Here is a 72,089-nt window from a genome sequence, read left to right as displayed (position 1 = left end):
CGGGTATCCCACACACGTGCCCACACGGCCCAGGGGTTGCGTCAGAAGCACCTTTCAATGTACCTGCAGAAGCATGTGACACAAAGAAGCAGAATGATGAGGAGGCAGTCAGCACCCATATCGCTGAAGAACCGCTACCAGGCTCTCACGCAGGACAACTACGAAGATGTACATCAAAAAAGTGCTTTACCTACAAAGAACATTCCAGTAAGCAATCAGAAGCCTCTTGAAGAGAGAAAAAGTAACGCTGTGGTGAAGAAGAAAAGGAGAGTGGTGGTCTTGGAGGATTCCTTTCTGAGAGGAACAAAATTCGCTATCTGCCAACCGGACATCATATCACGAGAAGTGTGCTGTCTTCCAGGTGCCCTAATCAAAGATGAGTCTGATAGGGTATGAAGACTCTTCAGTGCTACAGACGACTACCCATGCCTGCTAATACACATAAGAACAAATGACACAGCAAAAATTACCTGGAAACTATATGCAGAGACTTTGAAAACCTAGGCAGGAAAGTGAAGGAATTTGGAGCCCAGTTCGTCTTCTCATCCATCCTCACAGTGAATGGACATGGAACAAGGAGATTGAACAGGATTGTACAGGTGAAACATTGGCTACATTGATGGTGTCATCAGCAATATTTTGGGGTTTTTGTCCATGGAGTGAATGACCTGTATGATGGACTCTTTGCTAGAGATGTGTTGCATCTTACGAAAAAAAGGAAATGCATATTTAATAGACGCTTTGCTACACTCATCAGGAGAGTTTTAAACTAATTCAATGCAGGAATGAGAAATATACGGCCAGGAAAAGGTATTTGATATTAGAAGTGGAAATAAGAAACAAAGACAACACATTCTGAATGAAAATAGAGGAGCAAGAGAAACCGACTACAAACTGAAATGTGTCTATACAAATGAACAGAACATGGGAAACAAACAAGGAGAATTGGAGCTGCTAACACAGGAACAGAGATCTGATTGGAATACAAACCTTGAAGGCTGCAACTTATTTATAATAAACAGGCTTAACAAGAGGGGAGGAAGTGTTGCATTGTATTTTAAAAAAGCGTATATCTTCACAGAGATCCAAGCTTCAGAGAATGGTAGCACTGTAGAAACTGTTTGGGTAAGAATATGAGGAGAGAAGAACATAAAGGACACTATTGTAGGTGTTTATTATAGACCACATGAACAGACTGAAGATATGGATGAACTCCTTTTACATCACATGTCTTTGTTCTCAAAAAAGTACAACATAGTGATCATGGGAGAATTTAACTATCCAGATATTTATTGGGAATCTCTCAGGCAACAGTAATGGGTCCAGAAAATTCTTATCTTCTCTCACTGACAACTTTATCTTTCAAAAGGGAGAATAGAGAAAAAGAGGATCTGCCATCTTGGACCTAATTCTTATCAACAGGGAGGAAATGGTTGAAGAAGTAAAGATGGCTAGGAATTTAGGAGGCAGCGATCATGCTATCCTCAAATTTTTTGGATTACAAGAGCAGGAAGACCTGTGAGGACTCAGACTTTAAGGTTGGACTTCAGAAACGCAGATTTTAATGAACTCAGAAAAAGGGCAGGGAAGGTCCAATGGCTTGATGGTCTAAAGGACAAAAATGTCCAAGAAGGATGGGAGATTTTGCTAAATGGAATTCTCAGTGCACAATCAGTAACAATCCCAAGAAGAAGGAAGAATTGGAAGCATTTAAAGAGAACAGGATGGATGAACACACAACTTATACACTTTCTAAAAAGGAAAAAATATATATAACAAATGGAAAGGGGAGCAAAGATAAAGAAGAATATAATGCTGTCTGCAGGAAATGCAGGGCAAGCATTAGAAGAGCTAAAGCCCGTAATGAAGTAAGGCTTGCAAGGGAGACCAAAAGCAATAAAAAAGTATTTTGGGGGAATGTCAAAAGAAAAAGATAAGTCAAAGATGTCATAGGATTTTTACAGGATGAAAAGGATGACGTGGTCAAAACTTTTAAATTACTATTTTAAATCTGTGTTCTCTAAGAAAGCAAATGTAACATCAACTGATCTTCACTGTACTATAGAAGGAATAAAATAATCCACACTATCTATAAACAGAGAGATGGTGAGGGAACACTTTGCTAATTTAAATGAATTTAAATCTCCTGGTCCAGATGAATTACATCCTAGGGTACTGAAAGAGATAGCAAAGGAAATTGCAGAACCACTAGCCAGAAATTTTGAAAATTCCTGGAGAACAGAAGAAGTCCCAGAAGATTGGAGAAGGACAAATGTTGTCCCTATTTTCAAAAAAGAAAGAAGATGGAGCCAGGAAATTACAGGCCAGTGAGTCTTACTTCAGTACCAGGAAAGATCTTTGAACAAATTATTAAACAACATGTATGTAAGTATTTGGATAAGAATATAGTAATTAACCAGAGCCAGCATGAGATTGTAGCAAACAAGTCATGCCAGACTAAGCAAATTTCCTTCTATGATGGAATCACTGACTGGGTGGATCAGGGAAATGTGGTAGATATAGTATATCTCAACTTCAGCCAAGCATTTGATAAAGAATCTCATACTATCCTTATTGAAAAAATTACCAAGTATGGGATTGAAAAGGCTACTGTTAGGTGGATTCATATCTGTCTCAGTGATTGTACTGAAAGAGTGGTAATAAATGATTGCACATCCAATTGGAAGAGTGTTTCAAGTGGGGTACCACAAGGCTGTGTCCTGGCCCCAGTCTTGTTCAACATTATTATAAATGATCTAGATAAGGGAACTGAAGGTAAACTAATCCAATTTGCAGATGACGCAAAGCTAGGAGGGATAGCTAACACTAGAGAAGACCGAAAAGAATTCAGAAGGATCCACATAAGCTTGAACAATGGGCAGCTAATAGAATGGTATTTAACAAGGAGAAATGCAAGATTCTACATCTGGGCAAGAAAAATAGAATGGGAGGAATAGAAATAAGCAACAGCACATGTGAAAAAGACTTGGGTATACTAATAGATTACATATTGCACATGAGTCAGCAGTGTGATGCAGCAGCAAAAAAAGGCAAACACAGATCTGGGTTGTATTAAGAGAAGCAAATAGTCTAGATCACATAAAGTAATTATCCACCTCTACTCCTCTTTGGGTCAGACCTCATCTGGAATACTGTGTCCAGTTCTGAGCAACACATTTTAAAAAAGACATAAAAAAATTTGAGCAAGTTCACAGAAGAGCTACCAGGATGGTGAGCAAACTGCAAACTATGTGCCACGAGGAACAGTTAAAGGATCTTGGAATGTTTAGCTTACAAAAAAAAAACCTAAGAGGAGACTTAATAGCTGTCTACAAATATCTGAAGGGATGTCACAGTATAGAGTGATCATCCTTATTCTCATTTGCACATGGAAACAAGAGAAGCAATGGAAGAAACTGAAAGGGAGAACATACAGTTTAGATATTAGCAAAAACTTTTTGACAGTAAGAGTGATAAGTGAGTGGAACAGGATGCCATGAGAGGTGGTGAGTTCTCCTTCAATGGAAGTGTTCAAACAGAGGCTGGACCAACATCTTTCTGAGATGATTTAGCGAATCCTGCTTTGAGCAGGAGGTTGGACACGATGACCCTGGAGGTCCCTTCCAACTCTAACATTTTATGATTCTATGATCCTATGTGCGGATTAAATGAGCCTTTGATGCATTTCCACTGCGGGAAGCGCACTAAAAATGCATGTGCATTTTTTACCTGCTGATTTTTCTCATCTAGTGCAAGTCTATGGGTAAAATCTGCACAAAAAAATCAGTGAACTCGCAAGAGAAATTGACATGTGGCGAATTTAAAACATGCACCACAGGGCAGTTTATGCTGAGTAAAAAAGAAGCTTAGTGGGCATGTGATATGTACTCACAAAACCCTGATCTCATCATCAAGTCTGTCTGGGATTACATGACAAGACAGAAGAATTTGTACAAACTTACTTCCACAGATCTGTGGTTAGTTCTCCAAGATGTTTGGAACAATCTACCTGCTGAGTTCCTTCAAAAACGGTGTACAAATATACAGTACAGACCAAAACTTTGGACACACCTTCTCATTTAAAGATTTTTCTGTATTTTCATGACTATGAAAATTCTACATTCACACTGAAGGCATCAAAACTAGGAATTAACACATGTGGAATTATATACTTAACAAAAAAGTGTGAAACAACTGAAAATATGTCTTATATTCTAGGTTCTTCAAAGTATCCACCTTTGGCTTTGATGACTACTTTGCACACTCTTGGCATTCTCTTGATGAGCTTCAAGAGGTAGTCACCGGAAATGGTTTTCACTTCACAGGTGTGCCCTGTCAGGTTTAATAAGTGGGATTTCTTGCCTTATAAATGGGGTTGGGACTAGTGTTGAGCCACCCCCGTAGTGTTCGAGTTCGGTTCGGTTCGTCGAACACCCGTATGTTCGCCGAACTGTTCGTCGAACTGTTCATCGAACACCTTCGAACACCGTTAAAACCAATGGCAGGCAAACAAAAACACATAGAAACACATAGAAAACACCTTCAAAGGTGTCCAAAAGCTGACAAACTGCTCAGAAGACACAACTAACACATGGAAAAGTGAGGTGGAGGAGTAAAAGGAGGGGGAGACACAGATATAGGCATGTCATGCCCTTCTAAAATCAAGAAAGGCTGGAGTAAAAATCTAAAATCAGCCTACCAACACCCAGACGTCGTGACAAGAAAATTAAAAAAAGAAATATCTTTAGGTAGAATGGCGGTTCCATTCAGAACACTTTCCTTACAAGACGTAGTGGTATCCCCGTTGTGAGGTGTGCCAAAAACGGAACCCAATACATTCGGACTAATCCACCATTTGTCATATCCAAGGGGCAGGTCAGTAAACGACAACATCGACGCGGAACCAAGTACAGTAGTATATACTGTACATCCTTTGGCAAGGCAATCAGGCGGATCAAGAAGTTGGGAAGGGTCACCCTAATGGCCAAAACAGACATTGATGCGGCGTTCCGGTTACTTACTACCTGTGCCTCCGAATAGTGTTCACCTATTGGGCTGCTTCTGGGAAGGAGCATACTATATAGATCGCTGTTTGCCCATGGGGTGCTCCAGATCCTGTTCACTATTTGAGGCGTTTAGTTGCTTCCTCAAATGGGTTGTAATGGACGTTTCTAAGGGGCACATATTATCCATTACCTCGACAACTTCTTATTCCTGGGCCCAAAAGATTTGCCACAGTGTGAATACACGCGGTAGTCCACCTGTGAGAAGGAGAGAGCTGGAGGGAGAGCGGACACCACAGAGCCGAGTGGTTAGATGGAGAACGGAAGAAGGAAAGAGGGCGAGGGAGGTAAGGGAGTACAGTGGAAGGCCGACCTCAGCTCGCCCACGTTCCTGCTGGGCGGGGAACAGCCCTGGGAAGAAAAGCAGCTTGCGCATCCCTTCGAGGTTACGGGCGCGAGCGGGCAGAGGGACTACGCTGGAGTGCGAAGCCGACACGGCCAGTCCGTTCCTGCCCATGCGACCTCCGTGTCGCCGGGTTTGTGCCAGAGCCGCGGTGGACCCTGACGGCGAGCCCCCTCTCCCAATACTGGTGCCTGTCCGCTGGTAGGTCGAGCCCCCCCCGTGGTGGGGGGGGAGTAACATCTGCAGAAGAAAGATCATCTTCCAGCCAAACTAAGATGTCTACTTCTTTTCATGGACAATGTTATACGATCCCTTTCTTACGGACACGCCCATCGCTACAAATTCCAGATGAGGCACAAAAACAGCAGGTGCTTGAATGGATATCAAGTGCTCCTTCAAGTTGGCTCTCCTCCACCTCAACTTCAACATCACAAATACTCCAGTCCTCAGAGGCGTTGCCCCAATCGCACTTGCTTCCTCACAGCTCCCAAGTCTCCAGCTGCCCGTCTGAGTATGGGGTAACACAGATGGTTGAATCTGCAGAGCTGTTTACTCATACTATAGCCTGGGAATCAGAGGTCTTCTCCAGAGCATCTGTGAATCCAGACGAGGAAATGATCTGCACTGATGCCCAGAATGTTTATGAGTCGGATCCAGGCCCAGATGAAAAAGGTTCTGAGCATAATGTAGACCCTCGTTCCAAAACTGTAACTCCTGTTGGTGGAGACAATCAAAAAGACGATGATGAGACTCACATACCTGATTGGAGCGACAACTTGACTTTTCGGTCAGGGCAGGAAGAGGTTGGCTCTGAGGACAACGGGTGTGAGAACACACAGGGTGATGATGACGAGGTTGGAGATTCCACTTACTGTGAACCCACAGTCAGCCAGTCGATGAGGTCAGCAGAGGAGGTGGAGGAGGATGCTATTGACGACGAGGTTTGGTTGCGCCTTCCTGGACAGAGACGGAGTACTGGAAGCACGTCAACAACTGCATCCTCAACCACAACTCTGCCTCTGACCACAAGTCGTGGTGGCTCTTTGGGTCGCATGGGCTCTAAGCCTTGCATAGCCTGGGCATTTTTTGAGGTCGATAAGGATGACCCAACTCATGTTATCTGTAACATTTGTCACCAAAAGCTAAGTAGAGGCCAAAAAATCCATAGTTTGAGTACTTCATGCATGAACCGTCACATGGATATGAAGCATAAGTTACAGTGGGAAGCTCACTGTGCTACAATGAGGCCTATCGGGCCGGGCCAACCACCGTCTGCCCCATCTTGTGCATCCGCAGCTTCTTCATCCTCTGTGACTGGGGGGACAGAAGGCACACATGTTTTTGGATGCAGACCTGACACCTCTTTACCCGCAACAGCCAGTGTGATTGGCAGGTCGTCAGTTCATTTGGAAGTGAAAACACCTGCTGGTGTTGAGCGCTCTCCGACATCGAGAGCACCACCTTTGCATCTTCCTCACAGACCCGCAGTTTGCCGGGGACACCCTACTCAACCCCGTCTAAACACAACAGCCAGCCCTCGGTCCCTCAGATGTGGACAAGTAAAAGACCATTTCCTCCTAGCCATGAGAAAGCTAAGAGGTTGAATTTCACCATCTGCAAGCTCTTGGCTACAGAAATGCTGCCTTTCCGCCTGGTGGACACAGAGGATTTTCGAGACCTTATGTCCGTCGCAGTGCCCCAGTACCAGATGCCCAGTCGGCACTACTTCTCAAAGAAAGCTGTGCCTGCGCTACACCAGCATGTCGCACACAACATCACCGCTTCTTTGAGAAATTCTGTGTGTGACAGGGTGCATTTCACCACAGACACTTGGACGAGTAGGCATGGACAGGGGCGTTACATGTCACTGACTGGGCACTGGGTAACTATGGTGACAGCAGGACAAGGGGCTGCTGTCCAAGTCTTGCTGTCCACACGAGTTGTCCGTCAATCCTCTTTATCTCGAAGTTCCTCCACTGCTTCTACCTCCTCAACCTCCTCTCGGTCCTCCACCTGCACCCAAAGCCTGTCTGGTAATGCCACCCGCTTTCTAACTGTGCAGAAGGAATCCTGCACACCTCCTTACTATGCTGGCAGCAGGGCTCAACGGCATCAGGCGGTGTTTACTTTGAAATGTCTGGGAAATGTGAGTCACACAGCTGAGGAGTTGTGGTCAGCTCTGGAGACCCAGTTTCATGAATGGTTGTTTCCACTGGACCTGCAACCAGGGAAGGCCGTGTGCGACAATGCTGCAAACCTGGGTGCGGCCCTTCGCCGGGGCAATGTCACACACGTGCCTTGTATGGCTCACGTGTTGAACCTGGTTGTCCAGCAATTTTAAGTCCACTATCCCGGAATAGATGGCCTTCTGCAGAGGGCACGGTCGCTGTGTGCTCACTTCCGCCGTTCGCATCCCGCAGCTCAATGACTTACATCTCTACAGAAGTCGTTGGGCCTGCCAGTTCACCGGCTGAAATGCGATGTGCCGACACGGTGGAATTCAACTCTGCACATGTTGCAGCGACTGTGGCAGCACCGATAAGCCCTGGTGCAATATGTTCTGGCGTATAGCCTGGGCCAACGAGATCCAGAGGTGGGGCAAATCACGCTGCAGGAGTGGTCTCAGATCAGGGACCTATAAAGTTGACGCGCCCCCTGGGCCGTGGGGCCCCGGAGCCGGGCCGGTAGACGCTGGGGGTTGTAGTCACTGTGGCGGTGACCCGGTCCGTGACCCAGGGCGGTCAATCCAAGGGTAATTTGTATATATGGGTTTTATAATGTCCGACTACGCCACCTGTGGAGTGCGGCCAAAGGGGCCCGCCGCTGCGGAACAGTCCTCTGAAGTTGGTGGTTTTTCAGCAATGGTATTATTACTCCCCACAAGAAGAGTGTAGCTTCAGGGCAGTGTGGGTGGATGATGGTGGTTGTAGTGCAGGGAGTCAGTAATGAACACAGAGTCCGTGTGATGCAGTCCCAAGATCTTTACTCACAGTTGTTGCAGTCCAGATTACAGGTACCAGAGCAATCTCCCCGTCGTGCTGTGTGTACTCAGTGAGGGGCTCAGTCCACCCCCAGATAGCTCCAGAGTACTTAGCAGAACCCCCTTCTGTGTGTCCTTTCTCTGGCCTTCTCCCTGCACCTCACACCCAGTGACACTTCTATCCGGTACCCTCGGGCCTTGGCGGGCGACGTGTGTTCCATCTCCTGAGTCCTATGTGGCTACCTTCTTAGTGAGACTGGTGTGGACTTTGGCCTGCAGTACATGAAATGCTGCAGCCTCCGGTTTCTAGTTGAGCCTTGCTGTTTCTCCGCTAGTTGAGGTACCGGTTCCCCTTATCTGGCCTGACCCCTCTACCTCCTGGTAGCAGCGGGCGTACGGGTGGCCTTCTGCACGGCCCGTACCCCTAGGGTCCCTTCGGTTCCTGGAGCCTTCCTGCTCCCACTCCTCTCTTCTCTCCTTCAGTCCTGGGCCTCCCAGGCTAGGCCCGCCTCTGGAGCAGAGCTCATGCAGAGCCTCTGCTCCTGTCACTTCTCCTCCTCTGACTGGCTTGCTCTTTCTAAGATGGCTTCCTATTTATACTCTCCCTGTCATGTGCTCCCCTAAGCTGCTTTCTCCACCCACACCCACTACATAGGACCCTCCCACCAGCTAGGGACCTGGGACTGTGCTCTCCCTTAGGAGCAATCTCGCCCTACCCCCACTGCGGGTATGTGTTGGATGCAGGTGTTAGGGTCCCGAGACATACTCCTTCCTTACCTGAGAGTGAGATGCAGTACCTCTGTGGCGACTGAACCCTCAGGGGCACCACACACCCTTCTGCACAGTTTTGAAATGGCGAAGAAGATGTTTAGTGCTGACGACTATGCCATTATCAGCATGACTATTTTTGTGATTTACATGCTGGAGCACACGTTAAACAGAATTCAGAGTCAGGTGGTGGGACAAGAGGAGGTGGAGGAAGTAGAGGAGGAGTCATATGCGGAAGGGATAACATCTCCAAAGTCCAGACGGTCGGCAGCACCAAGGCGGCAGGCATGGGAGGGTGGGGGAGAGGGATTACCCAGGGCGCATGGTAGCAGCTAAACTGTTGAGGAAGGTGCAGGAGCCGAGGAAGAAGTGGAGGACGAACTGGCGATGGGCATGTAAGACTCATCAGATGAGGGAGACCTTGATCACATTTCTGTTGTGCGAGGTTGGGGGGAGAGGGCAGAGGAAGGAAGCATGATTCTTACCTCACTACCAACACAACAAGGACTTGATGCACACAACATCCTCCTAGATGCGCAAGACACATGAGTGCCTTCTTGCTGCACTACCTGCAACATGACCCTCGGATTGTCAGAATTCGAAGTAATCCCGACTACTGGGTTGCCACACTCTTAGATCCCCGGTACAAAAGTAAATTTGCCGAAATAATTCCTGCCATAGAAAGGGATTCACGCATGCAGGAGTATCTGCAGAGGCTGTTGCAGAATCTTACATGTGCTTTTCCACAAAACACCAGTGGTGCACGTAGAGAATCTCACAGTTCTAACTTGCAAACCGTGGGACTGTCGAGTCTTCATCACTCAAACCGTAACAGTAACACAGTATCTGCTGGTAACAGCAATTTTGTGGAATCGTTTCACCACTTTTTTTAGACCATCCTTTGCAAGGCCACAGGAGACAAGAAGTCTGACACATAGTCAACGCCTAGAGAGGATGGTACAGGAGTATCTACAAGTGAACATCGAAGCTATGACTGTGTCACTGGACCCTTGCTCATTTTGGGCTTCCAATCAGGAAAAATGGCCGGAGCTCGCCACTCACGCCTTGGAGATCTTGTCATGCCCTGCAGCCAGCGTTCTCTCTGAATGTGTGTTCAGCGCTGCTGGTGGTGTGCTGACAGATAAGCGCACGCGGCTTTCCACTGAGAATGTAGACAGACTCACGTTCATAAACATGAACAAATCATGGATCCGCAAGGACTTTTCTACCCCTGTGTCATCCTGGGGAGACTAAAAGCTTGAGGATTTGGTAAAATCACCTCACCAACCGTTTTAAGCAACTCTTGGGCAATTGATGCCACTTAAGTGGTGTCTGTGCCACAATTTTTGGAAAAACTGGAGACTCTTTTTGGAGTCCCCTTGCTGTGTTTTACGTGACGTTGGCATCGTCAATTCCAGGTGGGTTGGGTCGCTCCCCCCCCTTTTAACTGTAAGAAACTACATACACTATGGCTTGGGGTAACACAGATGGTTGAGTCTGAAGAGCTGTTTACTCAGAGGTCTGCTCCAAAGCTTCAGTGTCTGCTAGTCAGCGTAGAATTTTTAACTGCATCTAGCCTAGGCAATACTTTGGGCGTTGTAGCCCAGCTGCGTAGCAAGCTGCACCGCCTGTGTATCTAATAAGAATTTTTAAATGCATCTAGCCTAGGCAGACTGTGGGGACCCCCAACCAAACCCAGACGCTCAGCCCCCCTACCGCCCCCCTTTCCTTGACAATACAATAATGTAACTCTTACAACTGGATGGGTGAGTATCGGTCACAGCTTTATTAACTCTTTATACTCATTCCATTAGAAAGGCATTTTATTTCTAAAATAATTCAGCTTGTTGCAGCATGCCCTGGGTCTCCACACCGGCAAGTTGGCCAACAAGTGTAACTCTCCAACATGTCCTTTCTATTTCCAGGCCACGGAGGATCATGCGTACTCGTATGCAGGACTCTGACCCCCATCAATCACTCTTAACGCTTGTTCCACTCCGTCCTGCAGTCCTGACAGGAATATGTCCAGTCCAATATCCATTAAGTGAACACCGTCGGGCCGTATGAGGCCTGAGTTATCTCCCTCCAGTTGTCGGTGTTGTATCACTACACCACCTCTGTCTCTTCTAAATTTTGTCATCCGAATATTTATTACCCGCCTTGTCCGTTCGATGGCCGTGATGTCTCGCGCACCTTGCCATACCGCTATCGGCACAATCTCTGACCATACTATAGTTAGTTTTGTGAAAAATTCTCTGAAGCGCTCAGTGTATAGTTTCATTATTGCCATTAGTTATGCACTCTTGTGATGACCTTGGTAATTTCCCCGGGCCTGTATAACTAATATGACCGGACCTCTTGCCTCTCTCCCTACCTTGATTACCTCCATTAGTACCTGTGGCCATAGCAGGCCTCTAATACCTCTCCAGTTGAAATATGTGTTATGAAACTCTAATTTCCTCCCGCCTGGGCGGACATTCGCCCTTTTTTCTGCCCAATATATATGCGAGTGGCCTATCACCCACACTGTTGGCTTAGCGTCACCTGTAAAAGAAACAAACCACGTTAGGATAACAAGTCCGGTCTTATGTATCTTACCAAACATGTGGATCGCCATCTCCCTATCCTCTGAACTTCCGTTTCTGACAGACCTGCTCTTGCTGCTTCCGTGGCCTCGTCTATGTGGAATGAGTGTGTCCCGTAATCTTTGGGGTGGTTCCCTGCCGATGTTATGCATTTATTAAATATAGCTAGGAACTGGTATCTTGATAATGGTGTTCCATCAATGTGTGATAGGAAGAAATTACTTTGTGATCTGATGGTTATATATGTTTTTACTATTGTTACCCGACTCAGTGTACCGTTTGTGGGTTGTAGAAGTACCCAAGTGCCCCTGCCCGCTGGAACCGTTTTCGATAGGCGTATGTGACGCGCCCCTGGGCCTGTGTCGCGCTGCGTTGCGCACGCGGGAGCTTACCCGGAGCCGGATCTCTTGAGGGTTGTAGTCTCGTGGCGGTGACCCGGTCCGTGCCCAGGGAGTCAAACTGAGCGGCGATGTAACAGCGGTAGATGTAGGACGACTACGCCACCCGTTGAATGCAGCTATGGAGCTGCCGCTGCAGGACAGTCCGCTGAGGCCGGTGGATGGATGGTGCAGCGTAGATGGTATAACCCCCAACGGGAGGGGTATGGCCTCAGTGCAGCAGATGTGGATGATGGGGGTAGCAGGAACCACTCAGAGACGGTGCGGTGTAATTCAGGGTCTTTACTGGTAACAACGATAGACCCTCCCGGAGTACTTGCTAGTGAACGGGGCCTGGTCAGTCCTTGAGCAGATGGGATCTCCCCTGGCCAGGCGGAGTTGTAGGCCTCCCAAACTGACTGTACTCTTCTGGCTACCTTGCTAGAAGCGGATATAAGTAGCCCACGTCCCTGAGTGTACCGTGTGGTGCTCACCCGTATGGCCGGTGACTCGGGGCCTTCTAATGGCTTCCGCTCCACGATGGCGGTGCTGGTCCCACGCGTGTGACCGTGCCTTCGGGTTTCTGGGCCTGAGGACCTGAAATCCCCTGCCGGTCGGCTTCTGCTGCTGGGTAAGAGTTAGTCCCCACAGCCTCGGACGCCGGGTCCGGTAAGAAAGCTTCTCAGTCAGGGCGAGCTCTGCAGCTGCCAGCCCCTGACTCGTAGTAGTATTGCTTCTGCTGTTTCTTGTCTCTACTCTCCTTGACTGGCTAACCCTGCCTCAGCCCAGGGTTTATACAGGGGAAGTTCTTCCCCTCCCAAGACTGGGCAGGAGGTGTGGCATGCACAGGATCCCTGACCAAAGGACCTCCCACCTGCTCTCAGACATAACATTACATTACTGTGGAAAACCAGACCCCTGGGGTGCCACATTCCCCCCTAGTGAAATTTAGTACTCCGGGACTAAACATATTTTAGAAAAAACATAACAAGATATAACAACAATAATAGTACAATAAGAAGAAACACATAAAGGTGGTCACGGCATGTCCGTAACCGGGTGTAGTCTTTGAAGAAAGCAAGGTGTCCATTTCACCAAAACAGGGAGACGTAACCAGGTAGGGGTCTGTCCTACCCCGAGTCCTTAACAGTCTCTAGTCCATCCTGGGTTACGCTCCAACTATGTACAAGGATTCCCGGTAAATCCACCAAGGATTCCTAAAAATAACTGGAAATAGAAAATTATACACAAGCAACAATACACAGATAAACATAAATAAAACAATTTATACACTTCAAATCCTCCAGCGTGTGGGTAACTGGCCTCTAGTGGCCCTAGTGGACCTACGGAGCTGACTGTCTGGCCCTGAACTACAGGGTGTAGGAGCTGTCAAGGGTAAACTGGGCAGCTGTCTACCGGCTCTTTGTCTCACTAGGGGTACGGCAGGCTCACTATAAGCAGAGGGTTGATCCTCCTGTTCTGCTTGTGTGGAGTCTTCTGCCTCCTGGACCGGCTGTTCTTCCAGCTCTACCTGTTGCTCCGTAGGTGCTTGGGATGCTGGTTGGAGGAAGGTGAGTACGGGTACCACAACTGCACCATTGACTTGAGTCCAAGACCGAGGGAAGTCCCCGAGCACAGTACTAACCATATCTTCCCTTTCCTCTACGGGTCGATGGTCTTCTTGTTCCTCTTCAGGGTTCCTCAGTTGTTCGGGACACTTCTTCAGGTGGTCCCGGGATACAATGGCTGTGGTTTCCCCTCCGTCTTTACTGATGGTACAAACCTTCGGGTTCTCGTGGCTTGAGGGCAGTACGGTGTACGGGTCCTTCTCCCACTGGTCATCCAACTTGTGGAGCCGTCTCTTCCTCTTCAAGACCTGCTGTCCGGGTACCAGGGGAACAGCGGGAGCATACTGGTTGTAAGTTTTCTCTTGTCTTTCCCTAGCCTGACAGAGACTTCGCTCCACGCTCTCCTGTACTCTCCGGTACTGCTGCTGCCTCTCTGTGTCCCAGTCTGTTTCTGGTGAAGTGTCCTCGGGTGTCAGGACTCCCATTTCCAGGTCAACAGGTAACTTACCAGGTCTTGCCCTCATTAGGTAAGCCGGGGTACAGTTGGTGGAACCTACCGGGATGTGGTTGTATAGGTCCACCAGATCGGGCAACTTCTCAGGCCACAGACTGTTTTCTTCCAGGGGCAACGTTTTTAGAAGATCCATTACCACCTGGTTCATTTTCTCACAAAGTCCATTAGTTTGCGGATGGTAGGGTGTCGTCCTTATCTTCCGGCAGCCATACAGATTGCAGAATTCCTGGAAGACCTCCGCTTCAAAGGCAGGTCCCTGGTCCGTCAGCACTTGGTCCGGGTACCCGTGTGGACGGCAAAAGTGCTGCTGGAAGGCTCTAGCTGCTGTTTGAGCCGTTAAGTCCTTGACAGGGACGACAACCAGAAACCGGGAGTAATGATCCACGATGGTTAACGCGTAGACGTAGCCACTTCTGCTTGGGGTCAGTTTTACATGATCCAAGGCTACCAGTTCCAACGGTTGCCGGGTGACGATGGACTGCAGGGGAGTCTTCTGGCTGGCACGGTCCTTCCTTCTCAGGTTGCACGGGCCACAGTCTCTGCATAACTTCTCGATGGTTCCCCTCATGCCTACCCAGTGGAACCGCTCGCGCAGCAGGAACTCCAGCTTCTTCCACCCAAAGTGTCCAGCTCCGTCGTGGTATGCCTCCATCACCATGGCTGCGTCTCTTCGTGGCACCACTACTTGCCAGAGTAATTCATGCGTCCGGGAGTTAACCATTCTGCGGCACAACTTCCCTTTGTAAAGGAACAGTCGACTCTTCTCTGCCCATAGTTGTTTGGCTTCCTCCGGAGCGTCTGGTTCAAGGCGAGCCTCCGGCCGAGTCAGCATCTCCTTCACCAGTCGGACGGCAGGGTCGCTGTCTTGCGTTTCCGCCCAGTTGTAGTGGGGTAAGGGGTTCAACGTAGCAGCCTGCTTACTCCTTACCCGGTGGGAATACTGGATAGTCCCATGACGGTGGAATGCAGGGAGTTCAACTTCTTCCAGTCCCTCCGGATCTTCTCCTCCGTCCGGCAGGTTGGGCATCCTGGACAGGGCGTCCGCGTTGGTATTGGAGCGTCCTGCCCGGTATTTGATTGTGAACTCGTAGTTGGACAGACGGGCCATCCACCTCTGCTCCAGGGCACCGAGTCTTGCCGTGTCCAGGTGTGTCAACGGGTTGTTATCCGTGTACACGGTGAACCGGGAAGAAGCGAGGTAATGCTTAAAGCGCTCGGTGACTGCCCATACTACGGCCAGGAACTCTAACTTAAATGAGCTGTAATTCTCGGGGTTCCTTTCGGTGGGTCGCAGTTTTCGGCTGGCGTAGGCAATTACTCGTTCCTTCCCCTGCTGGATCTGGGACAGTACGGCTCCTAGCCCGATGTTACTGGCGTCGGTGTAGAGGATAAAGGGCTGGCTATAATCCGGGAACGCCAGGATTTCGTCCCCCGTGAGGGCCATCTTCAGCTGGCGGAAGGACTCTTCTTCCAGCTCCTCCCATTTGAAGGGCGGCTTCTGGTTCTTGGCCTTCCGGGACTGGCCTATCAGGAGGTCCTGCATAGGTGCTGCCTTTTTGGTGAAACCGGGAATAAACCTTCGGTAGTAGCCTACCAACCCGAGGAACTGCCGCACTTCTTTTACGCTGGAGGGGCTTGGCCATTCCTTAATTGCGGTGATCTTATCAGGGTCGGGAGCCACTCCGTCAGCGCTCACCACGTGTCCCAGGTACTGCACCTTTGGTTTCAGGAGGTGACACTTGGAGGGTTTCACCTTTAGGCCGTAACTTGCCAGAGCTTCGAACACTTCCGCCAGGTGTTTCAGGTGGTCCTCATACGTCTTGGAATATACGATGACATCGTCCAGGTACAACAGGACCGTCTCGAAGTTTCTGTGGCCCAGACAACACTCCATTAGTCGTTGGAAGGTTCCCGGTGCGTTGCAGAGTCCGAACGGCATGCAGGTGAACTCGCTAAGTCCCATCGGGGTGGTGAATGCGGTCTTCTCCCGGTCCGCCTCTGCTACAGGAACCTGCCAGTACCCGCTAGTGAGATCCAAGGTAGAGAAGAAGTTAGCAGATCTTAAAGCAGCCAATGACTCCTCTATCCTTGGTAAGGGGTACGCATCCTTGTGTGTGATACGATTGATTTTCCGGTAATCTACACACATCCTCATGGTGTTGTCTTTCTTTCGGACTAAGACTAGTGGAGCTGCCCAGGGGCTACAGCTATCCCTGATCACCCCAGCCTCCTTCATGTCTCTAAGCATCCCCTTGGCGTGTTGGTAGTGGGCAGGGGGTACGGGTCGATACCTCTCTTTTATAGGAGGATGGTCTCCCGTGGGGATGTGGTGTTCTACCTCCTTGACTCGCCCGAAGTCTAACGGGTGTTTACTGAACACTCTCTCGTACTCCTGAACCACCCGATAGACTCCTTGTTTCTGGTGTGCGGGAGTGGAGTCAGTACCCAGATGTAGTTGCTGATACCAGTCCTCCATGTTTTTCTTAGAGCCGTTACCTTCCTCCGGGTGAGATGGAGGCAAGGGTTCCACAGATTGTATAGAATTTTGGTTAATGGTATATAATTTGGCTAGCGTGGCATACCGGGGCAGGTACACTTCCCTCTCCCCGATATTTATTATGCGAACGGGCACCCTCCCATGGCGTACATCAACCACCCCCCGTGCTGTCAAAATGGTGGGCCTACTGTCCGAGTAAACTGGTTCTACCATTGCCTGGTAATCTCTACCTCTCAGACCAATAGCTGCCCGGCACCAAATCATCATTTCACTTTTTGGGGGCATGGCAATAGGAAAAGGGTCACACATTCTTACGCTACCAATCTCACCGCCGGAGAGTTCCACCTGTTGCCGTCGCATCAGTGCCCGGATCTCTTTCTGGAGCACCCGCTGCTCGCCGGAGCTGGCGTTCTTGGCAACCTGCTGTAAAAGGAAAATCACCTCTGCAAGACAATTTTCAATTACATTAGTTCCTAGAGTTATTTTTGGGTGACTCTCATGTTTGTCAATATCTACAATGATCAGTCCCTGTGCTGCCAGTTCGACTCTACCGATTTTGATGGTCACCTCTTTAAATCCGATCTGTGGCACGGGCTGGCCATTGCTGGCGATGATACTCAAGTCGTCGTCAGGGTAGCGGGTAATATCCGAGTCATTCCAGTACTGCTTAAAGAGCACGTACGGGATGGTGGTGACCTGTGACCCGGTGTCCAGTAGGGCACTCATGGGAATGCCATCCAGTACCACAGGCAAGACTGGACGTCCTCCCACATATCTGTCGCGCCAGTTCGATGGGCCTGGTGATCTTTTTCCTGGGGGTTGGCCCTCTACCCCAGGTTGTGCCCGTTTAAAGAACAGTACCTTGCCATATGTCCAGGTTGATTGCAGCGGCGGCAGATGGGTCGTCCGTCCTCGCTGTATCGGTCACTGGGTCTTCCTCTGGCCGGTGGGGTCCTCCTTGGTCGACGCCACGGGATGTCCTCCGGTCCGGATGCCAGCTGGATCTTCCCTGGGGTGGAAGCCTGTAAAGACTGCACAGTTCGGGTTAGCGCAGCAACGCTCTTAGCTAGCTCTTGGACCTGATGGTGTAGGACTGGAGCCGGGTCATTGTCCAAAGCCTGCGCATCAGCTCCCACAGGCCCTGCCGACAAGGGCGCCGCCTCCTGGTGGTAAGTGATAGCAGGGCGCTTGTGGGTCACAACGCCACCCGGTGCCGGTTCTCGGAGCACCCGGATGGCTCTGTCCTTGAACTGTGCAAAGCCCAGATGGGGATCCTGTAAGGCCATTGCCCGCAACTGGGTTCGGTGGGTATTACAATACAGTCCCTCTATAAACTGTTCGGTCAACAGCCTGTCCTCGTTTCCCACTCCATCAGGGTCGGTCTGCTTAATGGCCCTCAGGGCCTCTTGTAGGTTTAGTGCATAGTCCCTTATACTCTCATGCGCTCGCTGCTTGCACCCATAGAATCTAAGCTTAATCTCGGCTGAGGTGCGGGTATCAAAGGTGTCCTTCAGCCGGGTTAGTATCCCTGCGACAGTCTTCCTCCCAGGTGGCCAGGATTTTACTTCCCTTTTGGCTGCCCCGGTTAGTTGGGCCACCAGGATGCTCACTTTTTGCTCTTCTGTGAGGGGGTACACCTGGAAGAGGCTATCCAGCTTTTCTCTAAAGTCATGCAGGGTATGTGACTCCCCTGAGTACTGGGGTAGCTAAGCTGCTCCCGGGATATAGGGCATGGTGAAGGGCATAACTGCAGCAGCGGTAGCGCTGGCGGGGGTTGAGGCAGTGAAGCTCTCCTCCGTATCCGACATCTTCCTCCCCCCTAGTGGACCGTGGCCTACCTTGCGATGATCCTGATCCGTAGGCCGCGGTGGATCGTCAGGGTTGAGGACCTTCCGTCGCGCTCCTGTGACGTCGGCGTCTGCTGGGCTCCTTCCAGGACCTTACGCAACGTCCGGACGTGAGGCTGGGCTTCAGTTCTCGCGCGCTTTCGGAGTCCACGCCCCTCTTCTTCCCGCGCGGCGTCCTCAAGATGGCGTCCAATGGCGGGAAAACTCCACGGATGGCGGGAAGAAGGCAGAAGATGGCGCCGGATGGCGGGAAACTTCACCGATGGCGGGAAGAAGGCTGAAGATGGCGCCTGATGGCGGGAATCTTCACCACAGGTAAGTTTGAAAAGTCTCTTTTTCAGGCACGCAGTACCCGGTGGTTGCGGGCACGAAATCCTGCCGACTACGCCAAAGTTGACGCGCCCCTGGGCCTGTGTCGCGCTGCGTTGCGCACGCGGGAGCTTACCCGGAGCCGGATCTCTTGAGGGTTGTAGTCTCGTGGCGGTGACCCGGTCCGTGCCCAGGGAGTCAAACTGAGCGGCGATGTAACAGCGGTAGATGTAGGACGACTACGCCACCCGTTGAATGCAGCTATGGAGCTGCCGCTGCAGGACAGTCCGCTGAGGCCGGTGGATGGATGGTGCAGCGTAGATGGTATAACCCCCAACGGGAGGGGTATGGCCTCAGGGCAGCAGATGTGGATGATGGGGGTAGCAGGAACCACTCAGAGACGGTGCGGTGTAATTCAGGGTCTTTACTGGTAACAACGATAGACCCTCCCGGAGTACTTGCTAGTGAACGGGGCCTGGTCAGTCCTTGAGCAGATGGGATCTCCCCTGGCCAGGCGGAGTTGTAGGCCTCCCTAACTGACTGTACTCTTCTGGCTACCTTGCTAGAAGCGGATATAAGTAGCCCACGTCCCTGAGTGTACAGTGTGGTGCTCACCCGTATGGCCGGTGACTCGGGGCCTTCTAATGGCTTCCGCTCCACGATGGCGGTGCTGGTCCCACGCGTGTGACCGTGCCTTCGGGTTTCTGGGCCTGAGGACCTGAAATCCCCTGCCGGTCGGCTTCTGCTGCTGGGTAAGAGTTAGTCCCCACAGCCTCGGACGCCGGGTCCGGTAAGAAAGCTTCTCAGTCAGGGCGAGCTCTGAAGCTGCCAGCCCCTGACTCATAGTAGTATTGCTTCTGCTGTTTCTTGTCTCTACTCTCCTTGACTGGCTAACCCTGCCTCAGCCCAGGGTTTATACAGGGGAAGTTCTTCCCCTCCCAAGACTGGGCAGGAGGTGTGGCATGCACAGGATCCCTGACCAAAGGACCTCCCACCTGCTCTCAGACATAACATTACATTACTGTGGAAAACCAGACCCCTGGGGTGCCACATATGCGTAGACGTATTGCATTATTGGCTATGACTACGTCCTGGTGTAATAAGCCTCCACTGTTGGTAATTTTGGATTGAGGGACTAATTCGCTTATGCACAGCGCCCCGAAGAAGGCGATCGCAAATGCAGTAGACAGTAGTGTTGCTTCAAATTGTGAGTGTCATGTTAATGGTGTTAGGGATATGATGTGAGAAATCAGTTTTAGTGACACGGGACGGGACGTCTACACTCCTGACTTGGCTGACCCCTTTTCCACCCTTTTATGGATTGTCTGATGATGAAACTCTTTGTCACATGTCCCCAATTCAGTAGTTGGAAGTGAAATGCTACTCCGGTCAGACACCGCTGCGCTGACGCCCCTGATATACCCCTCATCATTAGCTGGTGGAGAAATTCTATGGTGACTTGTAATCTGGCTTGTTCACATTGGTCAACCCGTCTGCCTGCTACTAGTCGTGTCCACTCTTCCCATGCCTTACCGTATGCTTGCCACGTCAACGGGGCAACTGACGCTCTGATTAATGGCATTAACTATGCGCCACTAGATCCCATAGGGAGGGTGGGCAACTGTTGCCCGATGGGTGGGCGTTGGGCAGGAGCTCTGTGAAAATCTGCCAATTGAATTGTGATAAAGCGTTAGCAGCAGCTTTAGACCCCTCAGCATCGTGGCTAGCGCGGACCCATGCATTGTGTTTTAGGCACAGGAATGGTAGCCGGCGTAGACGGGAGAGACGATGATGCCATCTTATTAATGCAGTGCGCTAGGCTGGTGTTTTTTGTTAGGAAGCGTATATTTTTGTTAGCCAGGAGAGCGCCCCATATTTCTATTGCTACCACTATTGGGAAGAAAAAAAATTTTCCGGGCTAGATGCAGCTAAAAATTATTATTAATTTCAAAGCTGGTGGAGCTTGGTATAGATGGCCTAATACAATGAGTACCACACACTGCTACTATGCCCAAAATTATTTTCCAGGCAAGATGCAGCTAAAAATTATTAGTAATTTGAAAGCTGGTGGAGCTTAGTATAGATGGCCTAATAGAATGAGTACCACACACAGCTAATATGCCCAAAATTAGTTAACAGGCATGATGCAGCTAAAAATTATTTTGAATTTGCAACCTGGTGGAGATTAGTATAGATGGACTAATAGAACAAGTCCCACACACTGCTACAAGCCGAAGCCCAAATATTTTTTCAGAGCTAGATGCTGATAAAAATTATTTTGAATTTGCAACCTGGTGGAGGTTAGTATAGATTGACTAATAGCACAAGTCCCACACACTGCTACAAGCCGAAGCCCAAATATTTTTTCAGAGCTAGATGCAGATAAAAATTATTTTGAATTTGCAACCTGGTGGAGGTTAGTATAGATGGACTAATAGAACAAGTCCCACACACTGCTACAAGCCCAAGCCGAAATATATTTTCAGAGCCAGACGCAGAAAAAAATTATATTGAATTTGCAATCTGCTGGAGGTTAGCATAGATGGACTAATAGAACAAGTCCCACACACTGCTAGAAGCCAAAATATTTTTTCAGCGCTAGATGCAGAAAAAAATTATATTGAATTTGCAACCTGCTGGAGGTTAGTATAGATGGACTAATAGAACAAGTCCCACACACTGCTACAAGCCGAAATATTTTTTCAGACCTAGATGCAGAAAAAAATTATATTGAATTTGCAACCTGCTGGAGGTTAGTATAGATGGACTAATAGAACAAGTCCCACACACTGCTACAAGCCGAAATATTTTTTTAGAGCTAGATGCAGAAAAAAATTAGATTGAATTTGCAACCTGGTGGAGGTTAGTACAGATGGACTAATAGAACAAGTTCTACACACTGCTACAAGCCGAAGCCCAAAAATTTTTTCAGAGCCAGATGCAGATAATAATTATTTTGAATTTGCAACCTGCTGGAGGTTAGTATAGATGGACTAATAGAACAAGTCCCACACACTGCTAGAAGCCAAAATAGTTTTTCAGAGCTAGATGCAGAAGAAAATTATATTGAATTTGCAACCTGATGAAGGTTAGTATAGATGGACTGATAGAACAAGTCCCACACACTGCTACAAGCCGAAATATTTTTTCAGAGCTAGATGCAGAAAAAAATTATATTTAATTTGCAGCCTGCTGGAGGTTAGTATAGATGGACTAATAGAACAAGTCCCACACACTGCTAGAAGCCGAAATATTTTTTCAGAGCTAGATGCAGAAAAAAATTATTTTGAATTTGCAACCTGCTGAAGGTTAGTATAGATGGACTAATAGAACAAGTCCCACACACTGCTAGAAGCCGAAATATTTTTTCAGAGCTAGATGCAGGAAAAAATTATATTGAATTTGCAACCTGCTGGAGGTTAGTATAGATGGACTAATAGAACAAGTCCCACACACTGCTAGAAGCCAAAATATTTTTTCAGAGCTAGAGGCAGAAAAAAATTATATTGAATTTGCAACCTGCTGGAGGTTAGTATAGATGGACTAATAGAACTAGTCCCACACACTGCTAGAAGCCGAAATATTATTTCAGAGCTAGATGCAGAAAAAAATTATATTGAATTTGCAACCTGCTGGAGGTTAGTATAGATGGACTAATAGAACAAGTCCGACACACTGCTACAAGCCGAAATATTTTTTCAGAGCTAGATGCAGAAAAAAATTAGATTGAATTTGCAACCTGGTGGAGGTTAGTATAGATGGACTAATAGAACAAGTCCCACACACTGCTAGAAGCCAAAATAGTTTTTCAGAGCTAGATGCAGAAAAAAATTATATTGAATTTGCAACCTGATGGAGGTTAGTATAGATGGACTAATCGAACAAGTCCCACACACTGCTACAAGCCGAAATATTTTTTCAGAGCTAGATGCAGAAAAAAATTATATTTAATTTGCAACCTGCTGGAGGTTAGTATAGATGGACTAATAGAACAAGTCCCACACACTGCTAAAAGCCGAAATATTTTTTCAGAGCTAGATGCAGAAAAAAAATTTTTTTAATTTGCAACCTTCTGGAGGTTAGTATAGATTGGCTAATAGAACAAGTCCCACACACTGCTAGAAGCCAAAATATTTTTTCAGAGCTAGATGCAGAAAAAAATTATATTGAATTTGCAACCTGCTGGAGGTTAGTATAGATGGACTAATAGAACAAGGCCCACACACTGCTAGAAGCCGAAATATTTTTTCAGAGCTAGAGGCAGAAAAAAATTATATTGAATTTGCAACCTGCTGCAGGTTAGTATAGATGGACTAATAGAACTAGTCCCACACACTGCTAGAAGACGAAATATTATTTCAGAGCTAGATGCAGAAAAAAATTATATTGAATTTGCAACCTGATGGAGGTTAGTATAGATGGACTAATAGAACAAGTCCCACACACTGCTACAAGCCAAAATATTTTTTCAGAGCTAGATGCAGAAAAAAATTAGATTGAATTTGCAACCTGGTGGAGGTTAGTATAGAGGGACTAATAGAACAAGTCCCACACACTGCTACAAGCCGAAGCCCAAATATTTTTTCAGAGCTAGATGCAGATAAAAATTATTTTGAATTTGCAACCTGCTGGAGGTTAGTATAGATGGACTAATAGAACAAGTCCCACACACTGCTAGAAGCCGAAATATTTTTTCAGAGCTAGATGCAGAAAAAAATTATATTGAATTTGCAACCTGATGGAGGTTAGTATAGATGGAATAATAGAACAAGTCCCACACACTGCTAGATGCCGAAATATTTTTTCAGAGCTAGATGCAGAAAATAATTATATTGAATTTGCAACCTGATGGAGGTTAATATAGATGGAATAATAGAACAAGTCCCACACACTGCTAGAAGCCGAAATATTTTTTCAGAGCTAGATGCAGAAAAAATTATATTGAATTTGCAACCTGATGGAGGTTAGTATAGATGGACTAATAGAACAAGTCCCACACACTGCTAGAAGCCGAAATAGTTTTTCAGAGCTAGATGCAGAAAAAAATTATATTGAATTTGCAACCTAATGGAGGTTAGTATAGATGGACTAATAGAATGATGCTATGCCCAAAAGGTTTTACTTCACTAAGTGCAGTAAAAAAATTTGTATTCTATACACAGGTGGTGTAGCTTGCAACACAGATAGGCTTCTCCACTGACTAACACACACTGCAAGAGGACAACAAGGATTAGCTTTGCTAGATTTAGCCAAATGCTGTGAAAAAAACTTGCACAGCACTGGCACAGACCTGCCTTGCAAAAAGTGATAGGAACTGATGTAACCTAGCCCTCTAAAGGACTGCAATTACAATTAGTCTTTACTCCCAACCTATCTATTTAATAGCACAGACCTGCCTGATAAAAGTGATAGGAACTGATGTAACCTAGCCCTGAAAAGGACTGCAATTACAATTAGTCTTTACTCCCAACCTATCTATTTAAGAGCACAGACTTGCCTGATAAAAGTCGTAGGAAATGATGTAACCTAGTCCTTAAAAGGACTGCAATCACAACTATTCCCTACTCCCAAGCTCTCTGTAGATTTGTGCGAAAATTGGCTTGAAATTAACAAAGTATAGCGCACACAGCAACAGCGGTGCCGTTTAACACGCAGCTGCAGCAGTGAGAAAATGGTGGCGACGGGGAAAATGGCTGGGTCTTATAGGGCAAGGACATGTGACATACACTGCCAATGACACATGCCCTTGCTTGTGTGAAAAAAAGCAGTTCGCTCCGTGTGTGCGCTGCTGATAGGCTGACAGATTGCACCTCCAACTGTAAATGTGGGAAAGAGAAAAAAAAATGGAGATCTTCATTATTTCTGCAGAGATCCATCCCCTGCCCCTACCCCCACCCCGCGGTACACTCAAACTGTGTATTAACATTAATTTTCAGCATTACTGAGAAAAAATCCAGTTATGATTTTGGTGCATGAACTGTTATCGAACACAACCTCGAACAGCCGAATTTTTTTCAAATCGTTCGTGTTCACCGAACGGCTCGAACACCGCCCAAAACAGCTCGAATTTGAGATTGGCGAACAGTTCGAGTCGAACACCGCTCATCTCTAGTTGGGACCATCAGTTGTGTTGTGCAGAAGTCAGGTGGAAACACAGATGATAGTCCTACTGAATAGACTGTTAGAATTTGTATTATGGCAAGAAAAAAGCAGCTAAGTAAAGAAAAACGAGTGGCTATCATTACTTTAAGAAATGAAGGTCAGTCAGTGCGAAAAATTGGGAAAACTTTGAAAGTGTCCCCAAGTGCAGTTGCAAAAACCATCAAGCGCTACAAAGAAACTGGCTCACATGAGGACCGCCCCAGGAAAGGAAGACCAAGAGTCACCTCTGCTTCTGAGGATAAGTTTATCCGAGTCACCAGCCTCAGAAATCGCAGGTTAACAGCAGCTCAGATTACAGACCAGGTCAATGCCACACAGAGTTCTAGCAGCAGACACATCTCTTCAACAACTGTTAAGAGGAGACTTTGTGCAACAGGCCTTCATGGTAAAATAGCTGCTAGGAAACCACTGCTAAGGACAGGCAACAAGCAGAAGAGACTTGTTTGGGCTAAAGAACACAAGGAATGGACATTAGACCAGTGGAAATCTGAGCTTTGGTCTGATGAGTCCAAATTTGAGATCTTTGGTTCCAACCACCGTGTCTTTGTGCGACGCAGAAAAGGTGAATGGATGGACTCTACATGCCTGTTTCCCACCGTGAAGCATGGAGGAGGAGGTGTGATGGTGTGGGGGTGCTTTGTTGGTGACACTGTTAGGGATTTATTCAAAATTGAAGGCATACTGAACCAGCATGGCTACCACAGCATCTTGCAGCGGCATGCTATTCCATCCGGTTTGCGTTTAGTTGCACCATCATTTATTTTTCAACAGGACAATGACCCCAAACACACCTCCAGGCTGTGTAAGGGCTATTTGACCAAGCAGGAGAGTGATGGGGTGCTACGCCAGATGACCTGGCCTCCACAGTCACCAGACCTGAACCCAATCGAGATGGTTTGGGGTGAGCTGGAACGCAGAGTGAAGGCAAAAGGGCCAACAAGTGCTAAGCATCTCTGGGAACTCCTTCAAGATTGTTGGAAGACCATTTCTGGTGACTACCTCTTGAAGCTCATCAAGAGAATGTCAAGAATGTGCAAAGCAGTCATCAAAGCAAAAGGTGGCTACTTTGAAGAACCTAGAATATAAGACATATTTTCAGTTGTTTCACACTTTTTTGTTAAGTATATAATTCCACGTGTTAATTCATAGTTTTGATGCCTTCAGTGTGAATGTACAATTTTCATAGTCATGAAAATACAGAAAAATCTTTAAATGAGAAGGTGTGTCCAAACTTTTGGTCTGTACTGTACCTAGAAGAAATTATGTTTTTCTTAAAGGGACTCTGTCATCACAGAATGACATAGAATCATAGAATGTTAGAGTTGGAGGGGACCTCCAGGGTCATCTAGTCCAACCCCCTGCTCAATGCAAGATTCACTAAACCATCTCAGACAGATGCCTGTCCAGCCTCTGTTTGAAGACTTCCATTGAAGGAGAACTCACCATCTCTCGTGGCAGCCTGTTCCACTCATTAATCACCCTCACTGTCAAAAAGTTTTTTCTAATATCTAATCTGTATCTTCTCCCATTCAGTTTCATCCCATTGCTTCTAGTCTGTCTTTGTGCAAATGAGAATAAAGCTGACCCCTCTACAATGTGACAGCCCTTGAGATATTTGTAGACAGCTATTAAGTCTCCTCTCACTCTTCTCTTTTGCAAGCTAAGCATTCCCAAATCCTCTAACCATTGCTCATAGGACATTGTTTGCAGACCGCTCACCATTTTGGTCGTTAATCTCTGAACTTGCTTCAGTTTCTTCATGTCTTTTTTAAGATGTGGTGCCCAGAACTTGACACAGTATTCTAGATGACGTCTGAACAAAGAGAAGTAGAGGGGGACAATTATTCCACATGATCTAGACTGTATGCTTCTGTTAATGCAACCTAGAATTGTGTTTGCCTTTTTTGCTGCTGCATCACACTGTTGACTCATGTTCAGTCTGTGATCTATTAGTATACCCAAGTCTTTTTCACATGTGCTGTTGCTTAGCCCTATTCCTCCCATTCTGTATATGCTTTTTTAATTTTTCTTGCCCAGATGTAGGACTTTGTATTTCCCCTTGTTAAAAACCATTCTGTTAGTTGCTGCTCAGATTGTTTAGATCTTTTTGAATCCTCTCTCTTTTCTATTGTTAGCTATCCCTCCAAGCTTTGTGTCATCAGCAAATTTAACCAGTTTACCCTCAAATCCTTCATCTAAATTATTGATAAAGATGTTGAACAACACAGGGTCCAGGACGTGCTATAGCACTACAAAGTGCAGCTTTATTTGTAAGTTAGCACAAAATGACTGACTGTTCAAACCAAATACAGGTGCTCCGTATTTCATTGCGGGGCCAATAATTCAAAAACACCTTCTTGCATGCTTGGTAATAGTGTTGAGCCACCCCCGTAGTGTTCGAGTTCGGTTCGGTTCGTCGAACACCCGTGTGTTCGCCGAACTGTTCGTCGAACTGTTCGTCGAACACCTTCGAACACTGTTAAAACCAATGGCAGGCAAACAAAAACACATAGAAACACATAGAAAACACCTTCAAAGGTGTCCAAAAGCTGACAAACTGCTCAGAAGACACAACTAACACATGGAAAAGTGACAAGTACATATAGTCATGCAAAAAGAAAAGAGGTGGAGGAGTAAAAGGAGGGGGAGACACAGATATAGGTATGTCATGCCCTTCTAAAATCCAAAAAGTGAGAAGCCGACACGGCCAGTCCGCTCCTGCCCGTGCCACCTCCGTGTCGCCGGGTTTGTGCCAGAGCCGCGGTGAACCCTGACGGCCAGCCCCCCTCTCCCAATACTGGTGCCTGTCCGCTGGTGGGTCGAGAGAGCCCCCCTGTGGTGGAGGCAGCTCTAAGCTTTTTAATTTAAATTGTCCCTCTAATTTGAATGAATACACTTTAAATCCATTTACAAGGATCTATTGGAGGGCAAGTCTCATGCCAGCAGCCGCGTAATTCCAGCTCCAGTAGGGTCCACTAAAGCTGCTGCAGTTAAAAAGCTTTTATAAGGATCGAGCTCGGCTGTCCACCGCAAGGCATCCTAGTGCCAGTCCCAGCCCCTATGCCTTGGGGTGCCTCCTGATGCTCTTCACTGAGTATCCCGTGGTCCCGAAGCATTTCCTTTGAAAAAATTAAGTGTCCAAACTACAGGTGGTGTAGCTTGCTTAACAGCCGGGATAATCCGCTGACTAGCAGACACTGCTACTAGGCACAAAGTATTTCCTGGGCTAGAAGCAGTTAAAAATTTGTAAGTAGATACTCTCGTTGGATGCTGAGAAAGCATTCCATAGAGTCTCCTGGCACGCCATATATGATTCTCTTAAAAAGCTTGGGGTAGGGGTCTAGGGGACCCTTTTATAGCCAAAATCACGGCCCTGTATCACAATACGTCACCTAGGCTGAAGATAAATGGAACTGTAGCACCGAGGGCTCGGTTGCTACAGACGTATTGCACCTCACCCAGAGGTGTGATATCTCACTCTCAGATAAGGATGGAGTGTGGATCAGGACCCGACACCTGCATGCATTACACCACATTGCCGTGGGGCAGGGCGACCAATATGCCCCTGAGATGGGCACGACAGTCCCTGTCCCTGGCTGGAGTGGGGGGAGGGAACACTGAGGAAGGGGAACCCTGCATTGCAGGAGCAGGGAGGAAGCAGTTCCTGGGTGCATTGAGAAGGGAGTATAAAAGGTGGGCACCATCTTAGTTCAGTGCAGAGAAGTCTGAGCAGAAGTGGCAGGGAGCAGGGGCTCTGCATGAGCTCTGCTCCGGAGGCGGGCCTAGTAACAGAGGCCCAGGCCTGCAAGAGGGAGAAGGAAGGAAGAGGAGCGGAGAAGGCTCCAGGAACGAGGAATGAAGGGATCCCAGGGGTGCGGACGGGCGAGTCGCCACCGCACGCCCGAATCCACCTGCGTGGAGGGGTCAGGCCAAAGGGGGAGACCGGTCCCCGAACTAGTGGAGGCAGGAAACGACCCTCAGCTAGAAACCGGAGGCTCTGACATTTTATGTGGCGCAGCCCCTTGCTCCACCCGCTAGGAAGGCACCACATAGGGTCAGGGAAACTGGCGCCAAGTTTACCAAGAGGAGGCCCGAGGCAGCCGGACAGAAGTGTTGGTAAGAAAGGCCAGACAAAGGACACACAAAGGGGGTCCTGTGAAGCGCTCCAAAGTTATCTGGGAGTTGTCTGAGCCCCTCACCTGGTAAGCACAGTACGACGTGGGCAGCCGTTACCTGCAGACGTGGTCTGGATAATAAGAACTGTGAGTAAAGGCCCTGAACTGCATCACTGACTCCGTGTCGTTACTGCTGCTGCCCTGCACCATCACCCCCATCCTCCGCAAACACTGCCCTGAGGCTATACTCCTCCCGTGGGGAGTTATGCTACGCTCTGCTGCACCCACAACACCAGCCTTAGCGGTCTGCCCTGTAGCGGCGGTTCACTCTGACCGCAATCCACGGGTGGCGTAGTCGGACATTTAAACATCAAAACCACATAAATAGTTCCGCCACTGGTTTGACCGCCCTGAGCCACGGAACAGGATCGCCGCCACGAAGACTACAACCACCAGCATCCACCAAAAAGGGTCCGGCTCCGGGTGTCCCAAGGCCCAGGGGGTGCGTCAGAACATTTTCATCACCTTTCACAATCACCAATGGGACAAGGCAGGGATGTCCTCTGTCCCCTCTCTTATACATCCTAGTGACGGAGCACCTGCTCTCATCAATTCGCCATAACCCCAATATTAGGTGGATTGAGGTGGGAGGCACCGAGTACAAGTGCTCTCTATTTGCTGATGATGTCCTAGTATATATCACTCAATCACATATATCCATCCCTGCTGTTATGGCTGAAATAGATCACTTTGTTACATGGTAAAATTTTAAAATCAATGCAGCGAAGTCTGAGGCCCTCGATGTCTCCCTCCCTAAATCCATATAGGATTCCATCCAGTCCAACTTTCCCTTTGCCTGGCCCTCACAGGGTATCAAATACTTAGGAATTCCTATTCATAGAGACCTCTCCCATCTATGTTATCTTAATTTTGGGCCCTTTATTGAACAATTCCATACAGACCACGGTTGGCAAGTTAGAACTGTAAGATTCACTACGTGAACCACTGGTGTTTTGTGGAAAAGCACATGTACACCGCGTTCCAAATTATTATGCAAAAAGTGTTTAGGAGTGATAAGGGAAGAATTTGTTTGTTTGTCAGTTAAACTCATTGATGGTGATGTGTGTCAGGGCTCTTTATATCACTGTAAGCAATTGCAGACACCTGTGCTAATTAGTTTGGCAGGTGTGTCCAATGAAAGGCAAGACTACTTAAGAAGGCTCTCTCACATTATTAAGCAGCCTACATTTTCTGCCAAAATGGGAAAGAAAAAGGATGTGTCGGCTGCTGAGAAGCAACAAATTGTGGAGTGTTTAGGTCAAGGCATGACTACAATCAACATTGTGCGATGATCAGGATGAAGTGTCTTGGCAATCAAGAAGTATGTAGCTGATTCACAGTACACACGTGTGCGTGCTGATAAGGGCAAATTGAGGACTCTTTCCTACAGGCAATTACGTCAGGTTGAAAGAGCAGCGGCAAAAAAGCCTTGTCATAGCAGCAGACAAGTTTTTGAAGCTGCTTGTGCCTCCAACGTCCCCCGAACAACAAGATGCAGGGTCCTTCAGAGGTTTGCAGCTGTGCATACGCCATCCTGTCGACCTCCTCTATCCACTTCACACAAGCAGAAACGGCTCCAGTGGGCCAAACATTACATGAAGACTGATTTCAAAACTGTTTTGTTCACGGATGAGTGCCGTGCAGCGCTCGATGGTCCAGATGAATGGAGTGGAGGATGGCTGGTTGATGGACACCCCACGCAAATACGGCTACAGCGCCAACAAGGAGGAGGTGGAGTAATGTTTTGGGCTGGAATCATGGGGAGAGAGATTGTCGGCCCCTTTAGGATCCCTGAAGGCGCTAAAGATGAACTCCATAATGTATGTGGATTTTCTCAAACAGCACTTCCTGCCATGGTTCAAGAAGAAGAACCGTGTATTTCACAGCAAGATCATTTTTCTGCATGATAATGCACCATCTCATGCTGCACATAAAACATCTGCATCTCTGGCTGATATGGGCATAAAAGGGGACAAACTTATGGTGTGACCCCCATGCTCCCCTGACCTCTACCCCATTCAGAACCTTTGGAGCATCATTAAAAGGAGTGTCTATGATGGCGGGAGGCAGTTCACATCTAAGCAACAGCTCTGGGAGGGTATTCTGTCCTCTTGCAAAACAATTGAAGCAGAAACCATCCAAAACCTGACAAATTCAATGGACGAGAGAGTTCAGAAGCTCCTTTCGAACAAGGGGTCCTATGTGAAAATGTAACATCACCTAGAATAAAGTTTTGAGTTGAAAACTGTTTGATTTCAGTTTCTAACAACCTGCTAATGCTTATAATTTCAAAAATGACCATTTTTTTGGTCTTTATTAAAATGAAAAGGTTGATCGAAAAGTTTGGGGGATCTAAGAGTGTGGCAACCCAGTAGTCATGATTACTTCGAATTCTGACAATATGAGGGTCATGCTGCAGGTAGTGCAGCAAGAAGGCACTTATGTGTCTTGCGCATCTCGGAGCCCCAAAATTATTTTCCGGGCTAGATGCAGCTAAAAATTATTTTTAATTTTAAATCTGGTGAAGCTTATTATAGATGGCCTAATAGGATCAGTGCTGCACACTGCTACAAAGCCCAAATTATTTTCCAGTCAAGATACAGATAAACATGATTAGTAATTTGAAAGCTTAAAACGGTTGGTAGGGTGATTTTAACCAATCATCAAGCTTTTACTCTCCCCAGGATGACACAGGGGTAGAAAAGTCGTTTCGGATCCATGATTTGTTCATCTTTATGAACGTGAGTCTGTCTACATTATCAGTGGAGAGCCGCGTGCGCTTATCTGTCAGCACACCACCAGCAGCGCTGAACACACGTTCAGACAGAACGCTGGCTGCGGGGCATGACAAGATCTCCAAGGCGTAAGTGGCTAGCTCCGGCCATTTATCCAGATTGGAAGCCCAAAAAGAGCAAGGGTCCAGTGACACAGTCGTGGCTTCAATGTTTACTTGGAGATACTCCTGTACCATCGTCTCTAGGCGTTGACTATGTGTCAGACTTCTTGTCTCCTGTGGCCTTGCAAAGGATGGGCTAAAAAAGTGGTGAAATGATTCCGCAAAATTGATGTTACCAGCAGATACTGTGGTTCTGTTACGGTTTGAGTGCTGAACACTTGACGGTCCCACGGTTGGCAAGTTGGAACTGTGAGATTCACTACGTGCACCACTGGTATTTTGTGGAAAAGCACATGTAAGATTCTGCAACAGTCTCTGCTGATACTCCTGCATGCGTGCATCCCTTTCTATGGCAGGAATAATTTCTGCAAATTTACTTTTGTACCGGGGATCTAACAGTGTGGCAACCCAGTAGTCAGGATTATTTCTAATTCTCACAATTCGAGGGTCATGTTGCAGGTAGTGCAGCAAGAAGGCACTCATGTGTGTTGCGCATCCAGGAGCACCAAGTCCCTGTTGTGTTGGTGGCGAGGTAACAATCATGCTTCCTTCCTCTGTCCTCTCCCCCCAACCTCGCACAACAGAAATGTGATCAGGGTCTCCCTCATCTGATGAGTCTTCCATCAGTTCGTCCTCCACTTCTTCCTGGGCTCCTGCACCTTCCTCACTAGTTTGGCTGCTACCATGCGCCCTGGTAAAATCATCTCCCCCACCCTCACATGCCTGCCGCCTTGGTGCTGCCGACCGTCTGGACCTTGCAGATGTTAGCCCTTCCGCATACAACTCCTCCCCCTCTACTTCCTCCACCTCCTCTTGTGCCACCACCTGACTCCGAATTCTGTTTAACATGTGCTCCAGCATGTAAATCACCGGAATAGTCATGCTGATAATGGCATCGTCAGCACTAAACATCTTCGTCGCCATTTCAAAACTGTGCAGAAGGGTGCATAGGTCCCTGATCTGAGACCACTCCTCCAGCGTGATTTGCCCCACCTCTGAATCTCGTTGGCCCAGGCTATACGTCAGAACGTATTGCACCAGGGCTTGTCGGTGCTGCCACAGTCGCTGCAACATGTGCAGAGTTGAATTCCACCAGGTAGGCACATCGCATTTTAGCCGGTGAAGTGGCAGGCCCAACGACTTCTGTAGAGATGTAAGTCGCTGAGCTGCGGGATGCGAACGGCGGAAGTGAGCACACAGCGACCGTGCCCTCTGCAGAAGGCCATCTAGTCTGGGATAGTGGGCTAAAAATTGCTGGACAACCAGGTTCAACACGTGAGCCATACAAGGCACGTGTGTGACATTGCCCCGGCGAAGGGCCGCACCCAGGTTTGCAGCATTGTCGCACACGGCCTTCCCTGGTTTCAGGTCCAGTGGAGAAAACCATTCATGAAATTGGTTCTCCAGAGCTGACCACAACTCCTCAGCTGTGTGACTCACATTTCCCAGACATTTCATTGTAAAAACCGCCTGATGACGTTGAGCCCTACTGCCAGCATAGTAAGGAGGTGTGCAGGATCCCTTCTGCGCAGTTAGAAAGCTTGTGGCATGACCAGACAGGCTTTGGGTGCAGGTGGAAGACCGAGAGGAGGTTGAGGAGGCAGAAGCAGTGGAGGAACTTTGACATAAAGAGGATTGACGCACAACTCGTGGGGACGGCAAGACTTGGACAGCAGCCCCTTGTCCTGCTGTCACCATAGTTACCCAGTGCCCAGTCAGCGACATGTAACGCCCCTGTCCATGCCTACTCGTCCAAGTGTCTGTGGTGAAATGCACCCTGTCACACACAGAGTTTCTCAAAGAAGCGGTGATGTTGTGTGCGACATGCTGGTGGAGCGCAGGCACACCTTTCTTTGAGAAGTAGTGCCGACTGGGCATCTGGTACTGGGGCACTGCGACGGACGTAAGGTCTCGAAAATCCTCTGTGTCCACCAGGCGGAAAGGCAGCATTTCTGTAGCCAAGAGCTTGCAGATGGTGAAATTCAACCTCTTAGCTTTCTCATGGCTAGGAGGAAATGGTCTTTTACTTGTCCACATCTGAGGGACCGAGGGCTGGCTATTGTGCTTAGACGGGGTTGATAAGGGTGTCCCCGGCAAACTGCCGGTCTGTGAGGAAGATGCAGGCGGACATGTTAGGTTGCCTTGATCCAAAGGTGGTGCTATCGATGTCGGACAGCGCTCAAGACCAGCTGGTGTTACCACCTCCAAAGAAAATGATGACCTGCCAATCACGCTGGCTGTTGCGGGTAAAGAGGTGGCAGGTCTGCGCACCAAAACAGGTGTGACTGCTGTCCCCCCAGTCACAGAGGATGAAGAGGCCGCGGATGCACAAGATATGGCAGACGGTGGTTGGCCCGGCCGGCTAGGCTGCATTGTAGCACACTGAGCTTCCCACTGCAACTTATGCTTCATGTCCATGTGCCGGTTCATGCATGAAGTACTCAAACTATGTATTTTTTGGCCTCTACTTAGCTTTTGCTGACAAATGTTACAGATAACACGAGTTGGGTCATCTTTATCGATCTGAAAAAATGCCCAGGCTATGCAAGGCTTAGCACCCATGCAACCTGAAGAGCCACCACGACTTGTGGTGAGAGGCAGAGTTGTGTTTGAGGATGCAGTTGTTGACGTGCTTCCAGTACTACGTCTCTGTCCAGGAAGGCGCAACCTGACCTCGTCGTCACTAGCATCTTCCTCCACCTCCTCTGCTGACCTCATCTCTTGGCTGACTGTGGGTTGACAGTAAGTGGGATCTCCGACCTCATCATCATCACCCTGTGCGTTATCACACCCGTCGTCCTCATAGCCAACCTGTTCCTGCCCTGACAAAAAACTAAAGTTGTCGCTCCAATCAGGTATTTGAGTCTTATCATCGTCTTCCTCATTGTCTCCACCAACAGGAGTTACAGTTTGGGAATGAGGGTCTACATTATGATCAGAACCTTCTGCGTCTGGTCCTGGATCCGACTCATAAAGATTCTGGGCATCAGTGCAGATCATTTCCTCGTCTGGATTCACAGAAGCGCTGGAGTCGACCTGTGATTCCCAGGCTATAGTATGAGTAAACAGCTCTGCAGACTCAACCATCTGTTCTACCTCATACTCAGACGGGCAGCTGGAGATTTGGGAGCTGTGAGGAAGCAAGTGCGATTTGGGTGACACCTTTGAGGACTGGAGTATTTGTGATGTTGAAGTTGATGTGGAGGAGAGCCCACTTAAAGGAGCACTTGATATCCGTTGAAGCACCTGCTGTTTTTGTGCCTCATCTGGAATTTGTAGCGATTGGCGTGGCCGTAAGAAAGGGATCTTATCACATTGTCCGCTAAAAGAAGTAGACATTTTAGTTTGGCTGGAAGATGGTCTTTCTTCTGCACCTACCCCACGGACACAACCTTTTTTCCCCTTCCCAACACGCCTATTCCCCTTTCCACCAGCAGCAGGCCTTTTTCCACTCATTTTGGTGGTTAACTAATTCACAACTCTGGAGTTGTTTGCACAAAAAAACAATGGATGGTAACCGAGCAGAGCTGAGTGGCCAAACTGTGGTATTAGGCCAAAACTATTGGCTGGGTTAGATGCAGAAAAAAATTATTTTTAATTTGCAACCTGATGGAGGTCAGTATAGATGGACTAATAGACCAAGTCCCACACACCGCTAGAAGCCCAAATATTTTTTCAGAGCTAGATGCAGAAAATTTTTTTATTCAATTTGCAACCTGATGGAGGTCAGTATAGATGGACTAATAGACCAAGTCCCACACACTGCTAGAAGCCCAAATATTTTTTCAGAGCTAGATGCAGAAAAAAATTATTTTTAATTTGCAACCTGATGGAGGTCAGTATAGATGGACTAATAGACCAAGTCCCACACACTGCTAGAAGCCCAAATATTTTTTCAGAGCTAGATGCAGAAAAAAATTATTTTTAATTTGCAACCTGATGGAGGTCAGTATAGATGGACTAATAGAACAAGTCCCACACGCTGCTAGAAGCCCAAATATTTTTTCAGAGATAAATGAAGAAAAAAATTATTTTTAATTTGCAACCTGATGGAGGTCAGTATAGATGGACTAATAGACCAAGTCCCACACACTGCTAGAAGCCCAAATATTTTTTCAGAGCTAGATGCAGAAAAAAATTATTTTTAATTTGCAACCTGATGGAGGTCAGTATAGATGGACTAATAGACCAAGTCCCACACACTGCTAGAAGCCCAAATATTTTTTCAGAGCTAGATGCAGAAAAAAATTATTTTTAATTTGCAACCTGATGGAGGTCAGTATAGATGGACTAATAGAACAAGTCCCACACGCTGCTAGAAGCCCAAATATTTTTTCAGAGATAAATGAAGAAAAAAATTATTTTTAATTTGCAACCTGATGGAGGTCAGTATAGATGGACTAATAGACCAAGTCCCACACACTGCTAGAAGCCCAAATATTTTTTCAGAGCTAGATGCAGAAAAAAAATATTTTTAATTTGCAACCTGATGGAGGTCAGTATAGATGGACTAATAGACCAAGTCCCACACACCGCTAGAAGCCCAAATATTTTTTCAGAGCTAGATGCAGAAAAAAATTATATTCAATTTGCAACCTGCTGGAGGTCAGTATAGAAGTACTAATAGAACAAGTCCCACACACTGCTAGAAGCCCAAATATTTTTTCAGAGCTAAATGAAGAAAAAAATTATTTTTAATTTGCAACCTGATGGAGGTCAGTATAGATGGACTAATAGACCAAGTCCCACACACTGCTAGAAGCCCAAATTTTTTTTCAGAGCTAGATGCAGAAAAATATTATATTCAGTTTGCAACCTGATGGAGGTCAGTATAGATGGACTAATAGAATGATGCTATGCCCAAAAGATTTTACTTCACTAGGTGCAGTAAAAAAATTGGTATTCTATACACAGGTGGTATATCTTGCAACACAGATAGGCTACTCCACTGACTAACACACTCTGCAATAGGCCAAAAAGGATTAGCTTTGCTAGATTCAGCCAAATGCTGTGAAAAAAACTTGCACAGCACTGGCACAGACCTGCCTGGCAAAAACTGATAGGAACTGATGTAACCTAGTCCTGAAAAGGACTCCAATTACAATTAGTCTTTACTAACACAATCTATCTATTTAAGAGCACAGACCTGCTTGATAAAAGTCGTAGGAAATGCTGTAACCTAGTCCTTAAAAGGACTGCAATCACAACTATTCCCTACTCCCAAGCTATCTGTATATTTGTGCGAAAATTGGCTTGAAATTAACAAGGTATAGCGCACACAGCAACAGCGGTGCCGTCTAACACGCAGCTGCAGCAGTGAGAAAATGGTGGCGACGGGGAAAATGGCTTGGTCTTATAGGGCAAGGACATGTGACATACACTGCCAATCACACATGCCCTTGCTTGTGTGAAAAAAAGCACTTCGCTCCGTGTGTGCGCTGCTGATAGGCTGACAGATTGCACCTCCCCACTGCAAATGCGGGAAAGAGAAAAAAAAATGGAGATCTTCATTGTTCCTGCAGAGATCCATCCCCTGCCCCTCCCCCCGCCCCGCTGTACACTCAAACTGCGTATTAACATTAATTTTCATCATTACTGAGAAAAAATCCAGTTATGATTTTGGTGCACGAACAGTTATCGAACATAACCTCGAACAGCCGAATTTTTCTCAAATTGTTCGTGTTCGCCGAACGGCTCGAACACCGCCCAAAACAGCTCGAATTTGAGATTGGCGAACAGTTCGAGTAGAACAATGCTCATCTCTACTTGGTAACACAATTCTGCTATTATTTTTGAGGTTGGAGGTGTTTTGACGGTATTCTCTGTATGGTAAAAATGACCTGGAAACATAATTCTACAGATCAGTACAACTATGTTGATAATAAAGTTGCATAGATTTATTTTTATTTAAGAGCTTAAAAAAAACTGAATTTTGTAAAAGAAAATATTTTTGATTTGTGTTGCCATTTTTCAAGACCGTTACGTTTTTATTTTTCCCCCAATAGAGCAATGTATGTGCTTTTTATTCTGCATGGTGAGCTGACGGATTTATTGAGCACTGATTCCGGTTATGTCAGCATGAGCCGTTGAACTAATTGGTTGTCGCAGTCACATGAGCTACAAAAATGAAGTAACCGCTGCAGCCGGTAAACACAGACCAGAGCAGCATCTGAGATTATATTAATAAAATGATATATAGGAGATTGAACGGGAAAGTCCTTTACAGAGTGAACTATGAAGGAAGCCCATTTTAAGATGTTCCTCTGTGCCCTCGGTCCACGGCACATTGTGAAGTTCAAAGATGTGACATGCCTTGGCCCGAGGGTAGAGAGGAACAGTGATAAACTGGTCTGATCGGGAATTTATAAGAAACATAACTTAGATTTGAAATATGATAGCAATCTTGACAGAAAGTTGATGGAGCTTATTATAGTCAGTCGGGCTTTGCTCGGGTGTGTTTTATGATGAACCCGTACTCAGCTGATTTCCATTGTTCCTTTCCTGTAATGAGACAGGACAATGGAAGGGTTTAACAGGAGTGCGAACACAATCTTAAACTTTCTAACATTTTCTATTGATGGCCTGGATATACACTGCTCAAAAAAATAAAGGGAACACTTGAACAACAGAATATAACTCCAAGTAAATCAAACTTCTGTGAAATCAAACTGTCCACTTAGGAAGCAACACTGATTGACAATCAATTTCACATGCTGTTGTGCAAATGGAATAGACAATAGATGGAAATTATTGGCAATTATCAAGACACCCTAAATAAAGGAGTGGTTCTGCAGGTGGGGACCTCAGACCACATCTCAGTACCAATGCTTTCTGACTGATGTTTTGGTCACTTTTGAATGTTGGTTGTGCTTTCACACTCATGGTAGCATGAGATGGACTCTACAACCCACAGAAGTTGCTCAGGTAGTGCAGCTCATCCAGGATGGCACATCAATGCGAGCTGTGGCAAAAAGGTTTGCTGTGTCTGTCAGCGTAGTGTCCAGAGGCTGGAGGCGCTACCAGGAGACAGGTCAGTACACCAGGAGACGTGGAGTGGGTCGTAGGAGGGCAACAACCCAACAGCAGGACCGCTACCTCCGCCTTTGTGCAAGGAGGAACAGGAGGAGCACTGCCAGAGCCCTGCAAAATGACCTCCAGCAGGCCACAAATGCGCATATGTCTGCACAAACAGTTAGAAACCGACTCTATGAGGGTGGTATGAGGGCCCGATGTTCACAGATGGGGGTTGTGCTCACAGCCCAACACCGTGCAGGACGCTTAACATTTGCCACAGAACACCAGGATTGGCAAAGTTGCCACTGGCGCCCTGTGCTCTTCACAGATGATAGCAGATTCACACTGAGCACATGATACAGAGTCTGGAGACGCCGTGGAGAGCGATCTGCTGCCTGAAACATCCTTCAGCATGACCAGTTGGGCAGTGGGTCAGTAATGGTGTGGGGTGGCATATCTTTGGAGGGCTGCACAGCCCTCCATGTGCTCGCCAGAGGTAGCCTGACTGCCATTACGTACCGAGATGAGATCCTCAGACCCCTTGTGAGACCATATGCTGGTGCGGTTGGCCCTGGGTTCCTCCTAATGCAGGACAATGCCAGACCTCATGTGGCTGGAGTGTGTCAGCAGTTCCTGCAAGATGAAGGCATTGAAGCTATGGACTGGCCCGCCTGTGCTGCAGACCTGAATCTGATTGAGCACATCTGGGACATCATGTCTCACTCCATCCACCAACATGACGTTGCACCACAGACTGTCCAGGAGTTGGCGGATGCTTTAGTCCAGGTCTGCGAGGAGATCCCACAGGAGACCATCCGCAACCGCATCAGGAGCATGCCTAGGCATTGTAGGGAGGTCATACAGGCACGTGGAGGCCACACACAATACTGAGCCTCAATTTGACTTGTTTTAAGGACATTACATCAAAGTTGGATCAGCCTGTAGTGTGTTTTTCCACTTTAATTTTGGGGGTGACTCCAAATCCAGACCTCCATTGGTTAATAAATTTGATTTCCATTGATGATTTTTGTGTGATTTTGTTGTCAGCACATTCAACTTTGTACAGAACAAAGTATTCAATGAGAATATTTCATTCATTCAGATCTAGGATGTGTCATTTGAGTGTTCCCTTTATTTTTTTGAGCAGTGTATATGACATTACAGCCTCATTCCCCTGATGATGCCAGATTGGTGAAACATGTTGGGGACTCGGAGGCTATGAGCGTATTCACTTTTTAATCAGCAAATGTGATTGTGGGTCAGAGTTATGATGCTATCTATTATGATGATGGACTGCAGACGTAATGTGTGTAGCAATTAGATATGTGACTCTAATAACTTTGCTGGGAAGCATTCAGAAGTTTGCTAACTGCTAACAGAGACAGAGAGTACATACCCTCAGCAAGCCAAAAATCGCTATCTGTGTTTTTAATATAGAGTTTAGAAATTTCCTTAAGTACTTTATATAGAATAAAAGGTAATTTTTAAATCACAGTCATTATGCATAGGGATTTTATTGCCTTTGGCAAATAATAAATATAAAACAGGTCCATAACTGCAAGGTGTAAAATACCTTCCACACCAATAATTGACAGCTTCGCACTCTGTTTAGTGGTGAAAATTGTACACATTACTTAAGCATTATTAGGACATCGGTAAGACACAGTAATGTAGAGGGGCCAGTCCTGGTGACAGGTATGTTTAAAAATTAGCTGATCGACAGCCAAGCGCTGCTGCAGTGATATCTGTTTCAAGTGCTGTCAACAAGTTCTCCCAAACTCCACAATGACAGATCTGTCTTATTATGCAGTTATCTGCCAAAAGTCATCTAATACTGCGCTAGTAAGCAAATGTGTTATTCAGGAGTTTCAAAAAGTAGAGTATCGTCTCTTGAGTCGACAATGATGGCAGTCATATTGATTGTCAGCTAGCTCTTCTAGATACAGATACAACTAGAAAGAAGAATATTACACCAAACTGATTGAACAGGACAACTCAAGGACTATATTTCATATAGCACAAAGGGAGGCTGCTGCCAAAAAAAAACAGAATAACTGTAGCAGAATTACTGATAAAATTTATGGACCAGTTAAGATATTTTCCAGAGTTGAGCAAAATGAGCAAAATGATTTGCAGAACCTTAGTCTAGTACCCACATTAGTAGTCCGTGACTCTGTGAACTTCCTACTACCTGCCAGTATCCTGGACACCTCTTCTAATTAGCTGGTTCTTGCAACGCCATGATTACGTTATTACGTCACTGACTTACTAATCATAAGAAGTGTCTAGGATACTAGCAGGTAGTAGGAAATATGCAGTGCTCTGGTTGAGCTGTCACAAACTACCAGCATGGCCTTTAGACCAGGGCCCTGAGAGTCATTTTGCTAATCTCTAGTATTCCTTATCCTCTAGGATCTCAAGCTTACCTTATGATTTTCACAGCTCTCATGATGCTACACTAGGCTGCCCAATTAAACACCACACCAGGGAACCTGGAAGCTTAGGAAATTCGCATAGCTCCTGTCCACAGCCAGAGAGCACTGTCATAGACCATGGACTGGGGTTGCACGAAGCGATCTCTACCTGCTATTATCACGTACTATAGCACAGCCTACGATAGCCTATATAAAAGCCAAAGCAGGGAATGCAGCACAACATCTGTATTGTCAAAGTATGTCACACCTCACAGCTTAGCAATAGAAATAGGGAGAAAAAGTAAAGAAACACTCCAACTGAAATGAAAAGATAGGCTCTGATTCAAAACTGTGGTAAGACAACCTGAAATGTGCAATTTTTTTTTACTTTGGGTGCTTCCACGCCAATTTCAGCCAGCAAGTAACTGTGGAGTCGAGATGGGAAGAGTTGTGGCTACGCCAGTCCATCAAATTCATGAAAATTGTCTGTGCTTTTTATGCCAGAAATGTTTCTCTAGTCTTTGACTGGTGTAATATTTCTGGCGAGGCGTACAGAGGTGCAGGCCACTGATAAGATGCGCCTCTTACAGAATTTTAGCACATCTTATTCTCGGACACCCCTCATGAAGACAATTGAACGAAGCGTCAGTCTTAATGAATAAGTAGTGTGGGTGTTTGTATGTGAACAACAGCCGTGAAGAATGGATGCCATATGTTTACTCATAGCTATATACTGTATGTGGAGGTCACTTTGAAATGACTACGACTGTGTTTGTGTTAACCCCTTCCTGAAAGGCGATTTTTCCATTTTTGCACTTTTGTTTTTTCCTCCTCTTCTTCCAAGAGCTATAAGTTTTTTATTGTTCTGTCCACATTGCAATATAAGGGCTTGTTTTTGGGGGACAAATTGTAATTTTGAATGACACCATTTATATTATCATGTGATGTACTGGAAAGAGAAAAACTAATTCCAAGTGTGGCAAAATAGCAAAAAAGCGCAATTCTGCAATTGTTTTTCAAGTTTTTTATTTACCATGTTCACTATACGATAAAAGTGACCTGGCAATATGATTGTCCAGGTCACTACGATTATGCAGATACCAAACATGTATTGTTTTCATTTTTATTTAAGTGGTAAAAAAAAAAACGGAAATTGAAAAAAAATTCACTTGTGTTGTCATTTTCCAAGACCAGTAACGTTTTCAATTTTCGGGCGGTGGAGCTATATGACGGCTTATTTTTTGTGATCTGAGCTGATGTTTTTAGTGATATTATTTTGAAGTAGCTACAGTGTTTTGATCCCCTCTTATTGCATTTTATTGCAGTCTTGCAGCAGCCAAAAAAAATGTAATCCTGGCGTTTCGATTTTTTTAGCATTACACAGTTTACCAATCGGGTTAAGTTACTTTATATTTTTATAGATTTGACTTTTACGAAAGCAGCGATACCAAATATGTGTATTTTTTTATTATTGCACTTCTCTACAGCCAAATTGGTTCACAGACAAAAACAGTTGAACTCAACTATTTTTGTGGTGCTGAAAACTAATAAAATTTGCTGATTGGATATAATTTTCAAGATCCAGAGGAAATTGTAATTACTTATGACACCTTTCATGCAGGCTTATAGAAAAATTGTGTCTTTATTATTTCATCATCATTATAGCATTGTTAGTAGCTAGTCTATTTCATCATGTATTTAGTCTATTGAGCCTTCAGAATTCTATCATCTTAGGGTGACCAATCAAAAAATGCCAACTCATCTCTGATGTTGTAATCCTAATTACAGTGGCATCACCTACTTTTAGGATTTCTTAGCTTACTTTCTTAGCATACTGACATGTTTCTATATGTTTTCTCCGATATGCCTCCTTCTTACATTAACAAAGTGGATAGTTTTTGTTACATATGCGGAAAAGTCACTTTTGCGCCACAAAGGCAAAACTTGACTACCGTGATAAGTGAAGCCTACAACCTGCATTTTGGCTGCAGAATAGGAAATCAGGACAAGAGTTGGGCTCCACACATATGCTGCAATACATGTGCATCACATCTTACCCAGTGGTTGCTTGAGAAGAGGAAATCTTGCCTTAGGTATACTAATAGATCATAGACTGAACATGAGTCAACAGTGTGATGCAGCAGCAAAAAAGGCAAATACAATTCTGGGATGTATTAACAGAAGCATACAGTCTAGATCACGTGAAGTCATTATCGGTCTTTACTCCTCTTTGGTCAGACCTCATCTGGAATACTGTGTACAGTTTTGGGCACCACATTTAAAAAAAGACATAGACAAACTGGAACAAGTTCAGAGAAGAGCGACCAGAATGGTGACTAGTCTGCAAACCATGTCCTATGAGGAACGGTTGCAGGATTTGGGAATGTTTAGCTTGCAAAAAAGAAGACTGAGAGGAGACTTAATAGCTGTCTACAAATATGTCAAGGGCTGTCACATTGTAGAAGGATCATCTTTATTCTCATTTGCACAGGGAAAGACTAGAAGCAACGGGATGAAACTAAATGGGAGGAGACACAGATTAGATATTAGAAAAAACTTTTTGACAGTTAGGGTGATTAATGAGTGGAACAGGCTGCCACGAGAGGTGGTGAGTTCCCCTTCAATGGACGTCTTCAAACAGAGGCTGGACAGACATCTGTCTGAGATGATTTAGTGAATCCTGCTTTGAGCAGGGGGTTGGACCAGATGACCCAGGAGGTCCCTTCCAACTCTACCATTCTATGATTCTATGATTCTATGATTCTATTGCAGTCCCAATGCTCTGGAGAGAGTCAACCGATTACACTATCAATTGTTATTTCTGCATGGTGCCCCCCATTAGGAAATAGGTTTCAAAGAAGAAGTGGACTTTACAGTATCCAAACATTCCATCTGCAATACACCCAGCACCACATACAGAAGAACTGCTGGTTCCAAAAGCACCAGAAACATTTTCTGTCCAGTCAAGTGAGGAAGAAGAGGGTGCTTGTGTCATGAAGCATCTTCCTCTCATGACCCAGACTATCTGTCAGCAACCTCAACTGAACCACACCTCATAACACAAGGTGAACTGAACAATATTGTCAGAGAATTGGATCTGCCTAAAGCCCCTGTCACACTAAGTGAGATCGCTAGCGAGATCGCTGCTGAGTCACAAGTTTTGTGACGCAACAGCGACCTCAGCAGCGATCTCGCTACGTTTGACACGTAGCAGCGACCAGGCCCCTGCTGTGAGATCGCTGGTCGTGTCGAAATGGCCTGGACCATTTTCTGATCGTTGAGGTCCCGCTGGGTAGCATGCATCGGTGTGTTTGACACCTTACCAACGACCTCGTTGGGGACTCAGAACTGAGACACATAGGTGTGCATTTGCGTTGCATCGTTGCATCGCTATATAGGTCGCTACGTATCGCCGTATCGTTGCTGCATCGTTGGGAAGATCTGACTGTTTGACATCTCACCAGCGACCACACAGCGATGCAGCAACGATCCCTGCTAAGATCTGCTCTGCTCCAGGCTACAGCAGTGGAATCTCCTAGAGGCCAATGTTCGTATTTCTTTGTTCCACAACCATGATAAAGAAAAGATCTTGTCCAATACTTCTTCATGGAGGGCGATCTTGTGCCATGCAACAACATCAACATCAACATCATCTCGCCCCCTATCTGTTGGTGTCTCCCAAGGTTCAGTTCTAGGACCCCTACTCTTCTCCATCTACACCTTTGGCCTGGTACAGCTCATAGAGTCTCACGGCTTTCAGTATCACCTCTATCCTGATGACACACAAATCTACCTTTCCGGACCCGATATCTCTCCCCTACTAACCAAAATCCCACAATGTCTATCCGCTATTTCATCCTTCTTCTCTGCTAGATTTTTAAAACTTAACATGGATAAAAATGAATTCATCATCTTTCTACCATCTCATTCATCCCCCCCCACCTGACCTATCTATAAATGTCAATGGCTGTTCACTCTCGCCAGTCCAGTCCCGCAAGCTCGCTGCCTTGGGGTAACCCAGGACTCTGATCTCTCCTTCAAACCACATATCCAAGCACTTTCCACTTCCTGCCGACTCCAACTCAAAAATATCTCCCAGATCTGCACATTCCTCAACCACGAATCTGCAAAAAACTAGTGCATGCCCTCATCATCTCCCGCCTCGACTACTGCAACCTCCTCCTCTGTGGCCTCCCTTCCAACACTCTCGCACCCCTCCAATCTATCCTAAACTCTGCTGCCCGACTAATACACCTGTCCCCCCGCTATTCCCCCGCCTCTCCTCTCTGTCAATCTCTTCACTGGCTCCCCATTGTCTAGAGACTCCAGTTCAAAACCCTAGCCATGGCATACAAAGCCATCCACAACCTGTCAACTCCATACATCTGTGACCTAGTCTCCCGATACATACCTGCACGCAACCTCTGATCCTCACAAGATCTCCTTCTCTACTCCCCTCTTATCTCCTCTTCCCACAATCGCATACAAGATTTTCCCCATGCATCCCACCTACTCTGGAACTCTCTACCCCAACATATCAGACTCTCGTCTACCGTGAAAACCTTCAAAAGGAACCTGAAGACCCACCTCTTCCGACAAGACTACAACCTGCAGTAACCCTCGCCCCACCATACCGCTGCATGACCAGCTCTACCTTCACCTACTGTATCCTCACCCATCCCTTGTAGACTGTGAGCCCTCGCGGGCAGGGCCCTTGCTCCTCCTGTACCAGTCGCCGTCATGCTTTGTTCAAGATTATTGTAATTGTTTTTGTATGTATACCCCTTTTTCACATGTAAAGCGCCATGGAATAAATGGCGCTATAACAATAAATAATAATAATACATTACCATTCAAAAGTTTGGGGTCATTTAGAAATTTCATTATTTTTGAAAGAAAAGCACATTTTTTTTCAATGAAGCTAACATTAAATGAATCAGAAAGACCCTCTATACATTGTTAATGTGGTAAATGACTATTCTAGCTGCGAATGTCTTGTTTTTATTGCAATATCTACATAGGTGTATAAAGGCCCATTTCCAACAACCACCACTCCAGTGTTTTAATGGTACATTGTGTTTGCTAACTGTGTAAGAAGGCTAATGGATGTTTAGAAAACCCTAGAAAACCCTTGCACAAGTATCTTAGCCCAGCTGAAAACAGTTTGGCTGATTTGAGAAGCTATAAAATTGACCTTCCTTTGAGCTATTTGAGAATCTGGAGCATTACATTTGTTTGTTCTATGAAACTCTCAAAATGGCTAGAAAAAGACAACTTTCATGTGAAATTCGACAGTCTATTCTTGTTCTTAGAAATGAAGGCTATTCCATGTGAGAAGTTGCCAAGAAACTGAAGATTTCCTACAATGGTGTGTACTACTCCCATCAGAGGAGAGCACAAAAAGGCTCTAACCAGAGTAGAAAGAGAAGTGGGAGGCCCCACTGCACAATTGAGCAACAACACAAGTACATTAGAGTCTCTAGTTTGAGAAATCGTTGCCTCACAGCTCCTCAACTGACAGCTTCATTAAATAGTACACGCAAAACGCCAGTGTCAACGTCTACAGTGAAGAGGCGACTCCGGGATGCTGGCCTTCAGGGCAAAGTGGCAAAGAAAAAGCCATATCTGAGACTGGCTAATAAAAGGAAAGGATTAATATGGGAAAAAGAACACAGACATTGGACAGAGGAAGTTTGGAAAAAGTTTTATGGACAGAGGAATCAAAGTTTGAGGTGTTTGGATCACACAGAAGAACATTTGTGAGACGCAGAACTGAAAAGATGCTGGAAGAGTGCCTGACACCATCTGTCAAGCATGGTGGAGGTAATGTGATGGTCTGGGGTTGCTTTGGTGCTGGTAAAGTGGGAGATTTGTACAAGGTAAATGGGATTTTGAATAAGGTAGGCTATCACTCCCTTTTGCAACGCCATGCCATATAGGGCGGCACAGTGGCGCAGTGGTTAGCACTGCAGCCTTGCAGCGCTGGGGTCCTGGGTTCAAATCCCACCAAGGACAACATCTGCAAGGAGTTTGTATGTTCTCCCCGTGTTTGCGTGGGTTTCCTCCCACACTCCAAAGACATACTGATAGGGAATCTAGATGGTGAGCCCTGATGGGGACAGCGATGATAATGTATGTTAAGCGATGCGGAATATGTTAGCGCTATATAAAAATAAAGATTATTATTGCTAGATTGGACAGCGCTTGATTGGAACCAATTTCATCCTATAACACGACAATGACCCAAAGCACACAACTATTTAGGGAAGAAGCAGGCATCTGGTATTCTATCTATCCACTCCGGCCAGCGCAATCACCAGATCTCAACCCCATTGAGCTGTTGTGAGAGCAGCTTGACCGTACGGTACGCAAAAAGTGCCCATCAAGTCAATCCAACTTGTGGGAGGGGCTTCAGGAAGCATGGGATGAAATTTCTCAAGATTACCTCAGCAAATTAACAGCTAGAATGCCAAAGGTCTGCAATGCTGTAATTGCTGCAAAGGGAGCATTCTTTGACGAAAGCAAAGTTTGAAGGAGAAAATAATTCTTTCTAATAAAAATCATTATTTCTAACCTTGTCAATCTCTGGACTATATTTTCTAATCATTTTGCAACTCATTTGATAAATAAAAGTATGAGTTTTCATGGAAAAAAAAAATTGTCTGGGTGACCCCAAACTTTTGAACGGTAGTGTATATTATATACCTAATTTAAAATGCGCAAGGCATGAGACCCTCTCTCCAAATTTTTAGAGGGTCATCATGTGGACCTCGTTCATAATTTTTAGAGGGTGATCATGCATCTCTCGCTCCAGATTTTTAGAGGCTCATCCTGCAGCCCTCGCTCCAAATTTTTAGAGGGTCATCATGCGGCCCTCACTCAATATTTTTAGAGGGTCATCAGGTGTTGCTCATTCAAAATTTTTAGAGGGTCATCAGGTGGCACTCACTCAAAATTTTTAAAGGATCATCAGGCAGCCCTCACTCATAATTTTTAGATGGTCATCATGCAACCCTCGCTCTTAATTTCTCCCGGGTGTGCATGATGCCCTCCTTCATAATTTTTACAGGATGTGTATAAGCCCTACCTATGCAATTCTCTTACATATATATATGTATACCCACCAGGGGTAAATGCTTTTCAGCCCTTGCACATAATGCGTAGGCTTTACTAATCTAGGAGTCCCACTCCTCAAAAATGGGAAAAAAATCTTTTCTGATGCTCTCCTCTAAGTGTCTTCTAGAGGTCTTGCACTTAGTGCATAGGCTTTATGAGTCTAGGAGTCCCACTACCTAACAATTTTAACAGAATGTGTACGAGGCCCTCTTTTATGTCTAATGCAGAGTGTATCGGAATCTCTCTTCCTTCCAATTTTTGGCAGTTCTTGCATTGTCCACATTGGCTTTGTGAGTTTCAGAGTCCCTCCTTCATAAATTAAACAAGATGTGTCTGACCATGTCACACACAGCACATGCCCAGATAAGGTTGTAAAATTTTAAAATTACATTTACCAGTGACTACCGATGGGTGTAAAACACCCAGACAAAAAATATGAAAAAGGTCCTAATTATTAAGCAACAACCAGAGGAACAACCTCTCTACTATGTCATCTACTGTAGTCATAAGTGACAGGGAAATATAGTGAGAGATGGCCCAGCTATTAAGGGATGGAAAATACATTTTCTTTCTCTTTTTAATTTTGCCTCATATACAATTATACAGGAAAGAATGTTTCCTATCATTTTTTCCTGTAAAATACACTTTAGCTTTGGTTTTATATGTTTTATTGTCAGTCCATAAAAGTGGAGTAATACTCAGACAACATTGTTCCCAACAGCGACCTGGGAGTCAGGGATGTGCCCAGGTGTCTTCCCTATGCTGTTCCCATTCCATTTGAGTGCTGTTTCCATCCATTTCAGAGATTTTCCTGCTACCCCAGCCCTCCTGTTAGGGTCTTTCAGGGAAATGCTCGAGTTTCCCATTGACTTCCATTATACTCGGTACTCAAGACGATCCCATATGTGGATCTGACCTGCTCGATTTAAGTACCAAACTTCTCTGGATTATTATTCAGGGAAAAAAGTAGATGCACCATTTTAATCAAGTCTCACATCTAAGACTTAACTTTGCTTCCATACATAAAGGTATGAAATACTCAGACACTTCACAGAGATTTAAAAAAATGTGAAGTTTGTTATATATTTTATATGTGCTGGTTACCTCCTATCACTCATGAAGTGCGTGCAGCAACACTCAGGACAGGAAAAACCCAGTGGAGGAAACCGGCAAGAAATCCATGGCTGCTGTACTGCCCTTCCTCCAGGCATGCTAAGGGAGGTTACCACTATAAAATATGACAAGAGTGACAAAATAACAATTGTGTGTATAGGATATAGTGTGTGTATGTGTTTCTATATTTGTTGTTATTGTATGTATGAGTGTAGTGTCTACATACAGTGGTACATGTGGGAATGTGTGTGTTTTTCTATGAGTGACTATTAAAGGGAACCTGTCAAAAGTTTTTTGCCTTATAAACCCTGTCCATCACCTTTAAGATCATAAGAATGAGGTTCCTGCAACCCCTTAATATCCTCAGATGTGCCCCTTTATACCTCAGAAAAAGTGTTTTATACTTGCCCCGCGCTGTATGTAAATTTCACGGTCTGGTCCGGTCCGATGGGTGTCTCTACATTGTGATCAATGTCGCTCTGGTCCCTTCAAATGCCACCCCCCCGTCTCTTCAAACGCCGCCTCTTATAAGTGCATGTACGTAGATGACGTCTCTCTGTCATCGAGTAGTTCCCGTAGTCTTGCGGCTGTGCAGTGGAATCGGAAAGCTGAGCAGGCGCGCCTCATTGTACCCTGTTGAACAGCCAGTGATCCCACTGCGCAAGTGCGAGACATCTTTATTGGTAGAAGAGAATGAAGTAAGAATGGAATTTAAAGTTGCGGAAAAAGATTAGCAGGATCCTGGTGCAGCTGCTGAGTCATTACTCCATGGCAGCCGAACCAGAATACTGTGAATCTCCTACTTCTTACAGCATCTCTGGCACCTCTTCTGATTAGTAGACCCCAGGACATCACTATGTGACATGCATGACATCGAGGAGGCCTACTAAGCAGAAGAGGGGCCAAGGAGGCTGTCAGTAGAAGGAGCTTTACAGTCCTCTGATGCAGCCGCCATGGACTACTGATTTGACCACTAAGCCATCGTCCTGCAAATCTTTTGATTGAACTCTAATGCTAAATATACATGTAAATAAGAGACAGTGTGTTTTTGTATGGAATGTTTAATTAATATTATATTTATACTCATCTTTTTCCGTATATTTCTGTAGGAGACCTGTCTCCACCATAATGTTTGTAATTCTTACTAGGTGCTTCCCCGTTCATAAGTTTTGAATATATTCTGCATTGAGTGACAGCGGTCATCTTATGATTGTTATATAACAATCAGAACACATGATTGCTTTATCTCTGGCCATGCACAGTACAACTATTATGACACTGATGTTTGTTTTTGACTTTGGTGGTAGGTATACAGTACTTAAAGGGAACATGTCCTGATTTTTATTTTTATAGTAATAATTAGTGATTATACAATTAATTATTTTTAATACAAAATGAAACGTTGCGTTGTAACATTTTTTTCTTATTCACTTTTTCTCCAGTTGCTGAGGGCTGCCATTTATTTGCAATTATGTAAGTGTCTGAGCACGACATTTACACACCGCAAACACAGCAGCCCCTGGACATTGGAAAGGCTGCAGTCAGTGTCTGACCACATCTCCTAGACTCCTGCATGGTGCGCAACACAATCAAGAAGTTTACAACCCATGGCACTGTGGCTAATCTCCCTGGATGTGGACGGCAGAGAAAAGATAATGAACGGTTGCAAACCAGGATAGTCCAGGTGGTAGATAAGCAGCCCCAATCAAGTTGTTCCAAAGAAATTCAAGCTGTCCTGCAGGTTTAGGTGTATCAGTGTCAATGCAAACTATCTGTCGATATTTGAATGAAATGAAATGAAATGCTATGGCAGGAGACCCAGGAGGACCCCACTGCGGACAAAGAGGCATGAAAAAGTTAGACTGCTGTTTGCCAAAATGTACATGAGTAAGCCAAAATCCTTCAGGGAAAGTGTCTTTTGGACAGATAAGACCAAGATAGAGCTTTAAGGTAAAGCACATCATTCTACTGTTTGCTAAAAATAGAATGAGACCTGCAAAGAAAAGAACACAGTACCTACAGTCAAATATAGTGGAGGTTCAAAGATGTTTTAGGGTTGTTTTCCTGCCTCTGACACTGACTGCCTTGACTGTGTGCAAGGCATCATGAAATCTGAAGATTACCAAAGGATTTTGGGTCGCAATGTAGTGCCCAGTGTCACAAAGCTGTGTTCGCATCCCAGGTCATGGGTCCTCCAGCAGGACAATGACTCCTTACTTCAAGAAACACCCAGAAATGGATGGAAACAAAGCACTGGAGAGCTCTCAAGTGGCCACCAATGAATATATATCTAAATCCCATTGAACACATGTGGAGAGATCTTAATATTGCACCCTTCAAATATGACACATCTGGAGCAGTTTTCAAAAGAAAAGTGGTCCAATATTCCAGTTGAGAGGTGTAAGAAGCTTGCTGATGTTTATAGGAAGCGATTGATTGAAGTTATTTATTTCAAAGGGTGTGCAACCAAATATTAAGTTGAGGGTGCCAACAATTTTGTCCGACCCATTTTTTGGCGTTTTCTGTGAAATTATGTCCAATTTTCCCTTTTTCTCTGCTTTTTGTGTTGTTCCAATACACACATATGAAATAAACATGTGTATAACAAAACATGTGTAATTGCAATAATTTTCTGGGAGAAATACTTTATTTTCTGGGACAATTTCAAGGGTGCCAAAACAACTGGAATCAAGTCTCACTTCTCAGCTCAACTATATTTTTAGGTGTATAAATCTTTTGACTCTACACACAAAAGTATAAAATAAAGACTCAGACACATCATGGAGAGTTAAAATCATGAGAAGTTTATTATATATTTTATATGTGCTGGTTACCTCCCATCACTCACGGAGAGTGAACGCAACACTCAGGACAGGAAAAACCCCCAGTGGAGGAAACCTGTAGGGAATCCATGGCTGCTGTACTGCCCTTCCTCCGGGCATACTAAGAGAGGTTACCACTATAAAATATAACAAGTGTGACAAAATAACAATTGTGAGTACAGTATATAGTGTGTGTTCAGAATATTGTATGTCTGTGTGCGTGTTGTCTGTGTACAGTGGGGTGTGCATTTTCTGTATGTGATTATTAAAGGGAACCTGTCACCAGTTTTGTCATGTGTCAGCTAAAACTATTATGTTAATCAGTGCCTGTGCTCCTTCCATAAATGGTTTTATAACCCCCTGACTCCCCATGTATAACCCGAAAAAACCTTTTGAAGTTCTCTCACACTGTATGTTAATCCTGTCGGCCCAGTCCGATTGGTGTCCTTTTTGGGTTCTATATTCCTCCTCCAGGCTGCTGCTCACCGTCCACGGTGATCAAAGCAGGAGGACGGTGAGCAGAAGCTCGGAGGAGGAATAAAGAGCCCAAAAAGGACACCTATCGGACTGGGCCAACAGGATTAACATACAGTGTGGGAGAACTTCAAAAGGTTTTTGCGGGTTATACAGGGGGAGTCAGGGGGTTATAAAACCATTTATGGAAGGAGCACAGGCACTGATTAAGATAAGTTTTAGCTGACACATGACAAAAGTGGTGTCAGGTTCCCTTTAAGAATACTTCTCTTCTTTCTCCAGTTCTTCATCCATCACGTCATCTAGATGTTCTTCTCCTTGTAGGTCCAGCAGCTATGTTCCGCATCTGGCAATGTTCTTCTCCTTGGAGGTCCAGCAGCTATTTCCCCATTTTGCAGTGTTCTTCTTGTAGATCCAGCAGCTATATTCCCCGTCCGGCAATGTTCTCCTTGCAGATCCAGCAGCTATGTTCCCCATCCGGCAATGTTCTCCTTGGAGATCCAGCAGCTTTGTTCCCAGTCCGGCAATGTTCTCCTTCCAGATCCAGCAGCTATGTTCCTCGTCCAGCAATGTTCTCCTTGGAGATCCAGCAGCTTTGTTCCCAGTCCGGCAATATTCTTCTCCTTGTAGGTCCAGAAGCTATGTTCCCCGTCCGGCGGTTATGTTCCCCATCCTGGCAGCAGTACATCTAATTGTTATAAAAAATTAATAGAGGAAAACATTATAAGCATATTGATGTTATCATTCAAGTCCTACTTTATGAATTTCTCATTACTAAGAATAAGACAGTGGGTTTTATTTTACAAAACGTACTGATAGTTCATTTTCCACATTGTAAGAGGAATATTCTTCTTACCAATATTCATCCAGAATAAATTATCACTTGGGAGAAATTTCTTTTAGATTTGAACTTTACATTTATATCCTTAAACCCTTTTGCCAGACCAACATTACTCTTACCAGAGATGAGCATGGATCTGCTGTTTCGGTTTCCTCCCTTGTGTCTGTCCGGCATTAGATGTTCTCATCCTCCTTGCATGGAATGATGTTACAGAGAGAGCAGGATGGGGCATTATTCCTCCTGAACCAGCGCACTGCCCAGCTGTGATGGACGTTTCTTTCTCTCTTCCATGCCCAATGGTCAGGGTCTTGTGCCATGATCTAAAATGAAATAAATGATTATAATCAAAGCGTAAAGGCAGTATGTCACCATTAATCATAATCCAATTTGCTTATATTTTAGACCGGATGATGCTGGTGTTATGACTTTAAAAATCCATCAGAATGACTTTTTAACTTATTAAAGTTTTCCTGCTTAATATTTAAACAAGCATTTCATTAGTCAGGCTATTACTGTACTCATAAAATGCTCAATCAAATATCAGGATTAAACCACCATTTTTATGTGAAGTTTAAAAGTAAGTACAACAGCCCCATCAGATGTAAGTGATTTATTTGTATACAGTATACTGTTTTTATTGTGATATCTGGTTACATATCAGCTTTAAATTACTCTTGCTGCATATTGCTAACCAGATCACAGGTGGTCCGATCCACCCAGGCCCGAAATCCCATCCTGGAGAGCAGCACGTCGCGTGAGTGTAGTAGACGGTCCTTCTTCATACTCCACGTCCATCCGAGGGCCCAGCGGTAGATCTCCCGTTGATATGGCACGTCCTCTTCAAACTGGATGGCTAAAAACCTGGAGGGAAGAGGAATGAGACCAAATAAATGATAGTACTCTTCAGAAGAAAATGCAGAAAAATAAAAAGCAACAAGTGCAATTATCATGTATTTAGCTGAGTGGTAGAAGAGATATTTTGTTTTTACAATAACATAAAAAAAAGTTATTTATATACATAAATGTGTAATAATAAAAGAGACTCACAGAGCTGGAAAGAAGAAGGTTCTGTATTCTGAAGTTCGCAGTCCTGCTCTCCTAAAGTAAGCGATGACCATGGCGAGGAGATACTAGAGGGATGAGAAGCAGAGTTAGAGGGTCTATATAATTCAGAACATATATCAGTGTATTCCTATGTTTGTTAGTATCTGTCCACTATTACATAAGAATAAGCCCTTTATTTCTTTATGATGAATCTTCTCAAATTTGGATGATTTTCTATCCCTCAATACTAATAATACCTTGTCCGAAATCTTAAGACAGCTGTCTCTGGCTAGAAAACACCTGATGTATTCTTCTTCTACAAATATGAGAAAAACAAGATTATTTCACCATTAACTCTTTAATCAAAACCTTTGTAATGCCACCGATCCTAAATAAAAGGGGTTATAGAGCATTTAATTAATGATGGCTTATGCTCAGGATAGCTCATCATCAATATCAGATTGGTGGAGATTCAACACCCGACACCCACTGATCAGATAGTGATGAATGATTTGCCATCACTATTTAAGTAATGATTAACCCTTTTAAAATACAATAAGTGGACATGCTATCAAACCACTATGAGATATCATTATACTAAGTCCCAGAGGAGGAAAGTGAGCGGTTCAGAAGAGTGAAGAGTCTCTCCTGAAGAACACTAAGCCTGATTCATCATTTGTGGGTTTTTTAGGTTACTTTATGTTTTTTATTCGCGGTTTTCAGCAAAATAGCACATTTTATTCATGAATTTTGCATAAAATCCAAACTTGTCTTTTTTTGTCTTTAACTGGTTTTGCAATTTTTTAGCAAGAAAAGTTGCATGCTTTGCAAAAAGTAAAATAAAATGCATCAAAATAACTAGCGTACATAAAATCCCTCCAGAAAACAAGTAGAGTAGAGTTGTATCAGAAAGTCACATTTCATGAATCTGTCTAAAACACCTGAAAAAGCCACATAAACGTAAACATGCAATGATGTATTGGACTCATTGACCTCATTATTGGGGCTATGACATTAAAGTCATTTATTTCTTTGGTATCAGATGTCTCCGCTGGCAGCAGAATATCAGTCTACTGAGCTAGAATTCTCTAGAAAAGCACATACCCAATAAAAGCCAAATGATTGTATTGTAGATCAGTAGGATGTGGAGTAATCTAATCTGATCTAATATGACCCAACATAGTGTCCGGTCCTGTCTGCTGTATGTCTGTCTTATACTAGGTGTTGCTGTATGTCTGTCTTATACTAGGTGTAATTATAAGAGGCTGATGGAGAACAATCTGCCCTACATGTTTCTGTAACATTTAGATTAATATTAAAATTCATGTAATATAATCTAATACTTTGCATCTGGAATCCGTGGAAGGTGCAATGAGTCTTACCAAGGAGTGTGAAGAAAGCTGCCCGCTCTTCTGGCTGCGGGATGTCATCTTCTGTCTTCTTCCTCTTGGCCGCTTCCTGGGCGGCAGACTGTGAACTGTGATAGAAGAAATAGATATTTTAGTGGGAATTTCTCATTGATTTCTATGTATTTTGGGCTCATTCACACTTGTGCTTCATTACAGGGGGTCTTTAATTCCTGATGCACATTGATAGCAGTTTGTGTTGACTGATCAGTCAGGATCAAGTCTTTACAAAAATGTAGCAGCTGCAAATATACGCCCCCTGCTGTGCGATTTGTGCAATGCAACAAATGTAAAATTGTATGGGAACCCGTGATTCACAAATAGTGGCGACTACTTCTCTAATTCCATAGTGATCTGTTGTATCCAAAATATCCATCAGAAAAGCGAGTGTGAGCGTTTCCGTACCAGCAGTCCAGCACTTACATCCTGATGGGTGATCTCCTCATGGAGGATCTGATATTAGTTCTGTGCTGTAAATGGTGTATATCTGTGTAGCGGTGAGATGTAATGGTCACTATGGATCTGCTGGTGTATGGAGGGTGATGGCTGCAGTGATGTAACCTCATCTACTTACCACTCCTCTTCATACTGGGCGATCAGTTCTCTCTTCCGCTTCCTCATGGCCATCCTTCCTCTTCTTCCTGGAAACATACAGAAAAGGTTAAAACATGAATATGTGAGGCATAACTTTTTTTAAAGACCCCCTATTAGGGTATGTTCACATGTGAAATTTTTGGCACATTTTTCCTAAGAAAAACGCAGCATTTTGCTGTTCTGGTAAAGTCTATGAGATGTCTGAAATCTTGTGCACACGCTGCTTATTTTTTTCCTTGCAGACTTGAAGCAGTTTCAGATCTGCAGCATGTCAGTTCTTTCAGAGGTTATCACCCACTTTGATGAATGGGGAAAAAAACACATAAAAAATGCATCAAGATAGCTCACAAAAACATGCAAAAATACAAGCTTTTTATGTAGGATTTTTCTTGCCAACAGACAGGTTTTTGATGCAGACTGAACATGTCATATTCAACATCTCTACATACCCATAGAGTTCTACTGACAACCTAATGTGTAACCCATAGATTAACTCCATTACATGTGCTGCACTATTGCAGCTTCACTGACTCAATTAGTGCTTAGTTGTAATACCCAACATGACCCAATGACAGAAGTGGCGCTGTATCTAGAAAACAAAGCAAACCCTATTTTCTACTTATAAAGGAAAAAACTTTTCACCGCTTGTATATGTCTACACAGATTGATTTTATGTCTTATGATAAGAAAAAATCATCTACATTGTACTGACTGTAGTGTGATCCGCCATATAAACCTCTGTATATATCCGGTACCTCCCTGTATAGTAACTGATGATCCAGTGCAATATTCTCCATATCTCCACTATAGTGTGATATAACTATGATATACAGGCTAATAATGACCATGCACTTCTATATATTAGATCTGGCGATATCTTGGAGAAATATGTGGCCCAGTGGTTTACAGATTAATATTTACACATCATTATCCACAATTTTATATTTATTTAAAGTCACCAATTCTTACCCTATTTATCCATAATCACCCCGTTATCTATATTTGGGTTTTTATGGGGAAATCATTTGCTTTTTTATATCCAATTAATTTCAGTTTTCTGATAATATAGATCCCAACTGTCAGAATCCGGGATGACATAAATCTGCAGCTTCTTCATCACACAGTGATACTCACCTCTGTAGAGCGGCAGGCAGCGGCTGTCAATCAATCCGCAGATAACAATCCGGGTGTAAATCAATCCGCAGGTAACAATCCGGGTGTAAATCAATGAGCAGGTAATAATCCGGGTATAAATCCAAAAAAGAGTCGCTTCTATCGATCAATAAGGAGCCGGTCCTATCTCTAATAGAGCTATCGCAGACTGGCACCAACTGACAGGTTTTTTCTTGCTTTAAGTTCAAATCCTGCGATGCGATTGGTTGTTGGTTGCGGCACATGCCATGATGATGCGGTGATAGATTTAAAGGGAAAGCGCAATCTAATAATATTATAAGGAGATACAGTGTATTACTTTATTATCCATCTTTATAGTTTTCATCCTTACTCTTGTTAGTGTTATTTGGAAAAGCAGCCATGTTGTTTCCATGATTGTAATACAATATGTCATACATTTATAGACTTTTTGCTTTAGGTTTTATCAGTGAATGGGATTTTACACTTGTAATAAAACCTCAGCTTGCTCTTTTCTGACGTCCTCCCAAATTATTTGATGTTTGGAAAACGGCAGCAGTGAATAATGGTGACACTAAAGTCATGTGATGTGAGATGTGTGATGTATACATATGATGGAGCCTTCAGTGTATATGGAGTAAGAATAATTGTCATTTGCTTTCTTGCTTCCTGTAAAGTCAATATGTGAAGAGACTCATTATTTAACCAATTAAACCCCAATCATGACCAGGCACATTTCTTTTTTCAATTTGAGCTTCCTCAAAATGATTTTCTTGTTCGGTTATTAACAACATATTTGCTTCCTCTTCAATTCTTAATTCTTTAGGCCTATCATTTATGGCATTTTTATATTTATGTTTTTTTATTTTTTAAAATATAAGTGAAAATATTAATTGAAAAAGGAAATACATGTTTGTTTTACATATTTTTTTCTATTTTTTTTTATGACCACAAAGACTGAAAAAACAACATTTTATATTGTGTTACCCCCAATACATTACAAATAATTGTATATATCGGACATATGGGGGGTTAAAACAATGGTTTGCACTAGTAGTGGCTTGCCTCTTTTTGAATATTGTTTTATTTATTGCTTTTTCTGTATGTTTTACCTATTTCACACATTGTGCCCCCATAAGGTGGTAGAATAAGTCAGGAAACATTAACACATCTTGTTCTTACTGATTTGCTCAGTAACTGGAGCAGCCATATAAGCCACATAGGGCAAATTCCGCCTCCTGTTGGCACCTCCATAGCTGATGTGGATCAGACCCGGCAGCCCCTGCTCCATCCTGACACCCGGCGATCACACGATCACTAGGACCGGGCGAGGAATCGCTCTTATTGCCTGAGTCCTGAGTCAGCTGCACAATTTCTCCATCTAAGCGCTCACTCACACAAGCGCATAACATTGCTGAGTGCTGTGCGATAAAACATAGTATAGCACTCGGACCAGTGATATTCTATGGGGCAGCTCAGATCTGCCATTAGTTTCTCATGCCGATTCGGAGAACAATTGCAGCATGATGCTAGTGCATTCAATAATTGAATCGTACTCACCCATACAAGTCTATGGGTACGTGCTAAACATCGAACTGCACTCGGATATCATCTCAGTGCAGTGCGATTACCACAGACCCGGCAATGGAGGAGATGGAGAAATTACTTTCTCCATCTCCTCCGGATCTGTGCCAATCTATTCCTTTATTTTTTCAGAGAATTATTGTGGATTTCAACCCTTTGACCAAGTTTGCACAGATGTCCTCATCCTCCCAGAGCAAATGACTCAGCGGGCAATGCAATAGCATACGTGCCTCAACAAATATCTGGATATAGGTTGTATGACACACTATGACAGGGTTTTTTAAGTTTTTAGTCGTTATTTAGATTTTTTACATTACAGCACCTGTTCTCTTTGCCAATGATACAAAATAGTACGGCAGTAAAGTGGAAACATCCATCCACTTCTTGCTACAGATCCAGAGGTGTAGGTGCCTGTTTAGTTATGCAATTTGCGTCTCTGTCATTTTCTTCAGTTTTTGGGCCCTAACCTTCCTAGTGGCAATTGATAATAATTCCATATCATTAGAACATTCCATAACCTGATAGGTGGGGTTCTGACCTCTAGGACACCCACTCATCCTTAGGCCACGGCCCCACTATCAGTATTTGGTCAGTATTCGGTCAGTATTTTTTCTCAGGAGTGGAAAATACTGACCAAATACTGATAGTGGGGCCGTGGCCTTACAATAAGGATTTTTATTTCTTTTTATTCTATTTCCATCTGTGGAAAACTGATGTAACTCAGACCACACTCTGATGGTAAAAACTGACACACTTACCAAAAACACTAAAAGAAACTTCACAGAAGTGTGAATGAAGGCTAAGGCTATGTTCCCAAAATGAGATTTTGGTGAGTTTTTGATGTTGCAGATGTTTGGCAGCATTTCTTTACCTATTAAGTAAATTAGGTTGCTTCCTTTTTTATAGCGTTCTTGACGCTGCATTGTTTGTCTTTGATTGATGTGTCATGTTTTAAACAAAGCTGCTTTGTTTTTAATATGTTGTGGAATTTGGCTTTGACTTTGATACAGTCAGGAATTGAAGCTCGAGGAAGGTAATTTGCATATTTCCGATGCATTCTGGGAAGAATGAAGAGTCGCTGTGCGTCTGAAGATCTTTGGGTGTAGCTGAATCGAGCTGCTTGAAGGAAATCGACAAACCAGGAATTGTAGCTCGAGGAAGGTAATTTGCATATTTCCGATGCATTCTGGGAAGAATGAAGAGTCGCTGTGCGTCTGAAGATCTTTGGGTGTAGCTGAATAAAGCAGCTTGAAGGAAATCGACAAACCAGGAATTGAAGCTGGAGGAAGATAATTTGCATATTTCCGGTGCATTCTGGGAAGAGTGAAGAGTCGCTGTGAGTCTTTACAACAATTCAACAACAATTTATTTTGTTCAACATGGAGAAGGAGATTACCCACGTGGTGTGCTGCAATGTGTGCTATATGTTTACAGACTTGCCAGAGGTGAAAACAAACTTTACGTGCCAGAAATGCAAGCTTGTGACTCTGTTAGAGCAAAAGGTGCAAAGTCTTCAAGAGAGAATAGCTACACGGAAGCTCATCAAAGAAGATGAGGATTTCCTTGACACAGCAGAAGAATCTCTTTCGAATGTTGCAAGAGAAGAACTTTTCAGCATTCCTGCAGAAGCTAATGACAGAGTAGAAATAACTATTCAGAATGTTCATAGAGAAGCACCTTTCAATGTACCTGCAGAAGCATGTGACACAAAGAAGCAGAAGGATGAGGAGGCAGTCAGCACCCATATCGATGAAGAACCGCTACCAGGCTCTCACGCAGGACAACTACGAAGATGTACATCAAAAAAGTGCTTTACCTACAAAGAACATTCCAGTAAGCAATCAGGAGCCTCTTGAAGAGAGAAAAAGTAGCGTTGTGGTGAAGAAGAAAAGGAGAGTGGTGGTCTTGGAGTATTCCTTCCTGAGAGGAACAAAAGTCGCTATCTGCCAACCGGACATCACATCACGAGAAGTGTGCTGTCTTCCAGGTGCCCTAATCAAAGATGAGTCTGATAGGGTATCAAGACTCTTCAGTGCTACAGACAACTACCCATGCCTGCTAATACACATAAGAACAAATGACACAGCAAAAATGACCTGGAAACTATATGCAGAGACTTTGAAAACCTAGGCAGGAAAGTGAAGGAATTTGGAGCCCAGTTCGTCTTCTCATCCATCCTCACAGTGAATGGACATGGAACAAGGAGATTGAACAGGATTCTACAGGTGAAACATTGGCTACATTGATGGTGTCATCAGCAACATTTTGGGGTTTTTGTCCATGGAGTGAATGACCTATATGATGCACTCATTGCTAGAGATGTGTTGCATCTTACGAAAAAAAGGAAAATGCATATTTAATAGACGCTTTGCTGCACTCATCAGGAGAGTTTTAAACTAATTCAATGCAGGATGAGAAATATACGGCCAGGAAAAGGTATTTGATATTAGAAGTGGAAATAAGAAACAAAGACAACACATTCTGAATGAAAATAGAGGAGCAAGAGAAACCGACTACAAACTGAAATGTGTCTATACAAATGCACAGAACATGGGAAACAAACAAGGAAAATTGGAGCTGCTAACACAGGAACAGAGATCTGATTGGAATACAAACCTTGAAGGCTGCAACTTATTTATAATAAACAGGCTTAGCAAGAGGGGAGGAGGTGTTGCATTGTATGTTAAGAAAGCGTATATCTTCACAGAGATCCAAGCTTCAGAGAATGGTAGCTCTGTAGAAACTGTTTGGGTAAGAATATGAGGAGAGAAGAACATAAAGGACACTATTGTAGGTGTTTACTATAGACCACATGAACAGACTGAAGATATGGATGAACTCCTTTTACATCACATGTCTTTGTTCTCAAAAAAGTACGACATAGTGATCATGGGAGAATTTAACCATCCAGATATTTATTGGGAATCTCTCAGGCAACAGTAATGGGTCCAGAAAATTCTTATCTTCTCTCACTGACAACTTTATCTTTCAAAAGGAAGAGTAGAGAAAAAGAGGATCTGCCATCTTGGACCTAATTCTTATCAACAGGGAGGAAATGGTTGAAGAAGTAAAGATGGCTAGGAATTTAGGAGGCAGCGATCATGCTATCCTCAAATTTTTTGGATTACAAGAGGGGGAAGACCTGTGAGGACTCAGACTTTAAGGTTGGACTTCAGAAACGCAGATTTTCATGAACTCAGAAAAAGGGCAGGGAAGGTCCAATGGCTTGATGGTCTAAAGGACAAAAATGTCCAAGAAGGATGGGAGATTTTGCTAAATGGAATTCTCAGTGCACAATCAGTAACAATCCCAAGAAGAAGGAAGAATTGGAAGCATTTAAAGAGAACAGGATGGATGAACACAGAACTTATACACTTGCTAAAAAGGTAAAAAAATATATAACAAATGGAAAGGGGAGCATAGATAAAGAAGAATATAATGCTGTCTGCAGGAAATGCAGGGCAAGCATTAGAAGAGCTAAAGCCCGTAATGAAGTAAGGCTTGCAAGCAATAAAAAAAGTATTTTGGGAGAATGTCAAAAGAAAAAGATAAGTCAAAGATGTCATAGGATTTTTACAGGATGAAAAGGGTGACGTGGTCAAAACTTTTAAATTACTATTTTACATCTGTGTTCTCTAAGAAAGCAAATGTAACATCAACTGATCTTCACTGAGAGATGGTGAGGGAACACTTTGCTAATTTAAATGAATTTAAATCTCCTGGTCCAGATGAATTACATCCTAGGGTACTGAAAGAGATAGCAGAGGAAATTGCAGAACCACTAGCCAGAATCTTTGAAAATTCCTGGAGAACAGAAGAAGTCCCAGAAGATTGGAGAAGGACAAATGTTGTCCCTATTTTCAAAAAAGAAAGAAGATGGAGCCAGGAAATTACAGGCCAGTGAGTCTTACTTCAGTACCAGGAAAGATCTTTGAACAAATTATTAAACAATATGTATGTAAGCATTTGGATAAGAATATAGTAATTAACCAGAGCCAGCATGAGATTGTAGCAAACAAGTCATGCCAGACTAAGCTAATTTCCTTCTATGATGGAATCACTGACTGGGTGGATCAGGGAAATGTGGTAGATATAGTATATCTCGACTTCAGCCAAGCATTTGATAAAGAATCTCATACTATTCTTATTGAAAAAATTACCAAGTATGGGATTGAAAAGGCTACTGTTAGGTGGAGTCATCTCTGTCTTAGTGATTGTACTCAAAGAGTGGTAATAAATGATTGCACATCCAATTGGAAGAGTGTTTCAAGTGGGGTACCACAAGGCTGTGTCCTGGCCCCAGTCTTGTTCAACATTTTTATAAATGATCTAGATAAGGGAACTGAAGGTAAACTAATCCAATTTGCAGATGACGCAAAGCTAGGAGGGATAGCTAACACTAGAGAAGACAGAAAAGAATTCAGAAGGATCCACATAAGCTTGAACAATGGGCAGCTAATAGAATGGTATTTAACAAGGAGAAATGCAAGATTCTACATCTGGGCAAGAAAAATAGAATGGGAGGAATAGAAATAAGCAACAGCACATGTGAAAAAGACTTGGGTATACTAATAGATCACAGATTGCACATGAGTCAGCAGTGTGATGCAGCAGCAAAAAAGGCAAACACAGATCTGGGATGTATTAAGAGAAGCAAAGAGTCTAGATCACATAAAGTAATTATCCACCTCTACTCCTCTTTGGGTCAGACCTCATCTGGAATACTGTGTCCAGTTCTGAGCAACACATTTTAAAAAAGACATAAAAAATTTTGAGCAAGTTCACAGAAGAGCTACCAGGATGGTGAGCAAACTGCAAACTATGTGCCACGAGGAACAGTTAAAGGATCTGGGAATGTTTAGCTTACAAAAAAAAACCTAAGAGGAGACTTAATAGCTGTCTACAAATATCTGAAGGGATGTCACAGTATAGAGTGATCATCCTTATTCTCATTTGCACATGGAAACAAGAGAAGCAATAGAAGAAACTGAAAGGGAGAACATACAGTTTAGATATTAGAAAAAACTTTTTGACAGTAAGGGTGATAAGTGAGTGGAACAGGATGCCATGAGAGGTGGTGAGTTCTCCTTCAATGGAAGTGTTCAAACAGAGGCTGGACCAATATCTTTCTGAGATGATTTAGCGAATCCTGCTTTGAGCAGGAGGTTGGACTCGATGACCCTGGAGGTCCCTTCCAACTCTAACATTCTATGATTCTATGATCCTATGTGCGGATTAAATGAGCCTTTGATGCACTTCCACTGCGGGAAGCGCACTAAAAATGCATGTGCATTTTTTACCTGCTGATTTTTCTCATCTAGTGCAAGTCTATGGGTAAAAGCTGCACAAAAAAATCAGTGAACTCGCAAGAGAAATTGACATGTGGCGAATTTAAAACATGCACCACAGGGCAGTTTATGCTGAGTCAAAAAGAAGCTTAGTGGGCATGTGATATGTACTCACAAAACCCTGATCTCATCATCAAGTCTGTCTGGGATTACATGACAAGACAGAAGAATTTGTACAAACTTACTTCCACAGATCTGTGGTTAGTTCTCCAAGATGTTTGGAACAATCTACCTGCTGAGTTCCTTCAAAAACGGTGTACAAATATACAGTACAGACCAAAAGTTTGGACACACCTTCTCATTTAAAGATTTTTCTGTATTTTCATGACTATGAAAATTGTACATTCACACTGAAGGCATCAAAACTAGGAATTAACACATGTGGAATTATATACTTAACAAAAAAGTGTGAAACAACTGAAAATATGTCTTATATTCTAGGTTCTTCAAAGTAGCCACCTTTGGCTTTGATGACTGCTTTGCACACTCTTGGCATTCTCTTGATGAGCTTCAAGAGGTAGTCACCGGAAATGGTTTTCATTTCACAGGTGTGCCCTGTCAGGTTTAATAAGTGGGATTTCTTGCCTTATAAATGGGGTTGGGACTAGTGTTGAGCCACTCCCGTAGTGTTCGAGTTTGGTTCGGTTCGTCGAACACCCGTATGTTCACCGAACTGTTCGTCGAACTGTTCGTTGAACACCTTCGAACACCGTTAAAACCAATGGCAGGCAAACAAAAACACATATAAACACATATAAAACACCTTCAAAGGTGTCCAAAAGCTGACAAACTGCTCAGAATACACAACTAACACATGGAAAAGTGACAAGTACATATAGTCATGCGAAAAGAAAAGAGGTGGAGTAGTAAAAGGAGGGGGAGACACAGATATAGGCATGTCATGCCCTTCTAATATCAAGAAAGGCTGGAGTAAAAATCTAAAATCAGCCTACCAACACCCAGACGTCGTGACAAGAAAATTAAAAAAAGAAATATCTTTAGGTAGAATGGCGGTTCCATTCAGAACACTTTCCTTACAAGACGTAGTGGTATCCCCGTTGTGAGTTGTGCCAAAAACGGAACCCAATACATTCGGACTAATCCACCATTTGTCATATCCAAGGGGCAGGTCAGTAAACGACAACATCGACGCGGAACCAAGTACAGTAGTATATACTGTACATCCTTTGACAAGGCAATCAGGCGGATCAAGAAGTTGGGAAGGGTCACCCTAATGGCCAAAACAGACATTGATGCGGCATTCCGGTTACTTACTACCTGTGCCTCCGAATAGTGTCCACCTATTGGGCTGCATCTGGGAAGGAGCATACTATATAGATCGCTGTTTGCCCATGGGGTGCTCCAGATCCTGCTCACTATTTGAGGCGTTTGGTTGCTTCCTCGAATGGGTTGTAATGGACGTTTCTAAGGGGGCACATATTATCCATTACCTCGACAACTTCTTATGCCTGGGCCCAAAAGATTTGCCACAGTGTGAATACACGCGGTAGTCCACCTGTGAGAAGGAGAGAGCTGGAGGGAGAGAGGACACCACAGAGCCGAGTGGTTAGATGGAGAACGGAAGAAGGAAAGAGGGCGAGGGAGGTAAGGGAGTACAGTGGAAGGCCGACCTGAGCTCCCCCACTTTCCTGTTGGGTGGGGACCAGCCCTGGGAAGAAAAGCTGCTTGCGCATCCCTTTGAGGTTACGGGCGCGAGCGGGCAGAGGGACTGCGCTGGAGTGCGAAGCCGACACGGCCAGTCCGTTCCTGCCCATGCGACCTCCGTGTCGCCGGGTTTGTGCCAGAGCCGCGGTGGACCCTGACGGCCAGCCCCCTATCCCAATACTGGTGCCTGTCCGCTGGTAGGTCGAGCCCCCCCCGCGGTGGGGGGGAGTAACATCTGCAGAAGAAAGATCATCTTCCAGCCAAACTAAGATGTCTACTTCTTTTCGTGGACAATCTTATACCATCCCTTTCTTACGGACACGCTCATCGCTACAAATTCCAGATGAGGCACAAAAACAGCAGGTGCTTCAATGGATATCAAGTGCTCCTTCAAGTTGGCTCTCCTCCACCTCAACTTCAACATCACAAATACTCCAGTCCTCAGAGGTGTCACCCCAATCGCACTTGCTTCCTCACAGCTCCCAAGTCTCCAGCTGCCCGTCTGAGTATGGGGTAACACAGATGGTTGAGTCTGCAGAGCTGTTTACTCATACTATAGCCTGGGAATCAGAGGTCTGCTCCAGAGCTTCTGTGAATCCAGACGAGGAAATGATCTGCACTGATGCCCAGAATGTTTATGAGTCAGATCCAGGCCCAGATGAAAAAGATTCTGAGCATAATGTAGACCCTCGTTCCCAAACTGTAACTCCTGTTGGTGGAGACAATCAGGAAGACGATGATGAGACTCAGATACCTGATTGGAGCGACAACTTGACTTTTCAGTCAGGGCAGGAAGAGGTTGGCTCTGAGGACAACGGGTGTGAGAACACACAGGGTGATGATGACGAGGTTGGAGATTCCACTTACTGTGAACCCACAGTCAGCCAGTCGATGAGGTCAGCAGAGGAGGTGGAGGAGGATGCTATTGAAGACGAGATTTGGTTGCGCCTTCCTGGACAGAGACGGAGTACTGGAAGCAAGTCAACAACTGCATCCTCAACCACAACTCTGCCTCTGACCACAAGTCGTGGTGGCTCTTCGGGTCGCATGGGCTCTAAGCCTTGCATAGCCTGGGCATTTTTTGAGATCGATAAGGATGACCCAACTCATGTTATCTGTAACATTTGTCACCAAAAGCTAAGTAGAGGCCAAAAAATCCATAGTTTGAGTACTTCATGCATGAACCATCACATGGATATGAAGCATAAGTTACAGTGGGAAGCTCACTGTGCTACAATGCGGCCTAGCGGGCCGGGCCAACCACCGTCTGCCCCATCTTGTGCATTCGCAGCCTCTTCATCCTCTGTGACTGGGGGGACAGCAGTCACACATGTTTTTGGATGCAGACCTGCCACCTCTTTACCTGCAACAGCCAGAGTGATTGGCAGGTCGTCAGTTCATTTGGAAGTGGAAACACCTGCTGGTGTTGAGCGCTCTCCGACATCGAGAGCACCACCTTTGCATCTTCCTCACAGACCCGCAGTTTGCCGGGGACACCCTACTCAACCCCGTCTAAACTCAACAGCCAGCACTCGGTCCCTCAGATGTGGACAAGTAAAAGACCATTTCCTCCTAGCCATGATGATGTACAATGCAAAGTTAAATTGTGGTACCGTGTTAGCCAGAAAAATCGATGTAAATACTTTTATGCCAAAAATGACAGAAGTATTCTTGTGGTGATACCTTTATTGGCTAACCAGAAAAAATATATATATATATAGACAAGCTTTCAGCGCACAGAGGCTCCTTCTTCAGGCAAGATTACAAATGAATTCATAAGACAAAAGGCACAGCATTTGAAAGATGTTATAAGACATTTGTTCATGAGGTGTAAGTTGTGATGCCTCCTACTGATAAGTTAGGGAGAGCTAATTAGGTTTTTTTGTTGCAAAATGAGAGGCCTTGGTAATGTTTAATTTTCTGAAGGTGTGAATTGTGTCCATGTAGTGACTCATAAAGCCAGGTGTTATATTTAGTCCTGTTGTCAGTGAATTGAACATCCTTATAAATTTGAATTCCCAATTTTTTCTTTCTCTGTTGCCCTTGAAGTGACCTTTTAGTATTAAAACTTTTAGATCTTTCATACAGTGTCCCTGGCCAGTGAAATGTTTTCCCACAGGTGTATCCAGTTCATTCTTGATTGTGTGTCTGTGTAAATTCATTCTGGTTTGCAGCCTTTGCATAGTTTCTCCAATATAAACTCCTTCTGGGCACTTTGTACATTGCATCATGTACACCACATTGGAGGATGAACATGAAAAGACATCCATGAATTTGTAGTCCTGATTTGTGTTAGGTATGCAGACTGTATTTGATGGTAATATGTGGGTACAAGTTTTGCATTTTTTGTTTTTACATGGGAATATGCCATTCACTGATGGTGATGAGAGGACACTTGTGACAAGGAGATTCCTTAAGTTAGGGGGCAATTTGTAGGAGAGAAGTGGTAGTTCTGGGAATATTTCTTTCAGTTTGTGGTCTCTGTGGAATATGGGTTGTAGATCAGCACCAATTTTCCTTAGGATGTTCTTGTGGGGGTTGTATGTGACCACAAGAGGTACCCTGTTGTTGTCCTCCCTTTGTCTGTAATTCAGATCCCAGCCATGACAAAGCTAAGAGGTTGAATTTCGCCATCTGCAAGCTGTTGGCTACAGAAATACTGCCTTTCCGCCTGGTGGACACAGAGGATTTTCGAGACCTTATGTCCGTCGCAGTGCCCCAGTGCCAGATGCCCAGTCGGCACTACTTCTCAAAGAAAGCTGTGCCTGCGCTACACCAGCATGTCGCACACAACATCACCGCTTCTTTGAGAAATTCTGTGTGTGACAGGGTGCATTTCACCACAGACACGTGGACGAGTAGGCATGGACAGGGGCGTTACATGTCGCTGACTGGGCACTGGGTAACTATGGTGACAGCAGGACAAGGGGCTGCTGTCCACGTCTTGCCGTCCCCACGAGTTGTGCGTCAATCCTCTTTATCTCGAAGTTCCTCCACTGCTTCTACCTCCTCAACCTCCTCTCGGTCCTCCACCTGCACCCAAAGCCTGTCTGGTAATGCCACCCGCTTTCTAACTGTGCAGAAGGAATCCTGCACACCTCCTTACTATGCTGGCAGCAGGGCTCAACGGCATCAGGCGGTGTTTACTTTGTAATGTCTGGGAAATGTGAGTCACACAGCTGAGGAGTTGTGGTCAGCTCTGGAGACCCAGTTTCATGAATGGTTGTCTCCACTGGACCTGCAACCAGGGAAGGCCGTGTGCGACAATGCTGCAAACCTGGGTGCGGCCCTTCGCCGGGGCAATGTCACACACGTGCCTTGTATGGCTCACGTGTTGAACCTGGTTGTCCAGCAATTTTAAGCCCACTATCCCGGAATAGATGGCCTTCTGCAGAGGGCACGGTCGCTGTGTGCTCACTTCCGCCGTTCGCATCCCGCAGCTCAATGACTTACATCTCTACAGAAGTCGTTGGGCCTGCCAGTTCACCAGCTGAAATGCGATGAGCCGACACAGTGGAATTCAACTCTGCACATGTTGCAGCGACTGTGCCAGCACCGACAAGCCCTGGTGCAATACGTTCTGACGTATAGCCTGGGCCAACGAGATCCAGAGGTGGGGCAAATCACGCTGCAGGAGTGGTCTCAGATCAGGGACCTATGAAGTTGACGCGCCCCCTGGACCGTGGGGTACCCGGAGCCGGGCCGGTAGACGCTGGAGGTTGTAGTCACTGTGGCGGTGACTCGGTCCGTGACCCAGGGCGGTCAATCCAAGGGTAATTTGTATATATGGGTTTTATAATGTCCGACTACGCCACCTGTGGAGTGCGGCCAAAGGGGCCCGCCACTGCGGAACAGTCCTCTGAAGCTGGTGGTTTTTCAGCAATGGTATTATTACTCCCCACAGGAAGAGTGTAGCTTCAGGGCAGTGTGGATGGATGATGGTGGTTGTAGTGCAGGGAGTCAGTATTGAACACAGAGTCCGTGTGATGCAGTTCCAAGATCTTTACTCACAGTTGTTGCAGTCCAGATTACAGGTACCAGAGCAATCTCCCCGTCGTGCTGTGCGTACTCAGTGAGGGGCTCAGTCCACCCCCAGAAAGCTGCGGTGTACTTAGCAGGACCCCCTTCTGTGTGTCCTTTCTCTGGCCTTCTCCCTGCACCTCACACCCAGTGACATTTCTATCCGGTACCCTCGGACCTTGGCGGGCGACGTGTGTTTCGTCCCCTGGGTCCTATGTGGCTACCTTCTTAGTGAGACTGGTGTGGACTTTGGCCTGCAGTACATGAAATGCTGCAGCCTCCGGTTTCTAGTTGAGCCTTGCTGTTTCTTCGCTAGTTGAGGGACTGGTTCCCCTTATCTGGCCTCACCCCTCTACCTCCTGGTAGCAGCGGGCGTACGGGTGGCCTTCTGCACGGCCCGTACGCCGAGGGTCCCTTCGGTTCCTGGAGCCTTCCTGCTCCCACTCCTCTCTTCTCTCCTTCAGTCCTGGGCCTCCAAGGCTAGGCCCGCCTCCGGAGCAGAGCTCATGCAGAGCTTCTGCTCCTGTCACTTCTCCTCCTCTGACTGGCTTGCTCTTTCTAACATGGCTTCCTATTTATACTCTCCCTGTCATGTGCTCCCCTAAGCTGCTTTCTCCACCCACACCCACTACATAGGACCCTCCCACCAGCTAGGGACCTGGTACTGTGCTCTCCCTTAGTAGCAATCTCGCCCTACCCCCACTGCGGGTATGTGTTGGATGCAGGTGTTAGGGTCCTGAGCCATACTACTTCCTTACCTGAGGGTGAGATACCACACCTCTGGGTGAGATGCAGTACCTCTGTGGCGACTGAACCCTCAGGGGCACCACACACCCTTCTGCACAGATTTGAAATGGCGACGAAGATGTTTAGTGCTGACGACGATCCAATTATCAGCATGACTATTCTTGTGATTTACATGCTGGAGCACACGTTAAACAGAATTCAGAGTCAGGTGGTTGGACAAGAGGAGGTGGAGGAAGTACAGGAGGAGTCGTATGCGGAAGGGATAACATCTCCAAGGTCCAGACGGTCGGCAGCACCAAGGCGGCAGGCATGGGAGGGTGGGGGAGAGGGATTACCCAGGGCGCATGGTAGCAGCTAAACTGTTGAGGAAGGTGCAGGAGCCGAGGAAGAAGTGGAGGACGAACTGGCGATGGGCATGTAAGACTCATCAGATGAGGGAGACCTTGATCACATTTCTGTTGTGCGAGGTTGGGGGGAGAGGGCAGAGGAAGGAAGCATGATTCTTACCTCGCTACCAACACAACAAGGACTTGATGCACATAACATCCTCCTGGATGCGCAAGACACATGAGTGCCTTCTTGCTGCACTACCTGCAACATGACCCTCGGATTGTCAGAATTCGAAGTAATCCCGACTACTGGGTTGCCACACTCTTAGATCCCCGGTACAAA

Source organism: Phyllobates terribilis, unplaced genomic scaffold (assembly GCF_046119375.1).
Source record: "Phyllobates terribilis strain yellow unplaced genomic scaffold, ASM4611937v1 Scaffold_2__4_contigs__length_985480577, whole genome shotgun sequence".
Classification (NCBI taxonomy): Eukaryota; Metazoa; Chordata; class Amphibia; order Anura; family Dendrobatidae; genus Phyllobates; species Phyllobates terribilis.
The sequence above is the reverse complement of the archived record's forward strand: the minus strand, read 5'-3'. Positions refer to the sequence as shown.